At 39.5% G+C, this 60948-nt stretch overlaps 2 protein-coding genes across 4 annotated transcripts; both read right to left on the reverse strand.

Annotated features, from left to right (window-relative positions):
• Nucleotides 1-38647: 38647 nt before the first annotated feature.
• Nucleotides 38648-39410, reverse strand: lnc.lemp (lncRNA encoded micropeptide). The gene is made up of 2 exons (XM_085433538.1): nucleotides 39139-39410; nucleotides 38648-38943 (listed from the first exon to the last, which is right to left on the reverse strand). Exon 1 carries the CDS (start codon nucleotides 39310-39312, stop codon nucleotides 39142-39144), a length of 171 nt encoding a protein of 56 aa, XP_085289664.1. The 5' UTR covers nucleotides 39313-39410; the 3' UTR covers nucleotides 38648-38943; nucleotides 39139-39141.
• A 2512-nt stretch (nucleotides 39411-41922) lies between these two features.
• scml4 (Scm polycomb group protein like 4) lies at nucleotides 41923-60702 on the reverse strand. 3 transcript variants are annotated; one of them, XM_085431646.1, is made up of 7 exons: nucleotides 60323-60702; nucleotides 55096-55291; nucleotides 50984-51186; nucleotides 47637-47766; nucleotides 45256-45468; nucleotides 44037-44182; nucleotides 41923-43669 (listed from the first exon to the last, which is right to left on the reverse strand). In XM_085431646.1, exons 2-7 carry the CDS (start codon nucleotides 55250-55252, stop codon nucleotides 43544-43546), a joined length of 975 nt encoding a protein of 324 aa, XP_085287772.1. In that variant the 5' UTR covers nucleotides 55253-55291; nucleotides 60323-60702; the 3' UTR covers nucleotides 41923-43543. The 3 variants fall into 3 exon arrangements, with proteins under 3 accessions (XP_085287772.1, XP_085287774.1, XP_085287773.1); XM_085431648.1 differs by lacking the exons at nucleotides 55096-55291; nucleotides 60323-60702 and adding an exon at nucleotides 52111-53664; XM_085431647.1 differs by lacking the exons at nucleotides 55096-55291; nucleotides 60323-60702 and adding an exon at nucleotides 52064-53664.
• Nucleotides 60703-60948: the final 246 nt, after the last annotated feature.

A 60948-nucleotide genomic window follows, 5' to 3' on the forward strand; every position in this document is an offset into this window, starting at 1 on the left:
TATATGGACAGAGAACTGGAAGGGGCATGTATGAGGTGTGGTCTTGCTCCTGAAATTCAGATAAATTATCTCCAACTCATGAAGGAATTTGTGTTTTACATCTGAGAGTTTCTTGTTTGACTCTGAATGTAAGTAGTTGATGTAAATTTCTGTGTATGAATACAACAGATTTTCGACAGATGGCAACAGACTTGTGATTTTCATTGACTTATCAAAGTTAATCACTGTATTATCAGAAACAGATTGCATGCAATTGCTACTTTGACCCCATTCAATCAGAGACTGATGACAGACGGACTCTGTTTTATTGCTGGCTTGATGTACCAAGATGGCAACTGATTACAATTGGTCAGAGACTTGAGCACTGCCTTCAGCACTGGGTCATGTGACACAACTGAATGTAATTAATACAGGTGATGACAATTAGCTGACAGTTAACTGAGGTAAAGAGTGAAACTAGACGTAGATTTCAGAAAACAAACCTTCAAAGTAAAACAGGAAGTAAAAGACAGGGGAAGTGAAAGATGAAGGAAGAGACAAGAAAACAGAGAGTAAATTAAAACAACTACAAAGAATAAAAACCAAAACATGAACAATTGACAGTTAATTTTAATACTAACAACTGCTTTGATGCATACTCACCACATTCAGAACACTTGGAATCTGGACTTCCTGGAAAGGGAGGAACGCTGGTTTGAGCTGGGAGTCAAGGAGGCCATTTATGTGAAAAGGGAAAGACCATCTTTGAACCAAGGAGGCAGCCTAGAGCTACACGTTTTACCAGCTTACAATGCTATGCTTGCAGCTATTCCCCTGTATGTCACTGATACTTATGGCCATTGATCAGTGCTCATGGTAATTTGCATATTAATGATCATGAAACTGTCCTCATGGCCCATTGTTAGTCAACTGTGCTAGTTTCTTCACTATGCAAATTTACTGTTTATAAGGTTGTGGAAACCTGCAGTCAGCTGAGACTAAAGAAGTCACTTGGATGAGTGACAAAACGCTTCTCCCACTCAAAACGTAAGGTCTCGATGATCAGAAACGACTTTCTCGGGTTGTTTTGTATCCATGTAATACCACAACATAATGATAAAATAATAGTAATAAAAACATGTCTTTTCAAGACTAAAATACATGCAAGCTACACATTTCACCTTAATTAACCTTGATGTGTCCCATCTTTGATGAAGGACGTGTCATTGGAAAAGAAAAACCAGCAAGGCAAAAAAGCAAACAGACAAAGACAACCAAAGCATTTGCAAGATACTGTCTGTCTACTTCATTTCACAGTTCCACTGAGCTACACTGGCAGCATCATTTCTATTTTGTTTGGTCATGCTGATAGTACTGTAGGATACTGCGTGATATAAAAAAAAAACCAAAAAACCCCCACCACTGCTGGCTTATCCCTCTGTGCCCATGGAGCCACCGAGCAGATGGAACCACAATGGGACGCTCAAATAAATCTTACATGCTAGTCTTTCAGGTTCATGAGGCACAATCAGGCTGAAGTGTGAACTTAGCATAAGGGTTGATAGACAAGGCGAAGGAGGAAGAGCAAGATTAGGAATAGTTATTATAAATAATAGTGAAGTAACTATAATAGATGTCTTGTTCTTAAAGTGACTAACTATGGGAGAGAAACATGAAAATAAAACTTATAAAAAAATTAGACACTAAAAAATTCTTAACACTACTGTCAGTTTAGGTTTGATATCATTAGCCATCTCTGGGGCCAAACTTTCCTTCCCAAAATCAAATTTCCATTGAGAGTTGAAAACAGTCCAAATTCTTTCAGCCCCAATAAAATCATCAATGTGGATGTCCCCCAAAGTATTATAATGAAGTTTAATGTCCAGGCATCAATGAAACAGAGGCTTTAAAGGTTTAATGGAAATAAAAGTTAACAGGAAGTTAACCTTTGGCTAGTTCCTATCTAAAGATAGTAGCATATACCATACCCTCACTTAAACATTTCTAAAACCAAAAATTCAAACATACAGCTCTGCTGGTGTTTTGGACATAAACACAAATGCAAAACTAAATAGCAGCAACATTTGAAAGGTTAGTGAAGTTTGGCTAGCTGACATTTATTAATGTGCTACCTGGTGGCTAACTAGAGAGCTATGGCTAGGTTAACATACACACATTAGCACAGAAGATAGAGGATGAGGGTTAAAATTTTCCTCTAAAAAAAAAATAATTTCAAGGGGTGGGCAGAGAATCACAAATCGTATGGCAGAAAGAATACTGCAAAAACAGGCCAAACTTGAGATGATCAGATGCACAAAATGAGGTTAATCATCAATATGCAGCTGCATGGTTTGGATTACTTTGGCTGAGAGCTATTCTTTTCTTAAGCCAAGAATGACCGCTGAATATTTTTAATGATAATAAAAATATCCATCCATCCATTCGCTACCGCTTTTCCTTTTCAGGGTCGTGGGGGGCGCTGGAGCCAATCCCAGCTGTCGTAGGGCGAGAGGCGGGGTACACCCTGGACAGGTCGCCAGTCTGTCACAGGGCTAACACACAAGGACAGACAACCATTCATACTCACATTCACAATGTGACAATTTGGATTATCCAATTAACCTATCCCCACAAACTGCATGTCTTTGGACGGTGGGAGGAAGCCGGAATACCCGGAGGGAACCCACGCAAACACGGGGAGAACATGCAAACTCCACACAGAAAGACCCCGGCCTGATGGTGGAATTGAACCCAGGACCTTCTTGCTGTGCGGCAACAGTGCTAACCACCGTGCCACCGTGCTGGCCCATTATAAAAATAATGGATTGCATTTATATAGCGCTTTTCTAGACACTCAAAACGCATTACAATTCCACTATTCAATCACTCTCACACACTGGTGGAGGCAAACCACATGTGTGTGTGTGTGTGTGTGTGTATATATATATATATATATATATATATATATATATATATATATATATAGCAATAATCCCAGCAAGAATTATTCCAAGTAATCAGGAATAATCCTTAAATGGGTCAAGTAAAAGAAAAGATGATCTTTTACACTCTATATTTTAGTCAATTGAATCAATTTTAGATTTGGTGTACTATAATCTAATGATATCTACTAAAAAGAAGAATTTAGTTGTCTAAATTATGTCTGAAAATAAATAACGTATTAACAAAAGACTATGACTGAAACAAGAATCAAAATTTGCTGTCAAATTTAACACTGATACCACAGAAGGAGCAACAGAGTAAACATTTTCACAAATGGGTTCATTGAAGGTTTCTTTTGAATTAGCATTTCAGAAACATCCTCCAAGGAAACTGGGTGAAAAGAGTCCATGGTGTGGGATCATGACTAAAGGCACTATCAAATGGAATTATAGGTTCTCTAATATAATTAACTTAATTTAAGATGAATAACAATAAATAAATTATATTTATTCTGTTTCACCAACCTGTCTCTGGTATGGGTCAAGGCAGATATGCTCTTTCATATCACAGGCTACATTTATGGCCCCCAGGGCAGCAGGGAAAATATTCCAAAACAAAGTGAACCAACCCATAGGGCTTTTATCTATCCATCTATCCTGAGATCTCTGTGTGTGAACTTTTGACTCTGTGTTACCACCTGGGGAATTCTATGTAATTGGGTTCCAGCAGTGATTATTGAGTCAGTGAACTGAATGCCTACGCTTTCTAAATGAGCACATGTAAAGAGAGTTCAGTGTAGAGTTTTTAACAAAAAGTTCTCTTTAAAAGAACCAAACTTCATCCTGTCTGAGTTGTAGAAAAGAATGGTGAAAACACAAAGAGAATTCAGATTTTTTTTTTCATTTTGATGACATTTAAAAGAAAACTAATTTCTCTTTCTGAGCCACTTCAAATTTAATGAGGCCCTCATGCCAGTGTTTTAGCTTCCACACCTCCCAGTATGCAACAGTCCATTTTACATGCAATCTGTAAAAGTAGGACATTTCCCTTCCATTTAAAATAAAAGCTGCACCGACACATTTCAACTTTTACTTTGAAGGTCAAGTAAAATGCAAGCCTTGCATCACACTGTTCACACTTTCACTGCTACTTGTTGAGAAATTGGCAAGTAGTTTTAGACAAATTTACTTTCTCCATGCAAATGACACGCAACTGTAACTAACTCCTAGAAAGGAGGGTTTAGACGTAGCACCGTATCGTTCTATAGGAAGACCATTGGGGGGGGGGGGGAGAGAGAGAGAGAGAGAGAGAGAGAGAGAGAGAGAGAGAGATATATATATATATATATATATATATATATATATATATATATATATATATCGTGGCTCAAGAGTTGGGCGTTCGCCTTGTAATCGGAAGGTTGCCGGTTCGAGCCCCGGCTTGGACAGTCTTGGTCGTTGTGTCCTTGGGCAAGACACTTCACCCGTTGCCTACTGGTGGTGGTCAGAGGGCCCGGTGGCGCCAGTGTCCGGCAGCCTCGCCTCTGTCAGTGCGCCCCAGGGTGGCTGTGGCTACAATGTAGCTTGCCATCACCAGTGTGTGTGTGAATGGGTGGATGACTGGATATGTAAAGTGCTTTGGGGTCCTTAGGGACTAGTAAAGCGTTATATAAATACAGGCCATTTACCATTTACACACACACACACACACACACACACACACATACATATATACATACACACACATAGATATAAGGAGGTTCAGTTTTATTGCCAGATATTATCATGTTTCTCACTGCCGTTGCATGTCATCTGTCAAAAGCGTGCTTGATACTTGCAAGAGGTTACACAAATTGAGTCTTTTGTGTTTGTAGTGCTCAGGTTTTACTTAAACCTAAATAATCCACAGAAGTTCTGGAAAATCATTATGTCTCTTTCAGTGAGTAAAAGCTCCCACGCTCTACCCACCTATGTTTTTAAGGATTCTGTTCCTGTTTATGATAGGAAGGAGATTATGAATTGTTTTAACAAGCACTTTATATCTTCTGGCTCTTTGTTTGACTCTCTGAACCCAGTCTCTGTAAAATCTGGCACAAACCTTCCGGTGTACACTGGTCAGCCATTTAACTTTGTTCCTTTCTCTGTGCGGGAGGTCTGTAAAGCTCTTAAACTGTTAGATCCTAGAAAATCTCCAGGGCCAGACTTACTAGATCCTTACTTCTTGAAACTGGCAGCTGATTTTGTAGCAGAGCCTCTCACAACACTTTTCAACCTCACACTGGACATGAATAAAATTCCCTCAGTATGGAAATCAGCTTTTGTTGTTCCTCTATTAAAAGGGGGCGACCCAGCAGTGTTAACTAATTACAGACCAATATCTAATCTATCTGTGCTGGCCAAAGTTCTTGAAGCTCTTGTGTGTGAGCAGTTAAAGGAGTTTTTGCACATCAATGCCATTTTATCTGAATATCAATCAGGCTTTAGGAAGAATCACAGTACTATCACAGCTGCAATTAGAGTGGTAAATGATATTACTATTGCACTTGATAAAAAACAACACTGTGCATCCCTTTTTATTGATTTGTCAAAAGCATTTGACACTGTTGATCATTGTATTTTAAAACTTAGACTCTTCCAGTCAGGACTCTCTGAGAGAGCAGTGGCATGGTTCTCAAACTACCTCAGTAACAGGACTCAGTGCATTAAATCTGACGGTCTATGTTCTGACTTTGTTACAGTGCACAGCGGAGTGCCACAGGGTTCTGTATTAGGTCCCCTTCTATTTATCATTTACGTAAACAATCTTAGTCTACATGTGCCAGATGCAAACTTGCACTTCTATGCTGATGATACAGTTATTTACAGCTGTGGTTCAACTCTTGTCCAAGCCATCGACTCCTTGCAGAAAGCCTTTTCTGCTGTCCAGCACTCATTACATCAGCTTAAACTTATTCTCAACGCAGACAAAACAAAGCTCATGTTGTTTTCTAAATCAAGGAGATGAGCCCAAACAATCCCATCAGTAACCACTCTTGAAGGTAATAAAATAGAGTTGGTTCACACCTATAAATATCTGGGAATCTTAATTGATGACTCGCTTACCTTCAAACCACATGTAGAGAATCTTGTGAAAAACCTGAAGTTAAAACTGAGATTTTATTTTCAAAATAAGTTGTGTTTCTCTTTTAATACAAAGAAGCGGCTTGTTGCTGCAACATTCTTGCCTGTGCTGGATTATGGTGATATTCTATATATGAATGCTTCTGCTCAATGTCTTCGAATGGTTGATTCTGTGTATCATGCTTGTCTGAGGTTCATCACTAACTGTAAATTTCAGACTCACCACTGTGAGTTATACTCTCAGGTAGGATGGCCTGCTTTGGTAAGTCGGAGGAACTCTCATTTATACAGTTTTATATATAAGGCGATACTTGGGTTGCTGCCTTCTTATATATGTTCCCTGCTTGTAATGAAACATGCTGGTCGGTATTCTCTTCGTCCGCATGGTTACTTGTTGCTTTCTGTTCCATTTGCCCGAACTGAACTTGGTAAAAGAGCTTTTGTCCATTTAGCACCCTCGGCCTGGAACAAACTGCAGAAGGAATGGAAAATGACTGAATTCATTTCATTAAGTGCTTTTAAATCTAAACTACGAATCCTTGAGGCCAAGTCCATAACATGCAACTGTTTCAATTAGATTGATTGTCATTTTAACTGACTTTTTATTTTATTTGAATTTTATTTGTATTCTTTCACTTATTGTTGCATGTGTGTTGTTGCTGCCTGTGTTTGAGTAATTTCTGTAACTGTGAGACATCTGCTGCTGCCTATCTTGGCCAGGTCTCCCTTGAAAAAGAGGTTTTTAATCTCAATGGGATCTTCCTGGTTAAATAAAGGTTAATAAATAAATAAATAAATACTTATTTGTCATTGCATGGACATGAATGTGGTCAATCAGAGCTTCTCAAATGTGACTTAAAATAGATCTTGCACTTTTCCCCTCATCCTCTTCTTATTGTCATCCCCCCCTCTTACACTCCTTTTCCTCCTCTGTTTCTAAGAATATTCCCATCCTTTGTTAGAATCAGTCTTCTCCTCACCCCTGCTGTTTGTGTGCCCTGAACTGGCTCATATAATTGTTTCATCGCATCATTTGCAACAAGTCTGAACAATTTTGCTCTGTTTTATGCAAGCAATGACATGTGTGCTGTAATTATGTTTAACTTGTGCCATCTGTGGTTACCATTATGCATTTCGGTGAAAGTGTGTTTAACTGAGTGTGAATGTGTTTAGAGGTTTGCAAAAACAACAAATGACATTTGCAAATTGTATCAAATTAGGTCAAAATTGTTTAAGGGTTTGACATAAGATCAATTCAAATAAATAGATTTAGGATGCTGAATGGCATTTGGTGTTTTAGAAAATCTGAAAAAAATGTATTTTAACAAACACTTTTAGTTAGTTGATGCTGTAAAACTGCTTTGATTTGCATGTTTTTGAGACAAGTATGCTTGTAATGTTAAAACAGGAAATACTGTTGCTTAACAGTATTTTAACCGCATAATGAGATGTTTCTGGATATTTTTAATAAACTTGAGCTCAGTGGTAGATGGCAGACATAGGTAGACTGGTGGAATAAAGCCACAAAATCCCACAGGAAATAGTGAGCACCACCTTAAAGACAGAGTTTTTTCCTTGTTGTGATCAGAAATGCAGCAGACTGGATATTTTTCAGAGATCACTGTAGCGTGAAAGGACATAAAAGACCAGCTATATATAAAAGAAAATTCTTAGCTATAGTGAGTCTGCTGAAGCAGCATGGTCTGAAATGTACAATATTGTGTGGTGGATTTGGTTTGTGGCAAAAGTCATCTACAATAGCAGATAAAGAAGTCATATGGGAGACAATGAGATACCAGAGAAAAATAGGACTGGTATCTTTGTTTAAAGATATCTGGAGCTATAAGCACATGAATATGGTAGGCAGTGTTTTCAGATATACTGGTTTGATTACATGTTAATACTGTGTAATCGCAGAATATATCTGTGGTCTGATATTTCAGTTACATTGTATTCAAAACCATTGCTTCATGTTAATTAGGGCCACGGTTCATGTTGTTTGAGTGCACGGAACAGCAACTTGCCAAGTTTGTCCTTTAATACGTCACCCATCTGTAAATTATTGACAGCTGACAGCTAATAATTAAGCTTTATATTTCCTGTCAGAATTTGGTTTGAAACCGCTGAGTATGCTTTTTCAATCAGCAGGTCAGCCTCCAATTAGCTCGTTGTTGAGGCTAATAGTGACTTTGGAAATTATTGAGTTTTGTGCGAACAGGCCGGAAGATAAAGTGCAGGGTTGTGTTTGATAACTCAAAAAGGGGGCTTTTCTGGGATACTGCAACATATTAACTGAGCTTGCTGTTTGTGTCACAGGCATATCTCAGTGAAATACTGGTGAAGGAATGTACTCATTTGATAAAACCACTGACAAATGCACACTTTCAGTCAGCATTTTCAGATTAGATGGGAAGCGAGTGGTGCTGCTTGCCAAATGGTCTTGTATATCTGTACCAATATAAGGTATCTTCTACCATAATCATATATGGTTGGGTTGTATATCACTTAAGTCTGTGGATCTGATATTGGAGAAGGATTTCTTTTTTAATGAAATCATAAAAAATACTTGCGGCCAGCAGTGCTACGCCTCAGCTTACTAGTACACTTACCTATTGGATCAATTTCAAAATACACACATCACAGGATTTTCAGAAAACTTGACTTCAGACCTATTATTATTTTTTACCGTTTTTATCGTTAACTCTGTTTCCCTGGGTCTTTTTCCATGTGTTATGAATAAATCTTCTTTTTTTGGTACCGGTACTGGTTTTATTTTATTGTATTTATCCGTGACACCTTTAAGGCCGGTCCGTGAAAACCGTGGCGCAAAAAAAATTGGGGACCGCTGCTTTAGGTCAAGGTCACTTAGACTAAAATTCAAGATTTTTAGTACATGTACCTATGGTTTCAATTTGAACATCCTTTGTACCCTCATTCTCAAGTTACTGCATTCAGAAACCTGGATGTCCATGCCGCCCACCCACCTGGCGGGGAGACAACAATTCCACATCAGCCTTTTACAGCTGAAGGGTAACAATTTAAAACGGTGTGAAGGTGGAAAAAAGAAATAAATAAGTAAAAATACACCATTCTTTGTGCTTTGTAACTAATTTCAACTTCAAAGTCTTCATGACAGTAAATGTGTACATCTGTGTCACCAAGAGCTTTGCAGTCACCACCATAAGACGCAGACAAACATGGCCACAGGCTAGTGGTGCTTCTTGTCAGTGAATAAATTCCAAAAATGAACAGATGTTCCCAGCTTCCCTGCTCACACTGCAGAACAGATAGCACAATTCGTAAAGGAAATAAATGAACATGTTTAATGTACATCTTCGCTAGGGACTGCCGTTATGCACTGGATGTCTTCTCCCTGAAGCCCATTACATCCGCACAGACATATATTACTTAGTTTGAGGACACACATTAGTCATGTCCACAAGATGGTTTTAAGTGTGAAAATTGGATTCACGTTAAATGGGACATGAGAAAGAGGCAACAGGGAGAAATGGCACTCGTCCAAACACTGATATTGGACACATACCATTGACTGTGTTGCACTGCAGTAACAGGAGCGTCAGAAATGCTCACTGTAGACAGCTTCATATCTCAAGTGGAGTATGCTCTCTGCCCTATTTGGTCTTCTTTTGTTGGCCTAAAAAAGAAGAAAAGCATGCTAAAGAATGAAATAGAAAGCCTGCTTGGGGACAAAGTAAAAATCAACATTCACTCAATGATTTAACATGGCAGATGCCCTAAAACAAGGGGAGATCGTTTGCAAGAAATACAGGTATCTTGTGTATGTATAAAGCACTTTCTAGCAGAACATTTTTTTATGATGTATGCCCATGAATAAAACATTACAACAGTTACAACCTTCCTCCTAAGGCTGGTTCACCTACTCAGATAAAAAAGTCAGATTTGTTATGTAACTTGAACAAGGTTACATACCCCCAGATCCTCGTTTAGACAGCCTACAGAATGACATCAACGCTGAAGCATTTTTCAAAAATAAAATTAAATGTCTATCAATTCTGACATTTAGACACTGTATGGATTAGTGCAGGTTGATTTGATTTGTGACATACATTTCACCACACTGCATGATTAAACATGTTCTCCCAAGAAAGCCTTGGAGGTGCTTTCAAGCTTCAGTAATCAATATTTTTATATTAACCACAGATCAAATAATGTGAAAGGTGTCGCTTGTAGTGATAAACCCGACCCACTCAGCAATTTTGCACACCTCGGTTGCATTAGTAGTGCCCTTCAGCTCATTGTTCTGGGTTTTACAGCCTGTAAGTTTTTAGTCGGGTGTCAGCACTCTCATTAGAGTTTTTTCAGCATAAAAAGCTCTTTGGAGTCGACCCGGCATCCGATGGCAGACAGATAAATTTATAATGAAACATTTAAATGCTCAAGAGCCACATAAAAACTTGACTTGTGCTAGTGTTATGCTAATTCAAGTTAGATGCTTATATTTTCTATGAGTTTGTGAGGTTCCGCTAATATAAACTAGTTTCTTTTATGTAAAAATGTTTAAAAAGTCACGAAGACCAAGAAACAAATGTGAAAAAGTGACTTTTCACAGGACAACTAAGTACACTTATGCTGCCTCCACAGAAATGTAGAGGATAAGTAGCAGCCAGCTGCTGCTAATCAAATGCATTTGATTAAGTGACCATCAGCAAGTTTGAGCACCTCTATAAAAACAGACTTTTTGGCAGTTTGCTGGTCTGGAGCATTCAGCTGTGTGTTAACACAATATCACAAGAAGTCTTTGCTGCTTGAACACTTTTATTTGTAATATATCATATTTATAATATGAAGAATTAGCTTATATGACTTTACCAAACTTCAACCAAAGCATAGGCAACTAAAGTATGTCTCATTAATCTGATTTAGCTTACTGAAAGCTCTTACCACACTACCAGACATAGGCAGTGTGTTATGCAGAGCAATACAGGCTTTGTTTATGTGGGTTATAATGTAATATTATTACAAAATAAATAATACAAAAAAAGGAAAAACAGTCAATTTTCCAAGGGGCCTCCTGCCATTACACACATTTTTGACAGAAAAGGATTCACTTCCTTCTTCAGATATCAGTGGAGCTGGTTCAGTGTCAGGAGTCACCTGCTAATCGGAAGGATGATACAGTCTGCATACCAAATATTCTGGGGCATCTTAGGGCAAGATACTAACCACAAGTTGCTCTCCAGTACATCCATCTGAGTATGAATGCGTGTGAATGTAAGATAAAAAGCACTTCAGAATCAGAAAGGGTTTTATTACCAAATGTTGAGCAGGTTACAACATTAGGAAATTGCTGCGGTACTTAGTGCAAAACATACTGTCAGACAACGCTTAATAAACATAAAAATTTAAATTAAAAGTGCTAAGTAGATAGATATATACATGAATGCAGGTGGTGAGCAGTGCAAAAATGGAATGATTGCAGTGGACACAGTGTAAGGTCATGTGTTTGTGGTGCGAACAGTCATATGGTTATTGTTCATGTGTCCAACAGCAGAGGGCAAGAAACTGTTCTTATGGCGAGAGGTTCTGGTGCGAATGGACTGGAGCCTCCTGCCTGAGGGGACCAGGTCAAACAGACTGTGTCCAGGGTGAGAAGGGTCAGCTGTGATCCGAGCTGCACGCCCCAGTGTCCTGGAGGTGTACAGGTCCTGCAGAGATGGGAGTCTGTAGCCAATCACCTTCTCAGCAGAGCGCACAACACCCTGCAGTCTCTGTTTGACCCTGATAGTGGCTCCAGCGTACCACACGGTGATGGAGGAGGTGAGGACTGGCTCGATGGCTACAGTGTAGAATTGCAACATCGTCCGTGTTGGCAGGTTGAATTTTTTCAGCTGCCTCAGGAAGTACATCCTCTGCTGGGCTTTCTTTATGATGGAGGTGATGATGGGCTCCCACTTCAGGTCCTGGGTGATGGTGGTACCCAGGAAGCAGAATGAGTCCACAGTGGTGATGAGGGTGTCAGTCAAGATGATGGGGGGGAGTGGGCCTGTGTGCTTCCTGAAGTCCACAATAATCTCCACTGTCTTCTGGGCATTCAGCACCAGGTTGTTGTGGCTGCACCAGGACACCAGATGTTCAACCTCCCTCCTGTAGGCAGACTCATTCCCGTCCAAGTCCAATAACGGTGGTGTCATCTGCAAACTTGATTAGCTTGACAGACTGGTGGGTGGAAGTGCAGCAGTTAGTGTACAGGGAGAAGAGCAGAGGAGAAAGAACCTGAGGGGAGCTGGTGCTGATGGTCCGGGAGTCCGAGACATTCTTTCCCAGCCTCACATGCTGCTTCCAGTCCGTCAGGAAGTCAGTGATCCACGGGCAGATGGGATCAGGCACATTCACCTGGGAAAGCTTGCCTTGAAGATGGTCTGGAAGGACAGTGTTGAAGGCTGAACTGAAGTCCACAAACAGGATCCTGGCGTAGGTTCCTGGGAAGTCCAGAGCCATGTTGATTGCATCATCTAATACTTTGATCGTCTAATACACTTACATAGAAAGACCATACAAAAAAGCGGGTGTGAATGGGTGAATGAGGCAAGTTGTGTAAAGTGCTTTCATTTCTAAAGTAGAATCACTGTGGAGATTGCTTTACAGTCTCTGTTGGCTGGTTTCCAACTTTGCTGGTGTCGTGTTCTTACCTAAACACTAAGAGAAAGAGCATATCCTGTCCTCATAAGGATAGGGATTTGTGTTGGTTTGGGGACCTGTAGCCTTTAAGTTTGTGTTGTTTAGATGGTAATTAGGAGACAATGCATTCCAGGTCATTTTATAGAGAAATGCAAAAGTAATTTGACAAGTATATGTAATGAATTACTTTCTTGTGGGATTAATTAAGTAACATAATCCATTACTTCGAAGAAAAGCATTCTGTGTCATTTGTATAATACATGACCCCAACACTGATCAAAACAAAGAAGGGAAATACTTCTAACATCCACAAAGGTTTGACCACACAGCATGCAATCACTTTGCACAAATGTAATGTCTTTGATATGCTGCTTCGTGATGGTGGTAACTCTCAGAGCCAATGAGAATATAATGAGAATTTATAAGAGAACTGATAAGGAATCAAATCGATAAGAGATATTGATAATGGAATCGATAGATTGTTCTCAAGTCCCATCCCTAACAGCATGTTGTGTTTTATAATAAGCATAGTTCTGGAGAGAGGAATACTCTTGCAATACCCCGTCTAGTCTTTCCTGTCTGTGCTGTTGCTCCCTAACAATGAGTGTCAGTAGCTGTAGTGACGCTGGCTACCTGTTTGAGGATCAGAGTGCACAGGGAAGTGGAACTGATTGCATTTCAAGCACTGCAAAGTCACAGTTAAACACTGACTAAGTCTTGTTCTGCAGCTCGCAGCTCAGTCTCAAACGGAGAAGGATTGAGGAGTGGGCAGGCTTGCCTCTACTTTATTCAAATCATAACAGACTGCTGATACGGATACATTTGTTGCAGGAAAAGAAAACTGAGGAGAAAGACTGTGTCTGCTTGAGAAATGTGCGCTGTTAATTCTGAGAATATACTGTGCTTTTGATACATCATCTTCTCTGTTTATGTGTGAAAAGACACATATTCAGACATATTCAGGCAACATGCATCAAAATAGCAAATCTCACCATCGGCGACCTTCTCTCCCTCACTCCTCTCCTCCATTCCCCCAAATCCAATGTGCTGTCGGTACACAAACACAAACTCAATCTGCTTCTAATGATTGTTTTATTGACGAGGCGAGGGTCTATTCACTCACGCAGGCCTGCAACAACTACAGGCCAAATCAGCTGGAGAGGGGGTGGGAAAAGACATTGAACAAGCCGAAGGAGAGCCACTGGGAGACCATCTGAGCTGTATTCTCAACTAAATAATAGTCTGGACTAAATAATGGTGAACTTGGCAGGGCTTCAGTGCCAAGTACTTCCCAGCCAAAATACAGAAAAAGTCTTCTGCTTGAATGTTATGTACAAGTGGATCTGATTCAGCAGCATCTCCTTTAGTTTTCAACATTTCTATATGGTTAAAAAGTTGCCGGATTTATACTTATGTATAGTGCTGTAATTTATTTGTTGGGGTGCTAGGTTCTGAGACGGGATTAAAGGGGGATTTGGCAGGTGGGGGAACCCTAAGATCGGGTGTAGCGGTGCAGTAGGTGGAAAAGAATTGCTTAGAAATAAGTCACATTAAAACTACAGGCTGTAATCTGCTGACCTGTGCTGCCACTCTGATATTCTATCCTTTTTGTGGATTTGGCCAACAGAATTCAACAAGAAACAGAGATTACATGAGCTATCATTACTTGCAACTCCCAGACAGCACAAAGCTAGATTAAGAGATAGCATTCAGGTGGTGAATAATAGTCATCGTCTACTAATTTTGATGTAACCTCACACCAAAACTGCAGTCTGCTTTGCACCAATCTAATTCAAATATCACCTCAGTACTTATAACTAACCAGTTAAGCCTGCACTATTAAACTGCAGCGTGCAGTATTTTCATGCAACCTCTGGATAATACAAAATTAGCAAATATCAGCAATTATTTAGCCCAGCGGTCCCCAACCCCCGGGCCACGGACCAGTACCGGTCCGTGAGTCGTTTGGTACCGGGCCATGAGAGTTGAGGTTTGGGTGTGAAATTTATGGTTTTCAGGGTTTTTATCGTTATTTTTTGTAATCATTTTTATTGTTAACTTGGTTTCCCTGGGTCTTTTCCCGTGTGTTATGAATAAATCTTCTTTTTTTTGGTACTGGCTTTATTTTGTTGTATTTATCCGTGACACCTTAAAGGCTGGTCCGTGAAAATATTGTCAGACATAAACTGGTTCGTGGCGCAAAATAGGTTAGGGAATGCTGATCTAGCCTATAAGATCCACTCCAACTAGAAAAAAAAACCCTCTCAAAATCATACATTACAACTAAGCTTTAACCCTCGAGTTTCAAATTTCAATTGCTAAGTGGTCCTTACTTTTGAAAATAATATCTCAACCTCAGTTTATGCTCTTCTATACCACTAGCTTCTGAAGTACTGTGACCAGAACTTTATTTACATTTGCCCCTTGAACATACCAGAGGGACAATAAGGAAAAGGGCATGTGTTGAAGGTGTCCAGGCTGTTGGAGGCCATGGTTTTCCTATTACTGAGCAAGTCATCAACTGCAAGCAACGCCAGGCTGCAGGGTGCTGAAAATTAACTCAACAGTAATATGCATTAACCTGCCAAATTTAACTGCTCAGTACTTGAAAGTGCTGAAATGCCATTCCAGATCATTCAGGCCTATAACCATAAACCGTATGGATACCTACGAATACATGCAAATAACATACAAATAAAATGCTAGTTGGCAGGTTTCAGTCCATTAGCAGCACAGCAAACCATATGATCTATGATATAACTGGATTCAAATGCTCTGTCACAAACACAGTCGAAAGTTCACTTACTTAAATTAGCAAAGGTGATGTCCGGCAAGCATCTACTGACTCATTCACTCACTCAAATCATCGATGCAGAGCTACCTGAAGTTGACGACTCCTTGTGAGTGAAGGAGTAGTTAAAAGTAGCCGTCTTTTGGAGTCACTGCTGTTTCAGAGGCCTTGGTAAACTGTGTGAAACATTATACCTGTGAAGCATTAGTATATTATGTTAACAATGTAGCAATGCAGCAGACATCCTGATATTTCAGATCATCACTGTGAATAACTATATGTCTACAGAGTAGTTTTGATGATTTCACGAATAAACTTCAGACCACACTCGAGTAATGAGACGTTTCTCTGTGAGCTGCGTACTGTTTTCACTTTATACATTTCTGACACCCATTTCCGTGATGGAATCCCCACTGTGATAAATCCTGTACTTGGATCATTTCTAACAAGGATTAAAACTTTTCAAGCCATGTAAACTTTGAGCCTGCAGCGATTATCATATCCAAGAATAATTCTTGACAGCTGGCCTCAGCTATCATAATAAGATTATATCTCCATGAGATGCAAGCACAGCTACCATTACCCACCCATCTTCAATTAAACTTAAGAAGTGTGCATCGTAACAAGCATTAGAAACTTGAAAATTTATACATTTACACTTGATGTCTGAGGAGTTTTCGCTTCTTTTCTCTCGAAGCACACATACTGTCGATGCGTGGCGTGACAGTTGTGAGGGCTGAAATCATTTTGTTATTCAGCCCAACACAGCACAGTTTTAACCTACATGATCCCGAGACAACTGTGCGTTTGATTTGTATTTCGTGTTGGCCACTCCCTCAGCAAATTTACAGCATCCAGTGCCAGGTGCTAAATATTGCAGATTGAATCACAAATTGCCTTTGTCCACGGGACTTTTATTTTGACACGAGGAGCATGCTGCATAAATATTGGATAAGAGTGATGCTAGTATAAACACCTATTATTTATTCATGAACGTCTCCTGAAACATGTCTTGACCCTTTTAAGAAAGTGATTTGCAAACTCATTTCAAAGAAAGGAGATTCAATCTTTCATTTCAAAAGGGACTGGTAATCTCAACACTGGAAACTAAAGTGTAGCTCACACACACACGCACGCACACACACACACACACACACACACAATAAAAAATTGCAAACCATCTGATCCCTATATCTCTGAAAACTGCAAAGATCAGACAGAAGCACATGCCTGGCCTCAGAGATGAAAACGCTGGGAAAGAAATAAGATATATGTACGTATATATATTTCTTTTTTATCAGGCCTGTGTGTCTGTACGATAAATAAGCACTATTTGAGTTTTCTGCAGAGAAAAACGCATAGCTCCTTATGTCAGTACAGACAGATTTCTGAATTAATGAAACATGTCAGAGAAGTTTTCTGCTAAAATCTCTTTATTGGTCAGAGTAAAGCCTCTGCAGTGCAGTGAATTAAAAACACATTTCCTTTAAAGGTCAACTTGCCGATAAAATCAACAAACTTTGTCACGGATCAAGATGCGCAATCGTTAAGGTGGATGTTCCGACTATGCTGTACCCGTATTGTGTATTTACCCTCAGCTTGTGCATTTGAATAATGATGTGCACCAGGGGGGAAAAACCCACACTTGGTATCATTTCTCTGTATCTTGCTGCATTCTCCTGCAGATTTCCCTCTAAACACAGCCACTCAGTCCTCTCACATGTCCTCATAGTGTTGGGGAGAGAGGTGGGGAAAAGTCCTCTTCACCAGAAACAGGGAACCAACATCCATAGATTTTTTTTATTTATACATCTGGGGAAAAATACATCAAAGTGTGTGTTTGTGACACGGCGAGATAGACCATGTGTGTACGTGTGCATGTTTGTGTCGCTGCTGTAGTGGCTCAGAAAGAATGAAGTTGCTGACTGGTGCTGGAACAGGCCTTGTAAATCTGCTTTTATATATCCCCCCCCCCATTTTATTTCCCCCTCTATCATCTCATTGTCTCCTTTTTAGATGTTTGAGCCCTTCCAAGAGAGAATCACTGATTAGGGGGTGCGTGTATGTAGGTGCTTTTCTCTTTCACAGAAAGAGAAGGACAAGCTTAAGTAAATAAAGCCCTCATGCGTGCTGTTGTGTTGCGAGCTCGCTTGGGTATTTGTGGTGTTTTGTAAGAGCAAGAGGATCAAAAATTCCTCTCAAAAGCTTCCCTCCCTCTCTTCTTTTTGCAGCCTCATTTTGACGCCGAGTGCCAGCGCTGCCAGCGCTGCCAGCAGATCCGCTTTGTACTGTATGTCTTTGTGTAGAAACCAACACCCTGCATTTGCCCATTACACTGCAACTTCAATGCGCAGCATGTAGCACATTTGTCCAAATTCAGTAAATGTTGAAGCCCTGTGTTTTGCTGCCGTTTGCAGCAGTCGTCTTGTGGATGGTAGGGGCTACTGAGAGTAGCTTTGACACAAAACGGTGACAATAAGGGGAATAAAAACACAATGTGTTCATTCATTCATTCAAAAAAAAGTACTGACTATAGTAGATTAGTAGTCTATCGCCTCTACTTTGTGGATATCTTCTGCAAAAGCAATAAAATGCTATTGAAATGATTTCCGTGCTTATCAAATCAGTCGGTGACCTCTGAATAAAAGGATGAAGTGTGGGAAGGTCTGAACATGTCACTTGTCTGGATATGTGATGTCTAGACAACTAATACCTGGTGGGAGCCACTGTGTCTATATGCAGTGTAGGTCTTCATAAGTCTGCTCATTATGATGGATAGGCTGATGCACCAGCAGCAAGCGTCTTTATTGCAGTTACAGTGAACGCATTTCTACACTGTGACACATCTACTGCTCAGCTTTCCTGTAAAGTCAGGAGGAAGAGAAGGAGAGAGGGGAAAGATAGAATGTTTAAATTAAAATATCTGCCCCCCCCCATGATTAGTCTTGCTTATGTTTTGGCATGTACAAATCTAGGGGTAAAAATTTAGGACTGAGTGGGACTTTCCAATGAAAAATAAAGATTATGACTGCTGTCTGATTGTTTAGAATGGTTCGTATAGGAATGTAATGTTATGTGTAGCCAATACGATATATCTGAGTGCTGCATAAACAAATCCCCTTGTTTGATGTAGCTTATCGGATCGACGGTACTGCAGCACTGCTGAGAGGCTAACTCTGTTCAGGGAGAATGACAGCATGCATTTATCACAAGTCTCTGCAAATTAACATGCTAGCGTGCACTGAGCTGCTAGCAGTTGCTCCTGGGGCACCTGAGTTGTTATTGTGCATTGAGTGAAGGTATTATCATTGCCCTGACTTGGCGCTCTGACAGAGGTTAGGGCTAATCATCCTCTGTGGGGGAATCAATAGCCAGCACAATTCACTGGGATGGGCCTGGAGGAAAAGAAGAAAGCAGGAGAAGGGAGGCTGATATATATATAAAAAACACAAGGTGTTGTTAAAGCATGTTGGCAGTTTTAGAATAGCATGCTTATTAAAAGTATTGCTTAATACTGATGACATTTTTGCAAAGCACATTTTCATATAGACTCCCACCAGGCATAAAATAGAAAAGAGCTATTAGCTGAAAACTTGGCATATCACAGCATGGTGTGCAGTCTGTCCTCAAAAATCTGAGGTAACTGGACAAGTGGAGGATGAAAAAAGAAGCGGCAGACCTAAAAAAAATAGAGTGATGAGTCCAAATTTAAAAATTTTGGTTCAACTTGTTGGAGGAGAGAGGTACGTCAGTGAATGTCGTTAGCCATCTCCTAAACACGATGGCAGTTTGGGGCCGGATTTTAGCCAGTGGTGTAGGGGATGCTGTCATAATGGATGGATTTATTAATGTAGAATGATCCACCATGCATTACCATCTGGAACGCATCTGATTGGCAACGGCTTCTTTTTCATTATTGCAATGATGCCCAAAACGCTATCAGTTATGGATTGAGCTCTGGGATTGACCTGCTCAGAGGCCCAACCTCATCATTATTAAAACAGTGTAGGATCATCTTATCAGAGAATTGACCATAAGGCAACCAACAGCCAAAGAAGAGCTTTGAATGTCCTTCAAGTAGCCTGGAAAACTATTCCTGAAAACTACTTAAAGAAATAATAAGAAAACCTGCCCAAGAGAGTTCAGCCTATGTTGAAGAATACAGGTGGTCATACCAAATATTGATGTACAAACTCTATTTTGCCTCATGTCCATAAACAGCAACACAAAATAAAACACTACTGGGAATATTTAAAAGTTTTTCCCAACATCTAAAAATAATGTTTTCAGCAATGTTTAACAGAGTTTGGCACTTAACTGCTCGCCTCTTTCTTTTGTGCAGGTGTGTAGTATCCGCAGCTAATTAGTAAGATTTTCTCATGCGAGATGTCTTCTCTGACAGCACACTCTCTAGCTACATAGATCTTCATTTGTCCAAGACTTCTTCGTGTTACTGCCTGATGCTGCATTCAGGTTTGCATCTCTCATCAGCTGTATTCATGTTTTAGGACGTTGTCTGTATTAGTTTAAAATGATTGCATTTATTGAAATGTGTGATTAGCTTTAAGCAAATGTCACCAGAGAATTCACCTTATTTAAGGTTGGAAATATTAATGTAATTTGTAGAGCTAAGTAGAGCTAATGGATTTAATGGACTGTTGTGCATCCAAAATCGTTAAAAGAAGACACTGTTTTGGGTGCCATTTTTTCAGGAATCATGTAACATTTGCATGTCTGTGTTGATAAATCTTATGACTTTTGGTGACAGTTCTTAGATATTTCTCTAGAGGGTCAAAAACTCTGTCCAGCTACCATTAAATGCATCATAATTGTTAGCAATTACAAAATATGAATGATTGTAATTCTACTTGTAAGAATGTTAATTAAAAGTATTTTTAATACATTAGAAACTGTTCATTTGCTCAGGTGCATTATACTGATAACCGGGTGGCTGGTCTCTTAATTTGTCAAGAGAAATTAAATGATTCATTCAGCTATTAAAATCACTAAAACATTCAATTCAAGGCTCACAAACGCCCAGAGACACTCAGCCTGCAAAGACTGCTGCTCATGTTTTCTTCAGTGGATTCTTTAATCTGTGATGATGACCTGTCCCAGGTGTGCCCTGCTTCTTTACAAAGGCAGACTTCCATGACTGAAATGGAAAGGTGATTAACAGGATGGATGGATGGATGTACAGTAGAATCCAAATTGGCAACACTTAATGATGTTTAAAACTGACAGTTCTTCTTATGACATTAAAACAAATTTTCGTTCTACAGCCTCATTAAATGGATGTTAAAAAGTAATTTACACTGTGTCCTGTGGGAAGGACAATTATGCATGATTGCATTTGTTTTTGATATATACACACATATATATTTAAATATAGTTTGATCTGCCTCTTTGTTTTTCTCTTGCAGTCAAAAGACATTGGACCCAAGCCAGTTTCGATCAAACGGAAATAATCATTGTTTTCACACAAGGAATCAAACAGCATAAATCTAGAAAGCGCACTCACTGAGGCAGCAGTGACAGCCTGCCTGTTTCATTTCATAACAAAAATTAAAGCAGATTAAAATTAAAACCAAAATTTTACCAGGTAATCCATGCATTTCGTTGACAGTGAATTACAAGATCAAAAAGCAAACCCAGCGAAGCGTGTAAAGTCCAGACACAGTCGCATGCAGACTCACATGTTATAATATTCAAAACAAAAACAAAGTATAACAAAATATAGTGGTCTGTCACCTCCTTTCCCCCTCCTGATATACTGTCTTTCTAACTGCAGCAAAATGTCTGAACCATAGCAAATTAATTGGGCAAACAAAGTGCACGCTGAGGGAAAATTAGACCCCCCGTTTCTGTGTTGCATCCATCATTTTTGCTTTCGTCTGTCTCTTTTAGGTGCTGCTCCGGTGCTTGATGTTGCAGGCAGCAGCTCCCACCTCTAGGGAGAAAAATAGTCTGCGATGCTTTGGTGAATATTTTGTTCTGCCTCATTGGTACAATTTGTTTGTGGAGAGCTGAAAAGTGCCTATTGACATATTAGATATTTTTAGGAATGAAATACAAAGTAGCCAAAGAGTAAAAAAGAAAAAAAAAAATGGAGTGAAAACTACTTGAAAGTGCCTGATGATGGTGTGTTAGGGAAGTTTAATGATTCCATCTTTGAAACGAATTTCTTTTATGGCAAATTCACAAAAATTGTCAGTCTAATATTGCACAATTTATTAGAAGTTAGAGGCAGAAAAGACAAAAACAAAAAAATGTTCAAAGTTTTGAATGTTTAGTCCGACCTCATCTTGTCACGAGCTCGTTTTCCAGATATGAAAATCATGCTGGGAAGAATCTCAGAACAAACATGTAAGAAAAACAAATCCCCCACATGCTTTTTTTTTTTGCTCCATATGTGCACACGCGCATACAAGCATCGTACGCTGGTGGCAGCGGTGTGACAGACCAAACACCCTGAGTGTGACGGCTAGTAGAAGATTCATGTGTTATAGTGAAGACATGCTGGTAATCCATGTTTGACAGCCTCACAAAAAATGAATCTGGCTCTACCGTGGCTAGCCTACTGTATGTCAATACTGAAATATGAATGCAAAAATGAACACATGATAAAGGACATAGTGAGCCGTGTAATTACAATACATAACTCCGAAAGAGATCCTGGAGGGCACTGGTGTTTGATGTGCTCACATATCCGCTCTGTGTGTGTGTGTGTGAGACAGTCATAATACGACAGCTTCTCTTCATACTGTGAGTCACCCGCCAACTCAATATGAACAGCTAATGCAAGAACACACACACACACACACACACACACACACACACACACACACACACACACACACACACACACACACACACACACAAATAGATTAAATTGCTAAAACCACATGCATGCAAAGTGATAAATAACCATTTAAAGAAATATGAGGTTAGTAAAATCCAAAAATCCTTGTCCTCTGAATTCACATGAACACATTTTTCTAAATGCAGTCATGCATATCATTATTAATTATTATTAATTTTTATTTATTTATTTATAGCTAAGAGAGAGATGAAAATCAACATTTTTCATAGAGTGAATGCATAGACGGTGACTTGTGAAGTCCCATTTTGTCCCCTCAATTTTACCTTTATGACTATTATCTGCTGTTGGAAGGGAGAAGTTCACTTATGTAGCTTAAATGAAAAGCTGCAAAGCTGTTTGTTCAGTTCTTACAAAAATCTAAATGCAGAAATGAACAGGGAAGTGATTGTGGACAAAATCATGATGATCTAAAAAATTATATGTACAACGGTGATAAAAAAAAATCAAAGAAAATAAAAAATTAAATTGATTACAAAAACAAAAGCAAGATTGAGATTGTGTACGAGTAGTGCAAATTACATTAATAAAATAATATGTACACTATAAATTAAGAAAAACAGTTGCATGAAGGTATAATACAGAATAAATAAACATATATTAGTTTGTACCTGTTTATTTTTGGATTAAATAATAATAATAATAATTTGTCATGAATCGCTGTGTGCAGGCAGGAGAAGAGTACCCAAACGCAGATTTCACAGGGGCAAAATGTGAAATCAAAAACACTGCTTTATTGCAGAATAGGAAGCAATACAAAACAAAACTGGGAGACTCTGGGAAACACACAGCATGAGGGAGGAAGCGACAGAGGACTAAGGGAGACGCTAAATACAGAGGGATAACAAGGAAGTGAGAACACACGAAGAACACAGCTGATACGAATAACCATAATGAGACAGGGGAGGCTGGACTGAGCAGAATAAACATGAAAACGCGGGACCTTCACAATAAAACAGGAAACATGAAGTGGGAGTGGAGGAGAGGCAGACGAGGAAGCTAGGGAACACAAGGGAGAGCACAGACATGACCCGCTGGGGAAACGTGGAAAACATGACAGAATAAAACACAAAGAGAAACACGACACGAGAACCCACACCACAATATAAACACAGACACAGAGGGCAGAGACACAAGGGGAATCCAATAAACTAAACGGAACAACCTAGGAACCGTAGAATAAATAACAAACTAACAAGATACAAGAAACACAAGAAAACTAAGAACGCTTGGTCAAAATGACCCAGGACCATGACAATAATATTATGAATTAGTAAATAGTTATTTTACTTTGAAGGAGCTAGTGTCAAATGAAGACAGACTTTCTCTTCTAAGATAATCAATTAGATGATGAACTTTTTATTTTCCTGCTCTGGTTTTAAACCTAAACTTTCGTCGCATTTAAGCCTCATAATAAAAGCTTAACTCACACCCAAGATGTTTTTGGCATTCAAAGAAGAAAAGTGCTTTTATGTGAGAATTTGACTCAGTTCATTGTGTGTTTTTTGTTTTGTTTTGTTTTTTACGAGAATCCTTAAGGACCTCAAGATAAGTCAGCTGGCTTTCATATTGATTGCATAACATAAATTGATGTGATGTGGTCCGTGTGCATGGAAATATGTACGGTGGAGATCATGACTTTGAATTAAAAGCTCTCAAGTTTGTCCTATTAAAATTATGGCACACTTAGCAAAATTAAGGACATTAAAACAGATCTGAGTAATGCAGACGTCTCAAGGCATTTGACATACTTGAAGTCTGAGTTTCAGCAGACCAATCTCTTCAATCATATTTAGAGAAACACTTACATTTAACTGCACGAGAAAGACACTTTTTTCCCCACAGACACTAAAAATTAAAGTTAAGCTATAAAACCAAACTCACCGTTATGCAAACAAACGGTCGCGCAATGTCCAGGTGCATATATTTTATGAAAAACTAATAATCTAATGGGTAACTGCTTTCATTTAAGACAATGAAAGTGATATCGCTTGCTAATTTCATATTAAATATATAACTACTAAGTTACTTTAGATAATAGTGACAGGAAGAGAGCGACGATTCTTCTACACAAGAAGAGTTTTGTATTCCCCCAAGAAAACAAAACTCCAGCTCCACTTATCTCACTCGAACACCTTTAAGCGCCTTGAGTGAGGAGGCAAACAGAACATTTCTGCTGCTCAAGTGACAGTATTGATAAGCATGCCATAGCTCACCTACTCTTAGGAAAATCACGACCAGCTATAAATGCATGCAGTACTGAGCGTGCCGATACAGCCTTAACTTTAGAGTTTTGTAAGAGGCAATGTTTGCAGGAGTTCTGGCATATCATCTGTCTTCATTTGATTATCCAGACAGCCAGAAAGAGACTTGTATTGTTGGGACATGAAGGACTGAGCCTCACAGACATTCAGGAACTGCAGCAGGAGGATTTGTTGTTTGCTGAAGTAACGCTATGCCATATCAAAGCTGAAACATCAGGGAGCTAATGCAATCCTAGTAACAAGCAGCCTTTGATGCCACATTTGATGGCGAGCAGATGTTCTGCAGATGATAGTGCACTGCTCCGTGTGTGTACACAACTTGTGTTTGTGCTTTTTGCTGTGCATATGTCTAGAATTTTTCACTAAAAGCCAAACAGTTTCTGTCTCCCCTCTTTTGTCTGCAGGTGTAAGTGCTGCACCAGAACAGGATTGGAAAGTCAGAAATGTAAGATCAAAGGTAAAAAGGGGCAGAAGATTAAAGAGGGCAATAAGGCTGGCTGCAGCTGAAATGAATGGCTTTTAGCATTGCTTTATGCCGCTGTGAGGAAACATCATCTTTTTGCTTCCGTGTCTATCCTCCAGCAGTAAAGGTGTGAAGGCAACTGTCAACTTTTCTTTTCTTTTTTTTTCTTGCAAAACACCATTAAGAGTTCTACTTTGAGAAACCAAAGTGGGCGCAAAGTGTCTTCATCCCCCCTGGCAAACACAATTATGTCTGAGTATGATTACAGATCTGATTAAACTGCGACTCTTTGTGGATAAATGGGCAACGCTGATTACGATCAACCTTTTATCGCTTCAAAATGGGTTGCCCTCAAGGTCCAAGTTGAGAGAGTTTCAGCTTTACAAATTTCCCAAATGAACGAAACGTACTTGAGGTGTTCCCTGTCAATGTGTGAATGCGGGGTAGGGATGCAAATGGTTTTGTAAGAATTTCATTAGGCTGGTATTATTCATCACTTTCTCAAATGTATCCTTGCTCAAAGTCATTTTGCCATATTCCCTCAACAAACTGAGAGTGCTTTATTTTATTACAGTCAGTACCATCAGAGGGTTCACTGAGTGGAGTGGGTTGGGAAGTTAAAAAAAAACCTTTTTAAAGGTTGATTAAATCATTCAATGAAGAACTGATTAAACTGTCAGCAGTGTGGCAAAATAGAGAGCAAGAAAAAGAGAGAGGTGAATGCCAAAATTCATTTATTTACCCCTAGGGTCATTAATTCTATTTTCTCCCTCTGTATGCACGACTGATCCAACTAAACAGTGCCTTAAACAAGTGGCAAGACAAAACAAGGCAATGGGCTCTGGATGCTAAATGGAAACTAAATGAAATTAAGTTAAAGGGGTAAAATTCATACATTCTCTCACTGTTATTAAAAAGTTCCAAAAAAATGAGTTGAGTTTTAATAAGTTAAGAGAACTACCTTAGTACCTCACACTTATTTAACGTAGCATATATGGTGACAGGTGATGGATTTCCAGTGATTTAGAGGTTGTAAACTGAATACCATCCTGCCTACTCTATTTCAATTAACCCTTAACCGAATGCCCAGCTGATTGCTTTGCTGCGCCTTTTTCGTGCAGCTTCCAATTTCGTTTTTTGTTCGAATTAATCAGCGCAAACTACGTTTTGATTTGTCACGACCTATGGCACGCACGGATCGGAAAAAACAGACGCTGCCAAAGCAGAAAAATTGGGACCAATCTCCCTTTCACTCATTTGTCGATACTTATGCAGCACCGGCTCAATTTTCTTTTCTGTGACTTGATTACAGAGAACGGTGGCATGAGTTAACAGACTTCGAAAGAAGGCTTGATACAGATGACAGAACATTGCCATTTCGGGAGGCAGAGAGGTGTAAAAAGATCGAGTGGATGAACCCTTGGCATGTAGACATAAAGTCCCTGACCTGGAGATTTTAAAATAAAGTCTGTCTTTTGTGAGTTTCCAGAGATACAGAAAGGCTAGACAAAATATTCATCATCCAACGCTTTGGTGGGTGTCCTCGGTATTGTTTACCAGGCACAAAGCCAAAATGTGCTATGTTTAGAAGGCAGTCTGGGGATATATGAAATACATGGCCCAACCATTCTGCTTGTTGCACTCTGATTTTGTGTAGCAGATGCATTTTGATGGTGCTTCAGAGATGTGCCAAGACCTCTGAACACTGGACAGCATGTGTGGGTTTTTTTCTGCCCATTGCTGGTCCACAACACAACAGTAAACACTACAGTTATTGCAGATTATTACAGTCTTCGTGGCCCTGTAACTGATCAATTATGGGGTACAATGAGCAACTTTGGAATATTCTATGTATTGTACGACAGCGGTAAATGACACCCGTCGACAAGGTGCCAGTTCCATTGCCTAATCTAGAAGTACTTCCACACATTTTCACCTGCAAAATCATTTGCCAGAAAGCTGGCAGCAGAGTGGGTCCTCTAATGGCTTGTAAAATTGGCGATGCTGATGTCAGTGACTAAGGAAGGGGCTCTACAATCTAAAAAGAGGCTGCATGATTCAAGGGCTATTGTGAATCATTTATGCTTCCTATGCTACTGTTAAAAGATAAAATTCATTGGTTTAACCCTGGCATGCTCTTCATATTTCATGTCTTGACAGTGGTCTGGTTGGATATTCATCCAGACCAACAATTTTGTCATAATAAGTGTTTAAATTTAATTTTGAACTACGGATCCATTTAGGATACATAACTTACCCATTGGACACAAATGAATGGATGATTATGTTCATAAGAAGAGGAAGAATATGTATTTTCTAGGCTTTACAACACTGTGTTTTAGAGAAAACATCTGTTATAGCATGATATTGTGTTCTGTTTGACCATATGAATCTGAGAACAAATCTATGTTAGGTTTTTCTGTGGTACAGGATGACTTCATCACATTGAGGATCCAATGGACGTGAACCATGAAATCTTGGATTGGAACTTCCTTCCTTCAGCCAAAGCACTGAAGATGGGTCATAGATGGTTCTTCCACATAGGCAATAAACAAGTGACTAAAGAAGAAGCATTCAAATGATTGAATGACCTACCCAGTCTCCAGATTTCACTCCTACAGAAAATCAGTGTAGGGAGCTGAAACTTTGAGTTGCCAAGCAGCAGCCAAGAAACCTAAAGGATTATGAGCGTTCCTATAAAGAGGAGGGGGCTAAAATGCCTCCTGAAATGTGTGCAAATCTGGTGACCAACTACAAGAAACATCTATCTGCTGCTCTTGCCAAGAAATACCAAGTCATGTTCTGCTTGGGGATATTTCACTATGCATATTTCACTCATTTACATGCAAATCAATTCATAGCATTTATTTAATGTTTTTTTTCTGGAGTTTTTGTTTATATTCTGTTTTTTTCTCTATTAAAATAAAACTACCACAAAAATGAGAGACTCTTCATTTCTTTGTAAGTGAGCAAATGTACAAATTCAGCAGGAGATCAAATACTTATTTCCTCCACTGTACTGTTTTACAACTTCCCTCTTTCAAAGACCAGCAGATGCTTGTTCCTGTGGGAACCTGGGCGAATATGATGGGAACACAAACAGTTCTTGTGTCACTGTCAAGTGTCAGTGTCAAAAATGCACACAGACATGGCGTGCACAGATACAGATCAAATTTGACTCGGAAAGCTTCAGTGTAAAAGAAAAATGTAGCACCTGTACACTGGTTTAAAATATTTTCTTTTTTGTATTATGGGTCAATTTAGAAAAAGTAATTAATTTTTAGGCTTTAGGGAACTTTTGCTAAATGCTAAAATGAATTAAATTTGACCCAAACAATATGTAAGTGTTAAACTTAGACATGATGCAATGTACTTTTTAAGCTTATCCAGCAGGATTGAGAGTTTCAGCTCAAAGAGAGACAAGTTATTTTTCTTTTCTTTTCTTTTTTTTAGGAACTATTCTTAATTTCTCCAGGTGATGTTAATAAACTAAATTTACCAAATCCAAGGTCATATAAGTTAGCGTTTCCGTGATACACAGCGTAGAGCTTTTAGATACTATATGTGCCCTCAGAATAGTACCATGGTTAATAAATACCTTAACCACAAGAATCCTTTCTGCTCCTTCAAAGCTGAGATCAATTATTGACAGGGAGCCTTTACTTCCCTCTTCCGCAATAAAAATAAAAAGGGTAGCAAACTTCCTTAAGTAATAATAATCATAACACAAAACTTTATTGATCCATGCTGGGAAACTCTCTTTTAGCTAAACCCTCGCCACAGGCCATCCCATAGCCTCGAGTGAAAGAAAAGGGAAGCGTAAAAGAGAATAATTCCTCTCTTTCTGGGCTTTAGATGACGCTTAGATTTTCAGTGTTTAAAGACGCTTGACAGTTCTGACTGCTGAAGAGACTGAGAAATTCAGCTTTTTGGGCAAAGCAAAGAAAAAAAGTGACGATTATTTTCTGGAGAAAAGAGAGTACAATTAGGGAACTCTGAAGTGGCATTATGAGAAATGTTGTAAAGAAATGCTGTTTGTTCTCTCTGTAATTGCCGGGTTGTTTAATATGATAGCAGCCATGTATTCTCAAGGTGCATAGCAACAAGCTCGTTCTGAGCATGTGCATGTACACCAGTCTGTGAGTGTGTGTGTGTGTTACCGTCTCGTTTCAGAACACGATTAAGATGCACTTTAGATTCATTTCAGAGCCGCAAATTGCTGCAAGGTGAGACTTGTGGGTCGCATCAGTACGTTAGACATGTGAACCCATCCCATCTCTCAATTCATTTCACTTTCACGAAGAGAATGGTGCAGAACTCAATAATGACAATATGCAAAAAGCCCCAGAATCTAATTTCTTCACTATCCATCTGAATTACAATGCCATCATTATTATTCCAATGCTGGAATTATACACTCCATCGGCTGGAATAAGCAGTTTCCACCGACAAGCTGACTTTGTGTATTGGCCTTTTTGAAACTGTGTGTGTGTGTGTGTGTGTGTGTGTGTGTGTGTGTGTGTGTGTGTGTGTGTGTGTGTGTGTGTGTGTGTGTAATTCTGAAAACACCAGCTTTCACACTGGGATGTGCACTTTTCCACATTATAAGGTTAATTTTTTCTGGCCTACAGTCACCGAACAAAAGATATCGTGTGAGTCAAAATGTGACTTTCCCAAAAAAAGGGAGTCTCTGTCAAATGTGTGAAAATGTGACAAAAAAAAAAAAAAAAAACAGAATACATTAAAAGTGATGGATTCTCCTTTGGGAGTGTCAGTGTGTTTAGATCCTACCACATTAGTTTCAATTAAGCCACAGTTGGATGGCACACTGTCTCTAGCCAGCTGTGAGTACATAAGGACAGTACCTGCTGTTGTCAAGCTGTCCTCACATCACACTTGCATGTATAGTTAGAAAAAGGAGTTTGCCTTCATTTCATGGACTGTTACATAAATTATTGTTTAAGAGTTAGCCTGACACCGCATGAGCTGACATATACTCACCGTCAGTGTTGTCGCTAGGACACCGTAGTTTGAGTCCCATCTGGATATTTTTTCACTTCTTTGGTTGCTTTTGACTCAATTTTAATTTTTTGCTCACTCACTGGTTGGAGTGAGTGAGCAACTTGTTTAGTGCTATGAAGTATACACCTTCACAACAGAAGCCCTGCACATTGAAAAATGTCAATTTGGGAGTGACAGACTGGTCTCAGTAATACCATAAACTGTTGTGTCATGCTCGCTGCACACAACTGAGACAGGCCAGTGGCTTTGGCAAAAGAGTATTTTTTGACACCCCAGGAATAAGAACGGGCGCCTTAGACAGGAAGCAACTCAGCAGTGTATGAATGAAACTCGGTCATGTTGTCAGTTTGTATTGGCCTTTTATGAAGTCAGCCTCAAAACCTTGTGTCCTTCATCGGCACTTGTATTTTTGCAATAATTCATGGCTGCCTGTATTTTTCTTACTATCGCTTTAAGAATACGGTGCCTAATGGCTTTCATAGATGAATATGTTTTCTCTCAGAGCGAAACAGCCTTGATCCAAGCCATTAAAAAAGATTGGGCTCATATTGAATTCAGCAATGTGAAATTTGCATGCTCACTCTACAACAGTTTGGGAACTTTGGCCCATCGATTTATACAACAAAATGTATGGTTCATTCACTGCTTTTTCATTTAGATCTTCTATCATTGATGCTGTTCTGAAGTAGATGTAAATTACTTTTTTGGAGAGGTGGTGGCTCATGCTTTAAAGTCACAAAAGAAAAGCAAAAAGCAAAATGTTTTCTTCTGATAAAGCACAAACAACGAACGCTCTGCTGACTGTGTCCAAATTGTTCAGGTTTATTCAGAAGTAAAATAGAAAGCTGAGAGGCTGTGAATGGGTGGACAACTCAAACCAAGCCCATATATAGTTTAATAAAACATCCGTCATTCATTTAATGCTTTTACCAGAGCATCTTGAGTGCATCCATTTAATATGGGCACTTCTAGTGGGAAATGAAGGTCTAAACCTTGAGTGCCACGACCACTTCTCTCCTTCCATTACAACTACACTTTCCTGCCAACAGTAAGTTGACAGGAAAAACAAAAGATCCTGCTAGGATTCATTTCAAACAAGCAGTCCTCCAACAACATCTAAAACAAAAATTCAAATTGTTTCCAGTTTGTATTCTTTCTCGCTGTTTGTGCTTGCTCTTTGGTGAAGTCAAAATCTCAAAGTAATGGAGCCAGCGCTCATTTCACATGCACCTGTTCACACCACGGCTAGAAAGTGCTTACCGTATTAATGTGTGCAAATTAATGACTGCGTGTGATATAAAATCCATGTCTAACAATAACAGACCCATCATATTAACACTTGATATTTAAGGTTGTCTCACTTACACTGCTGGCATCAGCTTTTTTTCTTCCAGCAGTGTCAGAAAAAAGTAAGTAAGTAAAATAGATAATAAAGTAGGCTCTGTTTTAGGGTGTCTTTACCTTGTGTGCAGTTTTCCTCAGTTTACAGGTAATATGTGGCATCACAGTGGCAATAAATAAATAAATGTTTCATCTGTAAAGCAGTTAAAAGGTGAAATATTGTAACAATTTAATATTTAAGATTCAAGATCCTAAATCTTGAATCTTGAATACTAAATTGTTACAATTTATATAAATAGCTAATGGTTTTTTAATGTAACTAATGCTCTGCTACTATACACCAGCTTTGAAAATCATAAACATGACTGTTGTTTTTATTAGCTAATTGTTAAATTATGAACCTTTGTATTAATGTCACAAATGTGTTGAAAAATTATCAATGTTATCAAAAGACTATCAATTATTATTATCTTTAAAGTTAACTTTATGTGGATAAAGAAATTAGTTTCAGTTCACTGAGCTAAAAAGCTAAAGAAAGAAAAGAACTAATAATGTGGAGAAAACACTACTGTACTTGATGTCTGTGATAAATAAATATATTAGTGCTAATTTATTTTTATGGCTTAAACACTTAAGGCAAAATGTGATGTATGAAATCTCCCTGCACACAGTCATTTCTCTACTGTCAAACAGGATGGAGATACTGCCGCTATCTCCCTTTACATAAAAGCCTTCTGGAGAGGATGTTAGCAAATAAGCCTTGATCAAATAAAGTGAGACATAATCACATCACAATTTAAATGGAAATCTTTGCAGCATCCAACGCACAGTGTGAGTATTTATCTGAGACATGGCCCTAGTCATTCATAAACATGCAAACACTCACTGGTGTGTGAGGTGGATTGGATTAAGGCTTGGCAAAGCCTGGAAGCTCAGGTGTTTGTTCATGTTTTATGTACTCGTGTTGCGTTTATATTTCTATGAGCTGTTTTTAAAAGCATTAGAAAAAGTATGTTTTTCTGCTCATTTACATACAAATGCACACGCAACGGCTTTGTCCATAGTAAATGAATGAAAGAATGCATAAAAAATATTTCTTTTGAAAAGCTCTTAAAAAACATGTTAGGATTATTTTAATTAACCTCAGTGTTTAGCGCTCTTTAGCAGATGTTAGCAACTAGCATGCTAAATTGGTTAAATAACCTTTTTAGATGTTAAATATCAGCAATGTCAAACACTCAGCATAAAGATGGGATTTATCTACTTTTACCTAAACACTTGACACCAGATGTGATGCTGAAGGCAGTTCAGTGCTCACATCCAATAAATACATATGCTAGATTGAAAAATGGCAATTTTAAAGATTATTGCATTTTTTCATATTGCAATCTCGGCATTGCCTTTTGAAAAAATGTGGCTAACGTTTTATGTCTTTTTGCCTTGTTCTGTCAATGTTTATTGAATATATCTCCAGCGATGTGTGAGAAGCAGAAGTACAAGAAAACTGGCAGGAACCAGAAAGAAGTCTTTCCCCTCATTACCCTTCTTCCCATATGACACAAATGTGACATAAGAACAGCTGCTGTAGTACAGCTGCAGACTCTTTGCTTTTTTCAAAATACACCACAAATCCCATCTGCATCTTTCGGACTTTACCTAGTCTTCTTTTTTTCCTCTGCCTGTTTTCCAGTCTCCCAGTAGCCAGAGGGCACAATCACACAACCAGAAAGTCAATCAGGAAGCTTATTAAACATGACACTCGCTGAGCGCACTCTATATGGATGAAGGATATAGGCTGTAAGGTCTACCTGCCAATTAGGAGAATAAAATCAATCATAGCAGTCAATGTAAACTCTTTCCCACTTTTTCCATCCCTTCTTCTCACTTTGTGCTTCTTCATTTCCTGTGCTCACAAAACCCTCTGGCCTTCACTGAAAATATTCTCTACCATAAATGCCAGTACTGCTGTTGCACACATTCATGCACAGCTCACTACAGAATAAACAAGGAAACACAGTCCCCGTCTACACAGGCATGCAGACACACACACACAGAGAGAGACTACTACACTCCAGAAAGCTATTCATCACAATTTAGCCACACCATTAGACAAAGAGAGCCAATAACATCCTCAATAGAATACCATCCCCCCCAAAAAAGGAACTAAACAAAAAAAGAAAAAAACCCACAGCCACACACTTTCTCCTCCATGACACTCATTTTCCTCTCCATTTGTCATTACCGTCTCTCACACTTTTTAATTCTGGCTAAGCTGTCATCCATCTTTTGTCCCCTTAAAAACAAGGCTATACCATTCAGTGAATATAAACTGAAAGTCAGTGAAACTAAAGGAAAAAAATATGCTTTTATTTTTAAAGGCAATGAATGTGTTATTTAACCAGATTACTTAATGTAGCCACAGTAAGTTGTGTATTTTCAACCCAATTTCCAAATCGTTGGAAAGCTATATCACATGTAAATGAAACAGAATGCCATGATTTTCAGTTCTCATAAACTCACATTTTATTCACAGTAGAATAGAAAACATATCACGTGTTTAAACTGAGAAACTGTTGTCAACCCCTTTCTTGCGTTTATTACGGTCTTGTGATTATTCAGACTAGACACGATTTCCTTCGTGTCTAGTCTGTTCCTGGTCTCGTCTCTGTCTTGTCATCAGCATCTCTTGTTGTCATCTGTAGCGTTCCCGGTCATATTCCTGTGTCTGTCTGGTCTTTCTGTGTTCTACCTGGTTTCCCTTTCCTTTCATGTTGATTCATTTGTGGTCCAGTCCCAGTGTCAAGTTTATGTGTCTTAGTCTGAGTCTCTGTGTGCGTTACTTCCTATTTTATTTTGATAGTCTCCCATCTCATGTATTATGTTCAGTTTTGCATCCCCTCTCTCATCAGTCTGTGTTTATGTTGCCTGAGTCTGTGTATGTGTGTCCCTGTGTCTTCTGTAAGTTCTGTATTTTCTTGTAGGGTCCCAGTTTCCTTAGTTCTTAGCTCATAGTTTTCTTCTTTGTCTGAGTTTGTGTGTAATTAAGTTTCTAAATTCATCTGCATCTTTCAGTTAATCCTTTTCCCTCTGAGTCCTGCTATTGGGTCCTGCCTGGCCTGCCACACAGTGCATTATAATAAAAACTGTTACAGGGGAAACATAAGGCTGGAAAATCAAGCGGTACAACAAAGAAACAGCTGGAGGAACCATTTTCAACTAATCCACTTGAGTACATATGAAAAAAGAACATCTTAGAGAGGCAGAGTTTCATCAGTCTTCATCTGTAAATATTAGGATAATTAGTGATACAAAAAACCTGTTTTATCCTGTGAATAAAAGTATATGTTTTTGTCAATGTACCATAATAACAGAGGCGAAACGCAATATTGTGTCAGGACAATTCACTATTTATGCACAATAAATAAAGGAGCATAGCGCGACAATTTCTGTTCAGCGCCAGACTTGCTTGTAACCTATATCACCAGTTATGTTATGAAAGTGACGTATTAACTACTAAAAAACACTGACCTTTGTGTAAATGCTTGGAGCAGACTAACCTGTGAGCTGGAGGGTTCTGGGACATATTTGACCTTTGAATGGCTGCAATCCAGGCCACCCGTCGCCTCTTTGTTACTTCGGAAACATGGCTCGAACAATTTCTCTTCAACGACGTAATCCGATAACAACCGATCTCTTTACCCGTCGGCTTCCCGTGGCTGTCATGCGACCGGCTATTGCAGTTAATAATACAACGGCTTCTTGTGTTTCTTTTTATCGCTGTATAACTGATTTTAATTGAAAGCCTGCGTGCGCTAGTACCGCTTGCCACGAGTTCCCAGAATCCTTTGCGGTTCTACCCGTGAATGACGTCACATTTTCAATCTCTATATAATATGCATGTTAAATTTTGTATTTGGGGTAAAATATCAAGTCTTTTCAAGTAAACCGGTTCAAGTCCAATTCAAGTCCCAAGTCATTGGTGTAAAAGTCCAAGTCAAGTCACAAGTCTTAGAACATTTTTTCAAGTCAAGTCTAAAGTCATAAAATTAATGACTCGAGTCTGACTCGAGTCCAAGTCATGTGACTCGAGTCCACACCTCTGTGTAGGAGTATTGGTGGAAAGCCACAATCAATGCTGAAAGATATCTACAGGTTTTAGAGCAATATAAGCTCCCATCCAGAAAACGTCTTTTCAGGGAAGACCTTGCAGATTTTAGCAAAACAGAGCTAAACTGCATCTATTACAAGAGTATGGCTTTGCAGTAGAAGAGTGCAGGTGCTGATCTGGCCTGCCTGCATCAACTGAAAACATTTGGCGCCTCATGAAATGAAAGGAGGAGGTAGCATCTTATGTCAGAGAAAAATAGCACAATATTCTTCTTTTCTGAAGAAGAAAGAAAAAACTAACACATTTCATCCCCTGATAAGACACAATAAAGTAGTGGACCTAATCCTTGATGGGCAGGAGTGGCAACAATGATTAATAAATCAACATTAACAAAAAGTATGATGTCCAGATACAAAGGTGACCAAAGTAATAAGCTAATGGGTTTTTTTTCTATAGTGAAATGTCTCAGTTTAAACAGCCAGCTGATTGATTGATGTCTTTCCTATGTTCTATTGTGAATAAAATATGGGTTTGTGAGATTTGCAAATCACTGCAATCATTAAAAAATAATTTATACAGGGAGTGTTGATAGTTTTACACAGCTTAATTTAAAAGCTTCACATTAACTTAATAGTATATGACCCAAACCCTAACTTTAGAGTTAGCATGTTAATTAAAGTAATCAAGGTAATTAAAAGCCAACCTTAGAAATTAGCGTTAATTGTATCCCTTTTAACATGAATCTCTTAAAATCTCCACACAGAACAAATTGATGCTGAGCCCAGGCAGATTCAGAAGGATTTTGATGTTTAGTATATTTTTTCTGAGTGCTGTATAAGACAAATAAATAAACCAAGACATCCAAATAGTTGAAACCCAGAGAACACTTTTTTAAACATTTATCTGTCAGCTTAACCTCTCCTGATCCCCCTTCAGTATCCTCTCCACCTTCTTTCTCATCAAGCCACTGATGAAGTGCTTCAGGAAAAAAAGGACTTTTTAAAGTCTTGCCAAAAGCTTGTTGAGACATAGTAATAGGCCCACTAGACTGGTGATGATGAAAAAGAGAGATCTGCTCACAAGATCTCATTTCAGAGCCAGTGACTGGAATGCTGTAGGCAAAAAGTTGATTTGTAAGCATGAACTAACAAAGATCACTAGCACCACCTATAGATAAGCTGTGAGGGTGCACAACTTCAGGCCAATGGAAGTCATGGCAAATCAACATGAAGGGTGTAAATGTGTATTTAGATACAAAACACAGGTACAGATGTGAGATATAATTTTTTGTGGCTGGTTGTGGTAGTTTGCACCTTTGAAGATGCTGTTCACCAGACAGGAGCTAGTTTTACTAGCTTGTACTTACTCCAGGTTTTATGTCTCCCAGGGACACCGGGGCTCAGTACGGTACCATGACAATTGTAAAAATGGCTAATTGTGCCGTATTGAGGTGTGTAAACCATATTATCCCAGTAATAGTCATACTTTTGGATAACTTAATTGGTTTTAGCAATTGTGTTACTGAATCGCCATCAACGTCTACAGCCTAGACAGCGACTCTAGTATTTTTCCCAGTTATGAGTTTGCCTTTAGATTTCTATCAAATAGAATAACAGCTTGTAGTCTAACGTGCTTTGAGTTAGACTACAGTTCCTAGTTAGACTAGGAACTGCTATATAAATGCAAATCCATTTCGATTCCCCAATCCAGGAAAAATCCTGGATTCTTGCATCTTTTCTGTGAGTAATCCATTGATACATGATTGGTATCAAATAACAGGGGGAAAAATGCAAAAACGAGAAAGAAGAAAAAAAATCTGTGTTATTACACAACGAGTCAGTAAAATCCAAGTAGTGCTTGTTATGTGGAGATATATGAGAAGTGATTCCCCAGAATTTTTTTCAGGGGCTGTTTTAACCAGTGTTCATCGCTATTATGTCGTAAATAATCTCACATACACACTCATGCAATTTTATGTCCCAAAGTAATAAGACAAAACCTAGCAAAGTCGTGACACAGCACCTGAAAGATCCATCTGGCATCTCTACTGTTCACTGAAGCCTCATCAGAAATTTCTCAGTGGAAGGGTGGCTGTCAAGAAGCCATTCTTAGGGAAGGGAAACAGGGAGAAAAGGCTGAGTTATGCCATCAGTGGTATCTTATAGAAAGATGCCTTCAAATCTAAAATTATTGGTTGAAGTTGTTGTCAGTATTTATGTAGGAGGTCATGAGAAAGGTACAACATAGAGTTGCAACAGCTATCTGTAAAACATAGTGGAGGCTTTGGGGCTGCATTTCAGTCAGTGGTGCTGTGGAGAGGTTGTCAAAAATTAATGGAATTATGAATGACACACTGCCAAAACAATGAAAGCATACCTGGATAGAAAAACACACAGTGGAACACTATCGGTCATGGATTAGCCTCCTCAGAGCCCGGACCTTAACATTATTGAACCAGTGGGGGTTCATTTTGACAGAGAACAGAACAAAAGGCAGCCAATGCCCAAAGAAAAGCCTTGAATGCTCTTTAGGAAGAACAAGAACAAAGACCAAATACCAAATACTGATTTTCCACGTTATTAAAATTGTAAACATTCTGCTTTAGCTAATAAACTGCTGCACTCTTTTCCCATTTTACTAGCAAAATATCAAGAACTGACAGGTACCTGAAACATTTAGCATAATACTGTATTTTAAATGAACCTCTGCCTTTTGATCCTTTCCCGAGTCTTGGACAAAATGACACACACACAAAAAAATCAATTAGTGTAATCATGGCTCCCAATGGAGCTGTTTAAGGTGACTTTGGCGTTCATCCAGCAGATGGCGCAGTTATTCACATAATAAATTTTTATCGATAGAAACGTCAGTAAAAGTTTACTAGGCTGAAGGAAAGAGTGCTGCGTGTTTTCCTTTCATTGTGAGTTCCTATGCTATAAGGAGAAAATTATAATCCCACTTATTTGTAATAGAGTTTAGGTAACTTTTAAGTTGTAAGAGTGTAGTGCCAGCTTCAATAATATATCACCACATTATCTGAAGTCCTGAACATCATTGTGGAATAACGACTTTCAACATAGGAAAAAAAAAAAAATTTATTTGACAAATACAGAGATGGAGACATGTTGGCAGAGAACAGCACTGGGGACAGGGCCACCACTCCCTTTTTGTTAGCAGAACAACAACAACAAAATGCTGTTGCTTCCATTTTCATGGAACTGGTTTAGAGTGAATTAGAGTCTTAAATTGAAAGGTGTGGCAGACAAATACAGGTAGTGCAGCATACAGGTAGGTCATCTTCAGATTTCCTTCCCTCGGTCACAAACATGGTGTAGGATCCACATCCAGAATCCAAGAGCCTCATACCGCAGACCTTACAGGAAAGACACATTTTTAGACAAACAAACTGTGACAACAGTGACTTGTATTACGTATATAAATTCATCACAGCGATACTGTGCAAATAACAGCAAATAATACGCATCACTTTGGTCCACTCGAAGCTTTACTAACCGACATATCCTAAGCTCTGTAACTCAACAGCGTGTCGTCATAAATATGGCATTACCATTCAAGCCAAATCCAGTTTCTTCTGTGTTTCTGATAGCTTTTCCTGGAGTCGTTTTTTCCTCCAGTCCAGAAACCTTCTCCTCATTCTGTTTGCCTGCCACCCCGCCAAGAAGCCGGCAGCGAAAGAAACCACAACGGCGACCTGTAGTGTCCTCTCCGAGACGTCTGCCATGTTCACCTCTGTCTGACAGATGCACACATTTGTGGAAGCATGAAAATCTTAATACAGGAAGTGAACTCCTGCGAGTCTTTTTCTTCTTCTTGTGCTGGGTTTACTAGCAATTAGCTAACTGCTCAAGCGTGCCACCTACTGGCTGAAGTGTGTAGCAGAAGGTTAGCAGACAAGCTAAAGTTGAGAAAATAGCAACTAAGTACCTAAATACTTAATTAACTAAATAAATAAATTCTTTATTACGACCATTCTTTCTTTTAATTTCTAGATACGTTTTTCAAAATATCATAGACTCGTGGTTACTTTATTAGGCACACCTGTTTAGCTACTCATTAATATAAATTTCTAATTACCCAATCACAGGATAGCAGCTGAATGGATTTAGGTATGTATGCATGGTCAAAACAACATTGTAAAGTACAAACTGAGCATCAGAATGGGGAAGAAATGGGATTTAAGTGACTTTGAATGTGCTATTGTTGTTGGTCTGAGTATTTTAGACACCGCTACTCTGTTTGGAAAGAAAACAATATCCAGTGAGTGGCTGTTCTTTGGGTGAAAATGCCTAGTTGATGCCAGAGGTCAGAGAATAATGGCAAGACTGCTTCAAGCTGTAACTGTAACTCTAATAACCACTCATCGTCACAACCAAGGTATGCAACTTTTGGAATGTGGTGGAGTATGACATTTGCATCATGGATCTAGAGCCAACAAATCTTGTCATGCTATCATGTCAACATGGAGCAAAATCTTGAGGCAAATTTTCAGCGCCTTATTGAATCTGTGCAATGAACTGTTAAGGCTGTTCCGAAGCTAAAAGCAATAGCAAGATTTACCTAATAAAGTGACATGTGAATGTAGCAGTCAATTCCTGTGTCGCTGAGGTTTGTGAATTTTTCCCTTTGTGATGCTTTTAGCCTCTGCTATAATTGATTAATCTTTTCTTTTTATAATTGAATCTGTAAATGACCTGTTTGGTTTTCAGTTTTTATCATGTGTTTCTATATCAACAATCAAATCACAGCTTAAATGAACACTTATTAGTAATATAGTAATAATAGTAATATTAGTTATTGAAAGTGCAAAGAAAAAAATCTGAAAATTGGAAAGCAATTTGTGGTTGCTTGTTGTAGCTTGTTTTCACAGCGAAAGGTTTTACTAAATACTGATAAGCAGTAACGCGTTACTGCCCATCTCTGTAATCCAATTACTTTTGCGACGTTGGTGACAACAGCTGTGTGCAGATCAACAATGGATAATATATCCAGTGCGGGACAGAGTATGAGCGTGCAGCGTTTAAAGCGTGGAAGTACTGACCTTATTTTGAGTTTGATTCCATAAAAAGTGACAAAAACATAAACTCGCGGATTCTTCAACTGACCGCTGCGGCTCACCTGCACCAGGGCAAACCTCTGCCTACCCTACTCCTGCTTTACAGGTGAAAATAGAGCAACAGGACCACTAGTCTTTGACTTTATTTATTTTCTGCTGTGTTTTACTTGCATCTATTTGAAAAAGTGAGTGTAAACACAAAAAATTATTTTATTTTATGTGCTGGAATGTGCAGAAAATAGGTTTAAATATTAAGCTTATTTCTTCCAGTCAGAGAATGTTGCATATAATTAAAGTTTTGCTTGATGCATAAAGTTAAACGATTAAAACTAATAAAACAAGTTTTAAAAAGAGACTTTTCCATTTGATTACATTTTGTATGATGGATTATGCAGAAAAAGTAGAATTGGGCTGAAAAATCTATTGCTTTATCACCTATTCAGGTTGTAAATCGTGTTTTTAAAAAGTAACTAAGCAATTAATTACTTTTGAAAATAAATAATCAGTAAAGTAACGGGATTACTTTTTGGGGGAAGTAATTAGCTACTGATTACTTTTTTCAAGTAACTTGACCAACACGGCTGATAATCAATCTGATATTCTAACTGCTCTATGATACTGTGGGATAAAACCTGCAGCACCAGTGCATTCTAGCCTTTGCACCATATGTGAACATGATCATTTGATTTGCAAAGTGCAGTTCTGTCTACTTTGCAATATGTATTATTGCAAAGTGGAAGTGTTTAGGAACCACAGCAAGTCAGCCAGACCACGTGGCAGACCACATAAAGTTACAGAGCTGGGTCACCGGGTGCTGAGGTGTGTAAAAGTCATCCACGCTCTGCTGATTCAATAAAAGCAGTTTCAAACCAACTGTGGCATTACTATCAACACAAAACTGTGCACCAAGAACCTCATGACATGGGTTTCCATGGCTGAGTAGCTTCAGTGGATGTATTATAGGTGCCTCACTTCACAGTAGTTCATCCCATAAATGTACTTTTTGTAAACCTTTGTACATTTATACTTACAATTGGTTTTCAAAAAAGAGAAGAAATTCAATTAAATAAATTCAATTGATAGTATTATTTCTGTCATTGGTAATTTTCTATACATGCTGATATCCCAGAAATATCATATTCTCAGTTCCTTGGAGATGATACATCCTGCTTTGTCTGTTTTACCATACAGCTCCTATTTCAGATAAATAAACACAGTTTTATCTTTCATCCTTTATGTTAACTAACAGCACAAAATCCAGTTAAATAAGAGACAGGATTAAAATAAAGCCAGGTTTATTTAAGTATCAAACAGTAAAGAACATCAAAATTCAATTAACATAGGTCACTAACTCAAAAATTGACAACATCCAGAGATTCTTAAATTTGTTGAAATAGCTCATGTGCTAAATGTTTGTGTTCATTTCTTGCATGTCTTTAAAATCAAGTTTGATAAAGTGAAACTGTTTTTTTTAATCATAAAAGGTACTAATCAGTCTGTGTTGTACAAACAAAGCATTTAAGCATTGAAAAAAAACAAAATTAAAGTAAGTAACAAGTACTATACACATTAAAAAAGGCATTGTTTAACCAAGTTTGACAAATACTGTGTATGACTACCTTTTGTACAATGTCACACAAGAAAACTGAATTTGGTGGCTGCATAGCCCTGATTCTGACATGGCAATGTTTAAAAGAAACCAAAAACAACCCCCAAATGTTAATGCTCGAGACATTTTACATACAGCAGTTTCCCTTTTTAACAGTTAAGGGATGAAATCCTGCTCCATTCTAAATGACTGAAGAGGTAACGTATGAGAAGAATGTAACCTGAAGGAAGTCACAGAGGTGAAGTTTGCGAGTAGATATGTTGTAAAATGTAGTGATTGTAGTGGTAGTATCTGTTTCGGTGAGCACCCAGTTGTACGAGGTTTATTAAATTCGCTTTGTCTCATGCTACATTGCAACCTCAGTGGAAAAAAGAAGTCATATTTCCTTCCTGTCATTATGAGCACTGTGTGATTACAGACATCTACGACTGGTAAAAAATCTTGGTCGCTTCACTCGAGCTCCGCTGTGGTTTGTGGTCAGAATCTTCACGTTAACAAATCACTTCTTTCTTTATTTCTTTATTTTTTAAAACTTTTTCCAAATATGAGCTCTATCACTCCTTTCTCATGAAGTTTTACACATTCCAGTATTATAAATGTACACTTTGTATTGTCAAGTCTTTGGCACATAAACCATTTGCTTGGCCAACAAGTGTGCACTTAAAGTTCAGAGATGTTTGAGAACTGTGCTCTCAAAATGGCTCAGTAACAGCGCTGTTTTGTTCTAGATTATCTTGCAACAGACTTCCAAATCGACTTAATGAACAGTTTGAGTTATTAATTACAAGTCATGTCACCAACTTTAACCTGGATAAACGTGACCAAGTGAGGATAAAATGGACTATCTTAAAAGTCCAGCAGCAAGACTTTGTAAAGTTTAAATGTGTTACTGAGGTAAAGCACCCTAGAAGTTTATAATGATATAATACAGTATCCAGTGATTATGATCTGCACAAATTAACAATGCCCAAGCTCAAAAATTATTATTACAGGTCGTACTTCAATATACCGTAGCTGCCATCTGTTTGGCGACAAACTATTTACAATCTATAGCAGTTCAGGTACAAAGTAAAGAGAGACAAAAGTAAAATAACTGTTTGAGCTCTTAAATGTCCTAACATGTACAGTCACAGTGTCCAATCTGTGGACAAAGTGTGGTGTAAATGTAGTAAAAGCCAGCATATATTTGGATCAGACGTTCGTGATGTATTGCTGATGACTTAGAAAGGTTTCGGGAATCGGCACCGACTTGTTGCTCTTAAAAATTAACGAGGCGATCGAGGACTCGGCTCACAACCGGCTCTGCTTGAGCCTGTCGATGTGGTAGCAGAGTTTGAGCGCTGGTCCCAGCTTCAATCCCAGGTACTTCATCATCATCTCGCTTTTCAGAAGAAGTAGGGCGTCCCCATCTATTTCCTGGAATATAGCAAGATATAGTTGTAAAGCAACGGAAAAAAAGGATTACTTTAAATATTCCACTCAAGTGCTGTGTGAGAAATGGAGGCAGCACAGTGACTTATTTAAAAGGCTCGGGGACAAACCTTCGTGCACTTTAAAAATTCTTTAATAATATTCATGCAGTTTCCATTTCAGCTCATTTACATTCAGGACCACAGGGCACTGGGTGACAGATAATTTGAGCTACAGCTGTCATATAAGAGATTTTTAAATAGAAAGCATACCCTGCTTCTTGTAAGCTGTGCCCCAGTGCATGTTGGGAAATGAGCTCAGTTCCAGTACATTTAGTATTTAAGTTACACGGCATTAAGCGGGTCGGACTTACATGCTTCCTGAATGCTTCCGCATGGGGTCCCAGAGCTTGGGGATCAGCATCTTTAATGAACCAAACCACATCCTCCACACCCCAGCTGGAAGGGTCCTTACCAACAGGACGCTTGCACTCTCCAGCTTCTGACATCGGGCTGTAGGCTAGATAGCAAAAGAGGACAGGCAGGGTGAATTTTTATTCTAAAAAACAAAAACAAAATTGATGATCTCATAATGTTGCCTGAAAAGAACTTAGAACACAGTCTATAGACTCTGAAGTGATGCGAAAGAGCCTTTACTGCTCATCTGGGTTTTTGGTTTTTTTTGGCTTCTGTAAACACTTAAGAGATAACGTCTCAATCGCTAGTTTTGAGTTTTATTAATAGCGCAGCAGTCTTTTATTTTGAAATTTCACTCAGTTAGATTTACATAGATGATGAAGGAGGGTGTAATTTAGCTTGTGAGTAAAAAGTTACTGAGCAGAATACTTGGTTTCTCAGCCAATCAACCCCTTTCTTTCCTTACTTCCTGTTTCGAATAACGTAGATGGCGTCGGCCAAAATTCTCAACTCATCGTTTCAAAATAAGTCGGCAAAACAATGCTTGTGAAAATGCTAGAAGTAGCTGGCCTAGCTCTGTCTGAAGGAAATATTACAGAGACACTGTCACCTCCTAGGCTAACCAATTAGGGAAAACGACAATTAAAAATTGTATATTACAATTTTACAAAGTGTTACCTTTGAGTCACACTGAATTTAGGCAGTATTAGCATGTGTACTACTTATGTCAAGCTTCTTCTCATGGGTCTTCCAGAGATTGCTGATCTCAGCATATTTCGGTAGAGGTCTCAGGTTAATCTTTTTGCATTGCACAAAATTCAATTATATTGAAGCTAAAAAACTCCAGGGTTTCTCACACTAAAGCTACAGCACACCTGACTGTGTGACTTTACTTGAGCAGATCTATGATGGAAACCCATCCCAAACCACTTACACCACAAATGACATTATTATGCTGTAAACTAGCACAACTATAGATGTAGGCAGATGTTAAAGAAATGCATATGAAAATAAATGCAAACATCTCTTGAATGATGAGTGATCTGGGCCTTCATTGGTCTAAATAATTTCATCTCTAAAGATATGGATAACATAATTACAATGCAAGTATAAACCAACACTAATGGCACAGGTGATGTGCATGGAAGTGCACCTGGCAATAATTTATAGCCTCACCATTTCTGTTTCCTTCCTGGTGACTTCCTGGGCTTGACGCTTGTCTGCACATGCCTGCTGTAGCAGAGCAACTGCTGCCACGGTAACCGTAGGACTGCTTCATCTGATACTGTGACGTCGTGACGCTGAATGCAGAGTCACTGGGATCTATAGCATAGCGCCTCGAGTCCACCGGTGGGTCACATAAAAAATCATCAGCCAATGGCGTCTCCGCTGGGGAGGGAAGTACAGGAAGTGGCATTGTTAAAGCCAAACCCAACAAAAAAAAAAGTTTCTTTTTTTAACATGACCATTGCAATTATACTGTGAGATATCCCATCATGGTTATCAGAGGATGTACCCTAACAACCCTGAATGAAACGACTTTCATGGATTATCATGAAAGCTTGATATGCCTGAGTTGCACTGAGGCAATGGCAAAAAAAACAAGGTTAAATTAAAAAGCTAATGACATTTCCTGTTGGCCTTAGCTTTAGACTGTGTTAGGCGCTAGTTGATATTAACAAGCAAAAAGATGCTGAACATAGTACAAGCTATTATAGCTTAAAAATCATTGCATAAAGCTCAATGTATAGCCTCAAAACACTGCAAGTGTGGCTGTATTGTTCAAACTGGGTGATAGATACAAAAAGTAGAAGGACTGTGATGACCATATGAAATTTATAATGAGTCAAGAAAAAAAGATTCTTAATATCTTACTATATTTTCAGACCAGTATAAAGCCTTTGGGTGTATATAGTATATTAGACAGCTTCCTTTCACCAGACTAGAATAATATAGAAAGAACTGTATAATAAATACAAAGCTAATCTTTAGGTAAGCTGCATTAAAGCCCCCGCGGTCTGTAACTGTATGGATCTGAAATGGATGAAAGATAGTCAGTAATTCCTCAGAGTCTGCTCCCTTTGTGCCAGCTTTTCAGCTTGTCAATAATGTAAATGCTTGCTAGTTAAGTCAGAACCAGGCAGATACAGATTTTCCTAATGACAGATTTATAACATTGAAATATGCTACTAAGATGATTTTGCATTACTTCTGCATTATGCTCATGCAAAGGTTAAATGTACTGCTATTGTGTTCTGAAAAATCAATTATGATTAAGATCTGGGCATGCAAATTTGAAGGATTACACACCCCCACATGCACACAATAAGGCACATGTGCCCTACAGAATGTATTTTGATACTTTTCAAATATAAGCAGTTAGATATATAAGCAGTATTTTGCTGCATATCTACGAGTTCATTGCAACAGCTAAAAAGTCGTCTTTGATCTTTACATCATAACGTATTACTGCGGCACATACTATATATATGTGCGTGTTAAAAATAAGATTTAGAAGATTAGTCACTCAAAAGGAAATGTATACTTCCAATATACATAGATGCTCCTGAAATGCTTTTTTTCCACTGGAGGAAAAAAAATATCAATATCTGTCTGGGTGGCACCACGGGGATCGTGCTGAGTTTTTGTCTGCATGCATATGCGCATGTGCACTTCATCTCTGTGTCTACAGTCTGACATCAAACACTTTTCATGATTTGCATGAACAAAGAGCAAACGGCTGGTCCTTGACGCATGAGATTTCCCCCCTCTAACCTTAAATACACTAAAGGCAGCCTTTAAATATTTGCTTATTCAAAGCAAGGCTAATCTTTAGGGTGGGAAAGATGTTTTTAAAATGAAAGAAAGCATGGTTGTATGACTTTTGTTTCCTATTTAAAAGAATATTTAAGATTCGTACTTCTAAAAATCTTATTTTCTAAGCAACTAAGGAAAAGAGGCTGGGAAGATTGGAAGGGAAAACAAAATATGTAACTGGGTTATGTGTGAAGGTGTGAGCCCTTTATCCTAAATAAATCCACATATGCTTGTGGTTTAAATTAGATAAATAAATTAGGGAAAACCAGTCACTAGTGTATTTAGAGAACAAAAATGAAACATCACATTGGAAAAAAAATAGACAGAAGCATTTTATCTTGCCCCTCAATTAAAGTCAAAGGCAGAGTAGTAAAGGATGGGGGGTTGTGGGGGTGGGAGATAATACAAGAAGTAGACAAAACAAAAAAGAAGGTGGAGGCCACAAAGTCACACCATCACTTCAACCAGTGAATGCACAATGAGAATCACATTTTGAAAAACCACCATTGGTTAGCTTTCCCTCAATCGTTCTTCCTATTATTCTGGGCCATAGTTCACATCTGTTTGCATGCATATGTGTGAATGAATGTGAGACCGTATGGTTGATTATGTGTATGTTGGAATATGTATGTTTATCTTTAATGAATGGCTTATTTCTCCACTATTGTTATTATTAATGGCCAAGCTTCTTTATGGAAAAACTGATCATTATAACTGTGCGTGTCTTTGTGTCTTTTTACCTGTCAGGACCTGTGGTGTGGCAGAATGGGGGACGATGGCAGCGTCCTGTGGGATGGAGCCCATCTCTGGCTCTGGTGTGCTGCTGGGAGGAGAATTGGCTAGAGGGGACATCACCATCCGGGGCTTCAGCTACAGGGGAACATACACATGCAGTCGCTAATTAGAGGTTCTGCATGTTGAAAACTGACATGGGTGAAAGAAAATCCTTAGCTATAGCTGTAGAGTTCCTATAATGCAGCACATACTATAAAGTCTGGTTAATGGGCTAGGCTAAAGCCCATTACTGTAGATTTACAGCTGAGGACAAAAGCATCTTGTTGTGAGCTTTGTTTAAAAGCAGGCAGGCAACCACAACAGATAAACTCACCAAACACTTTATTAAATACAGTCTTGGTTAAGCCCTTTTTTGCCTTCAGAGCTGCCTTAATTCCTTGTTGCATGGATTCAGCAATGTTGGAAACATTCCTCTGAGACTTGTGTCCATACTGACATGAGAGCATCAGACAGTTGCTGCAGACTTGTCAGCTGCACATCTATGACGTGGATCTCTTGCTCCACCACATTACAGTACAGTGAACTCTCTGTCATGTTCACGAAACCAGTTAGAGATTATCTGAGCTTTGTGACATGGTGCCCAGAGCAGCCAGCAGGTCATAAAGGGATAGGGATGGTCACCAACAACAATCAGGTAGGCTGTGTTGATATTAAGGGGCCAAAGGTTTGCAAAGAAAATATCCACTATACCAGGGGTGGGCAACTCCAGGCCTCGAGAGCCGGTGTCCCTGCAGCTTTTAGATGTGTCCTTGAACAAATACAGCTGAGTTAAATGGCTAAATTAGCTCCTCAACGTGTCCTGAAGTTCTCCAGAGGCCTGGTAACAAACTAATCATGTGATTCAGGTGTGTTGACCCAATGTGAGATCTAAAACCTGCAGGACACCAGCCCTCGAGGCCTGGAATTGCCCACCCCTGCACTATACCATTCCATCACCAAAAACAAGCTGAAATGCTGATACAAGATAGCATGGATCCATGCTTTTATGTTGTTTACACCAAATTTTGGTGCAAACATTCACACTGGCGTAACCATTTCTACATGGCTAAAAGCACGGAGCTAGTGTTGAGCGATTGGTTGATTGAATATTTCCTTAACAAACAACTGAATTATACCTGCTAAAATGGCTGGTGAGTGTAGAAAAATCACAACTTACAATACCGAGATACATTTACCAGCTTTAACTTTTTTCATACAAAATGTCATCACTTCTGCCCCAAGTAGAGGAGCTTAAGTATCTCGGGGTCTTGTTCACAAGTGATGGGAGAAGGGAGCGGGAGATCGACAGACGGATTGGTGAAGCGAGAGCAGAGTGTAAAAGCGAAGCTCTCAATTTACCGGTCAATCTACGCCCCTACCCTCACCTATGGTCACGAGCTGTGGGTAGTGACCGAAAGAATGAGACTACGAATACCCTTCCTCCGAAGGGTGGCTGGGCTCTCTCTTAGAGATAGGGTGAGAAGTTCGGCCATCCGGGAGGGGCTCAGAGTAGAGCCGCTGCTCCTCCACATCGAAAGAAGCCAGTTGAGGTAGTTCGGGCATCTGATAAGGATGCCCCCTGGGCGCGGTTTTCCAGGCATGTCCCACCGGGAGGAGGCCCCAGGGCAGACCCAGGACACACTGGAGAGATTATATCTCTCGGCTGGCCTGGGAACACCTTGTTTTTTCCCCGGATAAGCTGGAGGAGGTGGCTGGGGAGAGGGAGGTCTGGGCTTCTCTGCTTGGGCTGCTGCCCCCGCAACCCGGCCCCAGATAAGAGGAAGAAAATGGATAGATGGATGGATGGATGTCATCACTTCATCATTTTATCCTTTTTGAAATTCTATGAAAACTCTCAATTTATGCCCAAAAACGTGTTTTGTGAGCTCACAGTCAATTTGGCAAATTTATTACTGATGGTTATGCGTGTTGAATGTTTATGCCAAAGTTTAAGAAGTTCCCTTAAGATGTTCCTTAGACACCTCATTTATGAGCATGGGATACGGTATTCCATTCATTCACGTACTATATAGTACTGAGCCACCCATAATTTCTTAATAGTTTGCTAGGAACATGGAAACTATAGGTGCAACGATTTATTTAAAACTTTGGAAATACAAATGGAAATAGTATATAAAGGAAAATATTGATTCTCTACTATTCTGATAAGCTTATAATCCCACCTTTATTCTTCAACACAGCCTTCAACTCTCATATGCAAGCTTTCTTTTCATTTCTTTAAGAAGTCTTCAGGAATAGTTCTCCCGGCTTCCTGAAAGACATTCAAAGCTCTTCTTTGGATGTTGGCTGCTTTTTGATGCGTTCCCAGCCAAGATGATCCCACTCTGCTTCAAAGATTTTGAGGTCCAGGCTCTGGGGAGGCCAATCCATGACTCATGGTGTTCTGTTGATTGTTTATCTATCCAGGTATGCTTTTACTACATTTGCAGAACGTTTGAGATCATTGTCTTTCAAGACATCTGGATCAATGTCTACATAAGACCTGTTACCACTGGCTGCCAGTCAGCATACCTCAGCCTTTTCTACCTGTTTCCTTTCCTTAAGGATAACTTCATGACAGCAATCCTTCCACAACAGATGGTGCAGCTGAAGTGCCAGATGCATCTCTCAGGTCCAGTGTCATTGGCTGGAATTTTTCGTATTTCTTAAAGACATCACTTTCAGATGCTGTTCATCAGCTGCAGATAGTTTTTTAGGCCTACCACTGCTTCTTATGTCATCCACTTGTCCAGTTTTCACAGTTTTTTAAGGATTAACTGCACACCACGATGACACATGCCAAGTTTTCAGCTGATAGCAAGGAATGAGGGCTGCCTTAAGACTACCCAGCGCTGTAGGTGATGAAAATAGTGGGCCATCATGAATACAGACATTCGAGCAAAATAAAGAATGAAAGCTAGGTTAAGTATATGTTTCACAAGGAAGAAAATGCCTTAGTCATTCAAAGGAATGAAAACACAACATGACAACATGAAAACTGTGTGAAAATTCAACTGTGTTTGCTCACAGGAAGACTCAACGGAGTGCACTCTGTGTAAAAAGAAAAATGCATTAAAAGCATTTTCAGTTGTTGATCACATATGTGAGGGAAGTGGTTTGTATGTATAACCACCAAGGGTTCTGGGAAATACGTATAGATTAGCAGCCTCAAAACACAGATGACCTATACTCAGTACTGTATATGATCGTATGCTGTACCAACAAAGACTCCTGCACTGCTGTGTAGACACGGTTTCCCTCTTCTATTAAAGGAATGCCCATCTACATGATTAAACTAAAAAATTAAACTGACCTTAAAGCCAGGCTTCCTGCCTCTTTTCTTCGGGACCTTAAGAGGTGACAGAGTTTCAACATAGTGGCTCTGGAACTCCAGCTTTCGGATAGGAGGGCGTCCTCGCTTCCTGCCAGGCACCTTACCTTGGGGCCCCGGTATGAACTGGGGGTCGAGAGCGGAAGCCTGCATCTCCGAGCCAGCGGACAAGGAACTCATCAGACCTGAGAGACAGCGGGAGAGATTATCAAACTCAAAGTGGCAGCTTTTAAAAAAGCGTGCAACACTGCTCAGCTGCAAATCACAGTGGAAACTCAGAGGCTCACTCACACACACTCACCGCCCCCCTCCTTCGAAACACACCAAAAATATAGGAAGTAGTAGAAACAAAGCCACATAAAGCTTTGTACTTTACTCCACCCCTCCCCCCCCAACCCTCCAGCTGCAAAGATTGCAATAAATATCATTACTGCACTACGAGAGAGAGGGAAAGAGAGAGAGACAAAGCCCCGCAAGCAGGCAGACACACAAACATAGGAAATGAAACCCACAACACCCACACACACTATCAAACAATCAATGAAGTGCGCTGTCACACAGACACACACACATTTACACACGCACAGGCAGTACTTTCAAGTGTTTGATTGAGTGCCATTAATCCACACTGCCTCTCTCAATCTATCTCAATCAATCAATCCATATTATTTTGTTTGGGGTTTTTTTTAATTATATAAAAGAATCAGCTGACTTTGCCTTTGAACACGAAGCTCTGTGCTTTACTTCTCAGAGCTCTCCTGCCAATTTACCCGGTCAGCGGCACATTACTCTTTCATTTCTGTAAATGGCTAAACAACGCCTTGATGCAACTTGACTCCAGTGCAGACAGACAGCAGTCTGCAAAGTATTTGCCACTGCAGAGGGAGAGAGAGAGAGAGAGAGAGAGAAAGAGAGAGAGAGAGAGAGAGAGAGAGAGAGAGAGAGAGAGAGGAACAGAGGCAGACAGACCACGTGAATACGTACGATGCCTTTCATCCTCTCTCTCTCTCTCTTTTCCTCAAATAGAAAAAGCTTCAAAGTGACCTGCTGAGCGTTACTTACCATGCACACAGCTGTCTGTGCTAATTGCCGTCTCTGTGATGCCTCACCTCAGCAGCAGATTTATGGATGTCCCCCCCCCTTCTCCTCTGACAGATCTCGCTTGCTCCAGCAGTCTGCCGCTGCTGTCCTCCGCTGCCACACACTGACTGTCAAGACACCGGCAACTCCGCGTGCCTCTCTCTCTCTCTTCCTCAATCTCCGACACAACCCCCTCCTCTTTCTCTTCTACCCTAACCCCCTTCCTGTGTGTCCCCTTTCAGTCGCCATAGCAACACGCCTCTAACATCCCGTGGCAGCCGGCAGACGTGCTGAGCTCAAAGCACTGTGTGTGTGTGTGTGTGTGTGTGTGTGTGTGTGTGTGTGTGTGTGTGTGGCAGTGTGGGACAGTAATGTAATTACAGTTGCTGCATCTCGGGGTTCTTCTTGCCTGTCTTCAGAAAAAAACAACAAAAAAGAAGGCTTAGAGCGGGTGACAAAGGATTCAAGCTGTGCACTGTTTTGTGCTACAAGCGTATGAGTTACACACAGTAAAATGTCTGTTTTTTCATTTTTGGAGAAGAAATTTCTGCACAGGAAGATTATTTTCTTAAAGAGTCCAGACCAAAATTGGAATATCTCGCTATTTGTTTTTCCTTTGCCTGATTACTTTTGAATCCATGAAGCTTTTGCAGACTGGCTTTAAGGTAAAGAGATCAATTTTCCCTGTAAACATCAAACGGTTCCAGCAGAAGCCCCACAGCCCCTTTTGGTTGCGATAAAAGATCACACTGCTGTCAGAAACTCAACACTCTTCCTTTCATTTATAGTCTTCTTTGGCTTCTATGTCAGCTAATGTAACGCATTTCTTGTTTTATCTGTAATGAAAAAGAAAACAAACATGGAAAGACAAAGAAAAGGGGCCAGCCAACGGCTTGTCTGTGTCTCTAAAGTAAAAAAGAAAAGAAGAAGAAAGCAGGCTCGAGAGGGCTTATTTGCTCTTAAAGGTTACAAGTGTACCAACTCGGGCTTTTCCCCTCACTGCATATCGATTAGTTACGCCCTGGTTGCAATGCCGGTTCCCGTTCCAAGCTGTATTTGTGGGGTTTTAACACTCAATCAGAAGCAGGTTAACCTTTCAAGAAGGAGCCTCAATCCCTGACGCACGCAGGGCGCCTGCATTCGCGGCCTCTGCGAGCGTGTAAAGAGATTTGTCAAGAGTCGGCTGCAAAGCTTCGCTCACGGGATGTTTTAACAGTGAATATTAGGTGCCAGGTGAAGTCTACGTGATAATAAAAAACAACAACGACAGTAAACAGCAAGGTCAGGACAAATACTCTGTAAAACTGTACACATACACGCACTGTAATGGCCTGAGTGCGCAGAAGTGAGAGCCATAAATCATAAAAGTAATTACGCGGTGAGATTAATCCTGATGTCCCTCTTCAATCAGTCCTGTCTCATTACGGCACATCACATTAGAGACATAGACAGACTGAGACAGAACAGATAATCATCTTTTACTTAAAAAAGAATTGGATATGAGGGGTGGGAGCCCATTAACACTCACCGAGTCAATATGAGACAGCGCCAGTTTTGGGGGGGTTTTTTGCAGGCAAGCAGAAAGATTTTCAGCATTGCACGGGACCCACCACTCCCACCCAGACCCCCAAACACAATACGGTTGGGATCGCAGCCTAATTTGTTTATGGCTAATAAAACAATTAAGCAATCAGTGAACCCCTGCATGCGATTTTATTTTCCTGCTGAGGGACATCGGAAGTCAAATGTTGGAGGGAGCCTGGTGTTACAGACTCAGTCATGCAGCGACGATCAGCAGTGATTAGCATAACATAATCACTGGCTTCGGGGCATGGAGATTTGTATCCGCTTTCACTTACGCAGAGGGGACACAGCAATAAAGTGAGTTATAGTTATGCCTCACTAAACTGCACACCTAGACACACACATAAACAAACAGTCTAATCACCGCCTTACAGACACACACAAACCTAAATGCATGCATATAATAAGTGCAGTAAGACAACATACCCTTGCTTGGCAGCAGAATAGATTAGTATAAGTGTGTTTTTGTCTATGTATATGTGTGTATGTGTTTTCTAATCAGTGTAACAATATAACCCCCCCCCCCCCCCCCCCCCCGAATTTATTTACAGCTCAGGCAGGGCGTCACCATGGTAACAGACAGTGAAATCGGATTCTGCACCAGCGTCATGTGATAAGGTGGGAATAAATAAAAGGATAAACAACAATGCGTGTATTAAATAGGCGAGCTCTCACACTCCGCCTGCCCCTCCTTATCTCTGCTGAGCCCTTCTAACTACACAGCACACTTCAGAGAGAAAAGTGGAGGTGGGGAGTGTTGCTCTTTGCACCAACTATGGGTCATGGCGGTGGTCTTGGAGGGGGGAGCTCTCTGACATAGACTAAGCCACACACCTGTACACACACATCTGTATGTAAAACTAGGCTTAGATGTGGTCTGTGGTCTCAAAAATATTTGTAGATGTTGAATTATTTATAACATGTGACACAAACTGACAGGACATCTTTCCAATATCCTTCTTATTGTTACAAATTTGCTTTTTTATGCATTTCTGCTTCACAAGGTAATAGGAGAATGTAAAACATACTCCCAGTCATGTCTGTCTACTTTGTGTGACCTTAATAATATTATATATTATATTATAAAATGCATTTCTATTATATAAAATTCTAGATTTTATGAATAATATCAAATTTTTTCATTTTATTTTTGTTGCAATGGCTGGAGTTGAATCTCTACGTATTTAGCATCCATATTTGTCTTTGATATACAATCATCTGCCACTTTGTTAGGTATACCTTTTCACCTGCTTGTTAACATAACATTTTATGTAAATAAGAAATCACATGGTACTGACTCAGTGCTGTAAATGTGGCATGATTGTTGGTACCAGACAAGTTGGTCTGTGTATTTCAGAAACTGCTAATCTACTGAGATCTTGTACTGATTTCCACTCTAGCTAATCATAACATTACTGTTAAACTCGTACTTTGTGTGTCGGAGTCCTGGATCTTCATACTCTGCACGGCTGACTCTGACTCTGGATCCAAGTTAACCAGATGCCAGCAACTGCGCCCCCTGTGGTCACGTCGATCTTGACGCAGGTGCAGACGCACACCTTTGCTGAGGGTGCCAGGCAGTCTCATGCCCTCAAAGTCAACCGCGTGAGGGCAAAATGCACCACACTGGAACGGCAGAAAAAAAACGCACAGAAATAATCATGTGTACATGTGGCTGATACGCATAGTTTTTCCATTATTCCATTTGTCAGCATTGATCAAGTCTTCTGAAAATTAATTTTAGACCTTTGAATCCAAAAATGAGTGTGGAAATGGAAAAGAGCAAGCAACTTAAGGACAGATGGAGTAAGACAGAAATGGACAGAGTGAGCAGAAGAAGCACAAAAATTAATTGGGATGCCGATTGGGTAATTATACTAGTGCACGCTCAGAGGTCAAAGGAATAAACTGGAAGTTAATGGGAGAATATGGCTTAGCTAATGATAAAAGTATGTGGAACAATTTGTCTTTTATGCTGTAAAGCGAATGCAATTCAGCCTCCGGGGTGCTGGATTACTGATTAATGTGAACTAACGTGGCTTTAGTCTTCTTTGTACTGAATGGAACAAAAGCGAATGAGAGGGAAGAGCGGAGCCGAGAACTTGTAGACTTAATGGAAATGTTCATATTATCACCCCACGCTGAGAGCAGATCTTGTTTTCTGTGTGTTGTTTGTTAATTGCTATTTCAGAGGACCTGGTTATATTTATCGCTCTCAGGCTTAGATTAAATAATCCTTGCAATTTTTAGCTGCTTTTGCTTTCCTGAAGGCTCCATATGGACTTCCACCAATGGAAGTTTAGCAGGGATTCTAAACCAATCAGTCTAATCACAAAAATATATTAATTATATGCAGCTTATGCTTATACAAAGACTGGCACTGCAAAGCTCTATGGATTATCAGCAAATACAATTTGATGAGGAAGAAGAGAGCGTCACAGTGTCATAAATATCCTAAGCCTGGTGACAAAATTAACTTATTTAAATTGCAATCAGATATTACAAGGTGACTGTGTTTGCTAAATAAACATATTGTAATTAATCTTCCCTGTCGTCCTCAAGCGATTCGACGGGAAGGAGAAGACAGAGAGGAAAGTCATTTCCTTCAGACACAAACAAAACGAGATAAGGAACATCAGCAAAAAAGATTTTTGTGTACAGTCCTTGTAAAATTCTTTTCTTCGCATTTCACTCATATCCTGTCTCTCTCCCTCCACTAACTCCCAACGGGCACAGCAGATGGCAGCAGGTTTCTTCCTGTCAAAAGAGAGTTTTGCCTTCCCACTGTCGCCAAGTGCTCAAAAGGGGTATTGTCTGATTGGTGGGGGTTTCTCTCTATTGTTGTAGGTCTGTCCTTGCAATATAAAGTTATATAAATAAAACTGTATTGAATTGAACCCTCTATAATAGGGATGTCATGGAACACATGGGAATCAATTTGATACTAAGTGTGTGTGTGTGGGCGGGGGGGGCAGTATTAATAGAAAAGTCTTAATCAGAAGGAAAAACTACATATGAAAACACTGCTGAAAGTCTGAAATTTATGCCTTCCTTCACATTTTCTAAAGCCATAGGTGTGGGGATTCAAGTCTTTCCTGGGCATGTTCCGGTCCCCGGACTTTATGTTTAATATCCATGCTTTATAGGATCTGTAATGAATTATTCCCAGAGGAAATTATGTGAAAAAAATTCCATGGCAACAAGAAGGACAAAAACTCTCTCGACAAACATGTTTGAGTTAAAGCTATTTAAACAATCAGAAAGTAAGAAAAAAGTTTAAAGTGCAGGGAAAGGGGGAAAAAACAGGAGCAACTGAAACAGTCATTCCAGCCATGCTACGAGGTTATACAGGACTCCTCCCGACAATCATCTTGACATGCTGACGTGTACATTACAGCATGCTTATATTTGCTAATGAGCACTGAACACAAAGTACAGCTGACGCTTTTACCAAAAATAGAGCATCAACTGAAAAATGACCCAATGATGGCACTTTGGACAAAAAGATTTTCAGTCCAGTAGCTGTCAAGATGTTTGACTTAAAACCATAAATATAAAGGGAAGCATTAGGGTACACCGTGTGTGTTTGTATAAGTGCTCACACTAATACATCCTCAGCATCTGTCAAACATTTCTCATGAAAACATAAGCAAAAGGGGTAAAAAAAATGAGATGACATGAAAAAGGTCACGTAGCGCTGGATGAAGATTTGACCAGATCACTAAAGTCAGTAATGGGGTTCATCTAATTTAGGGTTTAAGAGCGCAGTTTGGACTGAGTGGAAATGACAGAAAATAAAAAGAGAAGTGAGAGGTGGCAGTTAAAGGAGGAGACCAGATAAAAACTGGACAAGGAAATGAGAGAGGGAGGAGGACAACGTGGAGAGAGAGGCACATTCAAATGATTGAACTCTTTAACTCTTTCCTCCATAAAGATGGCGTCTGACAGCCTAACCTGTACCCTTAATGGTGGGTTTTGACACCTCACTATATATTTAATAAAGAGGTAGTTTGAAAACCATTAGAATAGTTTCTGGGTTTTTCCAAAGGCAGCAGGTCTGAAATGTGATAGAAATTGCTTGGCTCAGAAAAGAGCTTCAGGGGTTACTCCAAGTAAGGGGTAAAGGGTTAAAAAGTGCTATGAATGTTATAGGAGCATTGAAAAAGCACAAACAAATTCCAGCTATTTAATGTTTTTTTGTTTAGTTTTTAAATTAATGAATAAAAAACAAAGGAAAAATGTAGAAAAACAACAAGGGAGGGGGGGAGGAAGAGAGTAACAAAAAAAAGGAGTGGGAGACGATAAAACGAAAAAATCTGCCATGAACCTCAAAATTCCCATTTACAAAAAAAAATGTGAAACATCAAATAGTTATTGTAAAAACACACAAACACACACACACAAATCATGCACCATGAAACAACTCGAATGGAAAAAAAACCTTCAGATTTGATGAAATGCAGTGCAACCGACACACACACACACACACACACACACACACACACACACACACACACAGGGGAATGCTTCTGTTTCTGTCTACAGGATCTGGGTCCCATAAGAGCAGCAGGCTGCTTTACCTTGTCACTCTATCAAAACATTGTGTTTTGGAGCTTCGCCAGGAGTGTAGCTGCCGGGTTTATTTTTTTGTTTCTTTAAATCATACACTCACAGACAGAACCACACACACACACACACACACACACACACACACACACAGCTGTTCTTATTCAGGTAAGCCATGAGCGAGACACATGTAGCGATGGAAAAAGCACCAGAAAGGCTCTGATTTTTTTTTAAAAAAGGTCTTTTTTGATTAAAGGCTGCGGCTTTGCTCACGCACATAATCATCAAACGTGCTGCTCGTGCTTTACGAGTGTCACACTCCATCCCTTTGCACTGCAAATCCACCCCATCCATTTTAACAGAGTAAGACATCCATAAATAGGCTGCTTAATACCATCCATGCATCCATCCATCCATCCATTCGCTTCCGCTTATCCTTTGCAGGGTCGCGGGGGGTGCTGGAGCCTATCCCAGCTGTCATAGGGCGAAAGGCAGGGTACACCCTGGACAGGTCGCCAGTCTGTCGCAGGGCTAACACACAGGGACAGACAACCATTCACACTCACATTCACACCTAGTGGCAATTTGGATTATCCAATTAACCTATCCCCACAAGCTGCTTAATAGGTAAAAGTTAAAAAGATTATAATTGCTACTTTTTTCACACAAGGAGCCTGAGATTATATTTTTTTGTAAAGAATCCCTGTGATACCAAAATACGTTATTGCTTATGAGTTATGGTAGAACAAAAAGCCTTGATATTCAAAAGAAGAACACTGAATATGTAAATTAAGAGCGTGGAATTTCAAAGAAGGTATCTGTATTTTATTTGATTTGCCAGTGAATCTCACCAGAAAATAAGACAGAAGAAACAGAAGTGGATTATTGTGTTTGTGTATTAAATAATGGTTTGCTGTCTTGGAAAATGTAAAAGCTTAAAAACCAAATCAAAAGATAACTTTTTAAAATAATTTTCAGCTCTGCTAAGCGTTGCCAGCTTTGGTAGCCAATGTGGAATTTTGGACTATGTGTATATATATATATCTATATATGTATGTATATATATATATATATATATATATATATATATATATATATATATATATATATATATATATATATATATATATATATACATGAAAAAAATTGTGTATTTAATGTTAAAGAACCACAATGTCTACATTTCCCAACGCATTTCACAGGTGACCATCTTTTCATTATTTTTTTAAAAAAGCTGAGAGTTTAATGTCCTTCTGTACTCTATTAAAACACTAAGTGATCTTTAACAATTAGGCATTAAATCATCAGACTGAGCTCGAGCAGTCCACAGTGGAGATTTGCTACAATGACGACTTTAATTACACTTTCTGTCATTGATCGCAGGCCCTGGCTTCCCTGGCTTCTCCACCCACCGCTGTACAGGTTGTTTTTTTTTTTAGCTCAGGGTCAGCATGTTTATAAAAGGGAACAGCACGAGAAACTCTGTAGACTTTGCTTCTCTAAGTGAAGCAGCCACGTATTAAACTTTTATTTTCAGTCAGATAAGCTGGCCTGGCTTCAACCCTAAAGAAAAACTCCAAGATGTTCAGGCAGTCATGACAGCAGAGGTGAAGCCTTCATTACTGGATGCTTTCCTTCCAGTCATCCTTACTTCTTTCCTTTAGTTGATGAAGGGATTAACAGATAACTGAAAGCATATTCAAATGAAGAGCTATGCGTTACCACTTACACTAAAAAAAAAGCTGTTTGCCTGCAAGGTAGGCACATGGGGGCCCACATGGGGGCCCACACCCCACTGCAATCAACCTTTGTGATGCATGATGGGAAAATAATTACTTTGCCATTAATATATCACACAGGCTATATTTAAATATAGTTTATCATTATCTTGCCAATACAAGGACAATCAAAGGAGCATGATCCTGTAATAAACAATGCTTTAATATAATTATCGGATCTCTGCTGGCCCAGTGTGAGTGTATTTTGACCTTGCAGGTTAGACTAATGAAATTAGCACCCGTGCGTTTGTGCGCTCTAAGTCCAGTAACGTCAGGATGTGAGAGGGTCGAGTCTGTAGTAGGATTTATTTACCTATGTCGAAGCGGTTGATTCATCAGCGGGGAATCAATTTCTCCACAGCAGGCTGGCTGAGCACACAGTGCAGCATCAGATGCAGCACAAACACCGGGAAAGGAGGGGGGGCACGAGTCCGGGTTCCACCCCTGCAGATGCGGTAGGGAGGCGAGCGAGCTCAGTGGGCTGCCGGCGGGAAGCAGAGCGGCAGACTTCACCTTCCTAACGCGCCGTCCGATGCTTTTCAGAGACAGGAGTTGAAAGATCCTGCAGGGCGGAAGCTGAGGGGGAAAGTGCGACTGAATTGTTGGTGTGCATAATTTTCCTATCTGGCCTTAAAGCTGTTGCCTATTGCGTTTTATCTCCACCGGGTTCAGGAGAGCGGGAGAGATGGCATGGTAAATAAAGTAGTAGCACTCAAACTGAAGAGGTTCAGCCCCCTTTGACAACACAAAAACACCCCTCGGTGGGCATGGAGTGCGGGAGTGTGAGCCCAGTCCAGACAAAAACAACCGACACGGGTCTAATGAGTCATTTGATTAACATTTTACGTGCCTGAGTAGCTTTAAATATTCATAAGGCTTCTGTCAGGCTCATGTTGATGTAACCATAATTTACCCCCACAGTGCCGTTACACATGGCTA

This window comes from Copadichromis virginalis, linkage group LG15 (genome assembly GCF_057382275.1).
Source record: "Copadichromis virginalis isolate Kocher_CV1m ecotype Utaka linkage group LG15, C_Virginalis_male_GT1.1, whole genome shotgun sequence".
Classification (NCBI taxonomy): Eukaryota; Metazoa; Chordata; class Actinopteri; order Cichliformes; family Cichlidae; genus Copadichromis; species Copadichromis virginalis.

Coding starts and splice junctions, on each gene's coding strand:
- lnc.lemp (XM_085433538.1), bottom strand. CDS start 39,312: ATGGCAGACGTCTCGGAGAGGACACTACAGGTCGCCGTTGTGGTTTCT.
- scml4 (XM_085431646.1), bottom strand. CDS start 55,252: ATGAGACTGCCTGGCACCCTCAGCAAAGGTGTGCGTCTGCACCTGCGT. Junction 51,187..55,095: donor CCAGGACTCCGACACACAAA/GTACGAGTTTAA, acceptor GCTGTCTCTCAG/GTCTGATGAGTTCCTTGTCC. Junction 47,767..50,983: donor GCAGGAAGCCTGGCTTTAAG/GTCAGTTTAATT, acceptor GTTCCCCTGTAG/CTGAAGCCCCGGATGGTGAT.